General features: G+C 44.4%; 1 protein-coding gene across 1 annotated transcript; it reads right to left on the bottom strand.

Annotated features, from left to right (window-relative positions):
• Positions 1 to 10,511: 10,511 nt before the first annotated feature.
• Positions 10,512 to 48,257, bottom strand: IFNAR2 (interferon alpha and beta receptor subunit 2). Its single transcript, XM_045002348.1, has 9 exons — positions 48,144 to 48,257; positions 42,026 to 42,119; positions 31,178 to 31,219; positions 30,718 to 30,847; positions 28,491 to 28,666; positions 25,334 to 25,494; positions 22,666 to 22,831; positions 22,202 to 22,323; positions 10,512 to 14,238 (listed from the first exon to the last, which is right to left on the bottom strand). Exons 2-9 carry the CDS (start codon positions 42,066 to 42,068, stop codon positions 13,582 to 13,584), a joined length of 1,497 nt encoding a protein of 498 aa, XP_044858283.1. The 5' UTR covers positions 42,069 to 42,119; positions 48,144 to 48,257; the 3' UTR covers positions 10,512 to 13,581.
• Between the last annotated feature and the right edge of the window lie 10,487 nt (positions 48,258 to 58,744).

Below are 58,744 nucleotides of genomic sequence, written 5' to 3'. Positions count from 1 at the left end.
CTTATCCACCCACGAGCTCGTTCTCCTGGTGTGGAGCTCTTGTCCTACCTTCGTCTTGTATTGTAGCAAAGGTGGCGGGCGGGAGTTTACAAGAAAAAGGCGCCGTTCAATACTGCAGCTTTGTTACTCTTACTGTACCACTTTGTAACTATCTGTTGTATCAACCACCACAGTATCAAAGAGAAACGATCCCTTCCATTTATCCACCCCTGGAACAAATCATGCCGAGGCAAAAGCCGTTGGTTGCTAACAAAAGGGGAAATATAATTCTCTTTATGAATATAGTATATTTTTCTGGGACCATCTGTCCTCTTTGGGATTTTTATATATATTTACTATGACAATCTTACCTACTCCACATACATATAAAAATCTCTTAACAGTCATACATTTGTAGCTATTCCCAATGGGTCAGACCTTGTTTAGGTACAGAGCATCTTCAGCTGCCATTGAAATCAATAGAGTTAACAGTGCTCAGCACATACACAAGTATACATCTAGCTCAGTGATTCTCAAGCAGGGGTACCTGTACCCATAGGGGACATGGAGGTCTTCCAGAGGCTTTATCAGCTCATCAAGATAATTTGCCTAGTTTTACAACAAGCTACATAAAAAGCACTAGCAAAGCCAGTACAAACTAAAATTTCATACAATGACTTGTTTATACTGCTCTATAGACTATGTACAATATTTATATTTCAATTGATTTATTTTATAATTATATGGTAAAAATTAGAACATAAGCAATTTTTCAGTAATAGTGTGCTGTGACACTTTTTTGTATTTTATATATGATTTTGTAAGCAAGTAGTTTTTAAGTGAGGTGAAACTTGTGGGTATGCAAGACCAATCAGATGCCTGAAAGGGGCACAGTAGTCTTGAAGGGTTGAGAACCACTGATCTAGATATTCCCCATCACTATAGTACCCAAGTGCCTTGCAAACTTTAGATCATCTTCACAGCACCCCAGCGATCTAGAGAAATATTATCCCCACTTGACAGAGGAGGAACAGAAGTACAGGGACATTAAGGGCCTGATTAGATGTAAGTAGTCCCATCACTTCAGTCTTCTCAGGCCAGGTCTACACGACACATTTACTTTGGTCTAACTACATCACTCTGAGGTGTGAAACCTATGTCGGCTGGAGAAATTCTTACAGTAGGACAATGGAACCAATTGCCTCAGGAAGTTGTGGAAGCTCCTTTGCTGGAGGTTTTCAAAAGGAAGCTGGATCTATCATAGAATCATAGAAGATTAGGGTTGGAAGAAACCTCAGGAGGTCATCTAGTCGAACCCCCTGCTCAAAGCAGGACCAACACCAACTAAATCATCCCAGCCAGGGCTTTGTCAGGCCGGGCCTTAAAAACCTCTCAGGATGGAGATTCCACCACCTCCCTAGGTAACCCATTCCAGTGCTTCACCACCGTCCTAGTGAAATAGTGTTTCCTAATATCCAACCTAGACCGCCCGTACTGCAACTTGAGACCATTGCTCCTTGTTCTGTCATCTGCCACCACTGAGAATAGCCAAGCTCCATCCTCTTTGAAACCCCCCTTCAGGTAGTTGAAGGCTGCTATCAAATCCCCCCTCAATCTTCTCTTCTGTAGACTAAACAAGCCAAGTTCCCTCAGCCTCTCCTTGTAAGTCATGTGCCCCAGCCCCTTGATCATTTTCGTTGCCCTCCACTGGACTCTCTCCAATTTGTTCACATCCTTTCTGTAGTGGGAGGCCCAAAACTGGATGCAATACTCCAGATGTGGCCTCACCAGTGCCGAATAGAGGGGAATAATCACTTCCCTCGATCTGCTGGCAATGCTCCTACTAATGCAGCCCAATATGCTGTTAGCCTTCTTGGCAACAAGGACAAACTGCTCACTCATATCCAGCTTCTCATCCACTGTAATCCCCAGGTTCTTTTCTGCAGAACTGCTTAGCCGGTCTGTCCCCAGCCTGTAGCAGCGCATGGGATTCTACCATCCTAAGTGCAGGACTCTGCACTTGTCCTTGTTGAACTTCATCAGAGTTCTTTTGGCCTGATCTGTCTTGGATGGTTTAGACACAACAAATTCTGCATCTTGGCAGGGGGATAGACTACATGACTCTTGTGGTCCCTTCTCACCCTATGATTCTATGAAAGGGGGAAGATTGGGAGAGATTCATGAAATCTCCATGCCTGTTGTCAGTACATAGGAGAGAAATTTGCATCCCAAGAAAGGCGAAAAAACTTGTAGAGAAAGGCTCCAGCCCCAGCTGGATGAGTAACCATTTAAAAAGATTATTAGGAGTAAGCAGAGAGGGGTTGATTAGCAAAGAAAGCTACATTGTGGAGGTTAGAAAATGTAGAAATAAAGTGAGAATTGCTAAAAGTCAAGCTGAATTAGCTCTTGCCAAGGAAATTAAAATAAATAATGAGAGGTTTTTTAGTTATATAAAAAGAGAATAAGGAAGGATGAGGTTGGGCTGTTAGGCTGCGTGGATGAGGAGGAGTTTAAAGATAATCCATGTATGGCCCCAAAAGTAAATGAATACTTTGTCTTGGTTTTCAGTAAGGATGTGCATGAAGAGAGTATGGCTGATGGAAATGAGTGTCTAGAAACGGAAATTACCACATTTGAGGTGGAAGAAAATCCTACAGAGCTGAAATCAGGGAGATTGGATAAATTCCATCCCAGAATACTGAAAGAACTTGCACACAAGATTGCTAGTTTGATAGTAATGACTTTTAATAAATCTATCTAGTATGGGGTAGTACCATATGACTGGAGAATAGCTTATCTAATACCTATATTTTAAAAAGGAAAAAAAGTGATCCAGGTAATTACAAACTTGTTAGTCTGACCTTAGTAGTATGCAAGGCTTTAGAACAAATTATAAAGGAAAAAATAATTAAATTCATGGAGATAAATGGTAAAAGGGATGTAATGTAACATGGATTTACCAAAGGTAGATCACACTAAACTAACTTGATTTCCTCTGAGAAAATAACTGATTTTATAGATAAAGGAAGTGCAGTAGATCTAATATACTTGGACTTCAAGAAAGTATTTGAGATGGTAGCATATAGAATCATAGACTGTCAGGGTTGGAAAAGACCTCAGGAGATCATCTACTCGAACCCTCTGCTCAAAGCAGGACCAATCCCCAGACAGTTTTTTATATAGGTAATTATTAGTTAAATTAGGGAAGATGGGGGATCAGTACAAGAACTGTAAGGTGAATAAAGGAATGGGCTAATGGGGAAAAGACAATGGGTTGTGCAGAAGCATGAATTATTGGACTGAAGGATGGAGTTGCTCAAGGATGGGTCTTGGGACCAATCTTATTTGATATTTTTATTAATGACTTTGGCACAAAAAGCAGCAGAGGGCTAATGAAATGTGCTGATGATACAAAGTTGGGAGGCATTGTCAGTATAGAGGAGGATCGGGATATTACACAGGAAGATCTGGATGACCTTGGAGACTGGGTAGTGACAGTAATGGGATGAAATTCAATAGTGCAAAGTGCAAAGTCATCCATTTAGCATCTAATAATCAGTAGTAATAATACTGCTACAGGCTGGGGGTTCATCAGCTGGAAGTGACAGAGGAGGAGAGAGAACTGGGTATGTGGGTCCATCACAGGAAGATTATGAGCCACCAATGTGACTGTGAAAAAGGCAAATGTGATCCCAGGATGTATCAAGCGAGGCATTTCTAGTAGAGAAAGAGAGGTATTAATGCCCATTGTACAGCGCACTGGTAAGACTTAATTTGGAATACTGTGCACAGTTCTGATCATCCATGTTGAAGAACGATTAATTGAAACTGTAAAGAAGAGCTACAGGGATGTTCAGGGGAATAGAGGGCCTCTTACGAGAGGACACTGCAAGAGCTTGGCTTGTTTAGTCTAGCAAAAAGAAGGCTGGGAGGGGATATGATTGATCTCTTTAAATACATTAGGGGAGTAAATACCATAGAGGGTGAAGAGCTATTTAAGCTAAAGAACAATTTTGGTACAAGAATCAATGGATATAAACTGGCTAGGAACATTTATTTCTAACCATCAAAGGGGTGAGGTTTTGGGACAGCATCCGAATAGGAGTTGTGGGAGCAAACAACTCAATTAATTATGAGAGAGAGCTGGACAAATTTATGACTGGAGCTGTATGACAGGGTTGCTTGTGATGGTGGGGGGCAGGGCTCAGCAGCTCTGAGGCTCACTTCCCATTTATGTCAAAAAGCTCATGCTTCCTGGTTTCATCTGGCTACTTGCTGGGGTCTGGAAGGATTTCCCCCCTCCCCAATGTATTCTGTTTTGTATTTAAAATCTCCTTCCTTTGAAGCATCAGGCGTGGCCATGGCTGGAAATGGAACATTGGATAGGGAGGGTCAGGCTCTGAGGTGCCACTGACCATTCTTTCTCTCAGGTGCTTGGCTGTCTGGTTCTTTCTCATATACTCAGAATCTAACTGATCATTGCTGTGTACAGTATTAAATTGTTTGTTTAAAACTTATACTCTGTGTGTGTATATATTATATTATAATATAGTCTTTTGTCTGGCAAAAAATATATCCCTGGAACCTAACCCCCTCCCCCATTTCTGTTAATTATGGGGAAATTGGATTCACTTAACATCATTTTGCTTAAAGTAGCATTTTTCAGGAATATAGCTACATACCCCTCCCCCCATCCAGCCTCGCCCCACTCCACCCATTCCACAAAGACCCCATACCTGCCCCATCTCTTCCCGTCCCTGCTTCACCCCACCCCTCCTCTTCCTGCCCCCTCTCCCGAGTGTGCCCCATCCCTGCTCCTCTGCCTTCCTCCCAGTGCTTCCTGCACAACGGGCAACAGCTGTTTCCCAGCATGCAAGAGGTGCTGAGATGGAGGGGTAGGAGTTGAGGGAGGGAGAGGGAGGAGATGATCAGTGGGGCTGACGGACCCCCAGGGGTCTGTAGACCCCAGTTTGAACATAAGAACGTAAGAACGGCTGTACTGGGTCAGACCAATGATCCATCTAGCCCAGTATCCTATCTACTGACAGTGGCCAATGCCAGGTGCCCCAGAGGGAGTGAACCTAACAGGTAATGATCAAGTGATCTCTCTCCTGCCATCCATCCCCACCCTCTGACAAACAGAGGCTAGGGACACCATTTCTTACCCATCCTGGCTAATAGCCATTAATGGACTTAACCTCCATGGATTTATCCAGTTCTCTTTTAAACACTGTTATAGTCCTAGCCTTCACAACCTCCTCAGGCAAGGAGTTGACTGTGCACAGTGTGAAGAAGAACTTGCTTTTATTTGTTTTAAACCTGCTGCCCATTAATTTCATTTGGTGGCCCCTAGTTCTTGTTTTATGGGAATAAGTAAATAAGTTTTACTTATCTATTTTCTCCACATCACTCATGATTTCATATCTCTATCATATCCCCCCTTAGTCTCCTCTTTTCCATGCTGAAAAGTCCTAGCCTCTTTAATCTCTCCTCATATGAAACCCGTTCCAAACCCCTAATCATTTTAGTTGCCCTTCTCTGAACCTTTTCTAGTGCCAGTATATCTTTTTTGAGATGAGGAGATCACATCTGTACACAGTATTCAAGATGTGGGCGTACCATCGATTTATATAAGGGTAATAATATATTCTCTGTCTTATTCTCTATCCCCTTTTTAATGATTCCTAACATCCTGTTTGCTTTTTTGACCGCCTCTGCACAGTGTGGACATCTTCAGAGAACTATCCACAATGACTCCAAGATCTTTTTCCTGATTTGTGGTAGCTAAATTAGCCCCCATCATATTGTATGTATAGTTGGGATTATTTTTTCCAATGTGCATTACTTTACATTTATCCACATTAAATTTCATTTGCCATTTTGTTGCCCAATCACTTAGTTTTGTGAGATCTTTTTGAAGTTCTTCACAGTCTGCTTTAATCTTAACTATCTTGAGCTGTTTAGTATCATCTGCAAACTTTGCCACCTCACTTTTTACCCCTTTCTCCAGATTATTTATGAACAAATTGAATAGGATTGGTCCTAGGACAGACCCTTGGGGAACACCACTAGTTACCCTCTCCACTCTGAGAATTTACCATTTATTCCTACCCTTTGTTCCCTGTCTTTTAACCAGTTCTCAATCCATGAAAGGACCTTCCTTTTTATCCCATGCCAACTTAATTTATGAAAGAGCCTTTGGTGAGGGACCTTGTCAAAGGCTTTCTGGAAATCTAAGTACACTATGTCCACTGGATCCCCCTTGTCCACATGTTTGTTGACCCTTCAAAGAACTCTAATAGATTAGTAAGACATGGTTTCCCTTTACAGAAACCATGTTGACTTTTGCCCAACAATTTATGTTCTTCTAGGTGTCTGGCAATTTTATTCTTTACTATTGTTTCAACTAATTTGCCCGGTACTGATGTTAGACTTACTGTTCTGTAATTGCTGGGATCACCTCTAGAGCCCTTTTAAAATATTGGTGTTACATTAGCTATCTTCCAGTCATTGGGTACAGAAGCCGATTTAAAGGACAGGTTACAAACCCTAGTTAATAGTTCCACAACTTGACATTTGAGTTCTTTCAGAACTCTTGGGTGAATGCCATCTGGTCCCAGTGACTTGTTACTGTTAAGTTTATAAATTAACTCCAAAATCTCCTCTAGTGACACTTCAATCTGTGACAGTTACTTAGATTTGTCACCTACAAAAGCTGGCTCAGGTTTGGGAATCTCCCTACCATCTTCAGCCGTGAAGACTGAAGCAAAGAATCCATTTAGTTTCTCCACAATGACTTTATCGTCTTTAAGCGCTCCTTTTCTATCTCAATCATCCCTGGGCCCCACTGGTTGTTTAGCAGGCTTCCTGCTTCTGATGTACTTAAAAAACATTTTGTTATTACCTTTGGAGTTTTTGGCTAGCCGTTCTTCAAACTCCTCTTTGGCTTTTCTTATTACATTTTTACACTTAAGTTGGCAGTGTTCATGCTCCTTTCTATTTACCTCACTAGGATTTGACTTCCACTTTTTAAAAGATGCCTTTTTATCTCTCACTGCTTCTTTTACATGGTTGTTAAGCCACGGTGGCTCTTTTTTAGTTCTTTTAGTGTGTTTCTTAATTTGGGGTATATATTTAAGTTGGGCCTCTATTATGGTGTCTTTAAAAAGCATCCATGCAGCTTGCAGGTATTTCACTTTAGTCACTGTACCTTTTAATTTCTGTTTAACCCCCTCATTTTTGCATAGTTCCCCTTTTTGAAATTAAATGCCACAGTGTTGGGCTGTTGAGATGTTCTTCCCACCACAGGGATGTTAAATGTTATTATATTATGGTCACTATTTTCAAGCGGTCCTGTTATAGTTACCTCTTGGACCAGCTCCTGCGCTCGACTCAGGACTAAATCGAGAGTTTCCTCTTCCCTTGTGGGTTCCCGTACCAGCTGCTCCAAGAAGCAGTCATTTAAAGTATCGAGAAATTTTGTCTCTGCATTTCATCCTGAGGTGACATGTTCCCAGTCAATATGGGGATAATTGAAATCTCCCACTATTATTGAGTTCTTAATTTTGATAACCTCTTTAATTTCCCTTAGCATTTCATCATCACTATCACTATCCTGATCAGGTGGTCGATAATAGATCCCTAATGTTATATTCTTATTAAAGCATGGAATTACTATCCATAGGGATTCTATGGAACATGTGGATTCACTTAAGATTTTTACTTCATTTGATTCTACATTTTCTTTCACATACAGTGCCACTGCCCCCCCTCCAGCACGACCTGTTCTGTCTTTCCGGTATATTTTGTACCCCAGAAAGATTATGTCCCATTGATTGTCCTCAGTCCACCAGGTTTCTGTGATGCCTATTATATCAATATCCTCCTTTATCATGAGGCGCTCTAGTTCACCTATCTTATTATTTAGACTTCTAGCACTTCTGTACAAGCACTTTAAAAATGTGTCACTGTTTATTTGCCCTTTTCTGATGTGTCCGATTTTTTATGTGAATGTTTCTCATCTGATCTGGCCCTTACATTATCCTCTTCCATCCTCTCTCCTGACTATAACCTAGAGAATCTCTACTAATAGACTCTCCTCTAAGAGAAGTTTCTGTCCGATCCACATGCTCCTCTGCAGCAGTTGGCTTTCTCCCATCTCCTAGTTTAAAAACTGCTCTGCAACCTTTTTAATATCAGAGGGGTAGCCGTGTTAGTCTGGTTCTGTAGAAGCAGCAAAGAATCCTGTGGCACCTTATAGACTAACAGACGTTTTGCAGCATGAGCTTTCGTGGGTGAATACCCACTTCTTCGGATGCTTCACGGCTACCCCTCTGATATTAAATACCTTGCATCCGAAGAAGTGGGTATTCACCCACGAAAGCTCATGCTGCAAAACGTCTGTTAGTCTATAAGGTGCCACAGGAACCTTTTTAATGTTAAGTGCCAGCAGTCTGGTTCCACTTGGGTTTAGGTGGAACCCATCTCTCCTGTATAGGGTCCCCCCATCCCCAATGTTTTCCCAGTTCCTAATTAATCTAAACCCCTCCTCTCTACACCATCTTCTCATCCACGCATTGAGACTCTGAAGCTCTGCCTGCTTACCTGGCCCTGCGCGTGGAACTGGGAGCATTTCTGAGAATGCCACCATAGAGGTCATGGATTTTAGTCTCTTCCCTAGCAGCCTAAATTTGGCCTCCAGGACATTTCTCCTACCCTTCCCTATTGGTACCTACCACTGGCTCCTCCCCAGCACTACACATAAGTCTATCCAGATGCGAGAGACCCGCAACCTTCGCACCAGGCAGGCAAGTCCAGGGCCATCCGGGGGGTGGGGGGGAAGTGGGGAAATTTGCCCCGGGCCCAGCAGGGGCCCCCATGAGAGTTTTTCAGGGCCCCTGGAGTGGGGTCCTTCACTCGTACTGGGGCCCCCGGAAAACTCTCACGGGGCCTGGGCCCCCGGAGCTTCTTCTGCTCTGGGTCTTCGGCGGTGGGGGGGCCTTCTGTTCCGGGGCAGAAGGACCCCCTGCCGCCGAATTACTGCCAAAGTGGGACCCGCCGCCGGAGTGCAGCCGGGTCTTCGGCAGTAATTCGGCGGTGGGGGGCCCCCACTGCGGGTCTTCGGGGCACTTTGGTGGCGGGTCCCGGAGCAGAAGAACCCCCCGCCGCCAAATTGCCGCCGAAGTGGGGGCCCCCCGCCGCTGAAGATCCCAGGTCCCCTGAATCCTCTGGGCAGCCCTGGGCAAGTCACCATACAGTTCTCCCGGTCATCACAAACCCAAGTATCTATGTTTCTAATGATCGAATCTCCCATTACTAACACCTGCCTTTTCCTAGTGACTGGAGTTCCCTCCCCCAGAGAGGTAATCTCAGTGCAAGAGGATACCCTAACACCATCTGGAAGGAGGGTCCCAACTATGGGAAGGTTTCCCTCTGCTCTCGTTGACCCTTCATCCTCCTCAACAGTGCAGGGGCTGTCTGACCAGAGGGGGGAAAATTCTACCGTGTCCCGGAAAGCCTCATCAACATACCTCTCTGCCTCCCTTAGCTCCTCCAGTTCCGCCACCCTGGCCTCCAAAGCCCGTATGCGCTCTCTGAGGGCCAGGAGCTCCTTGCACTGAATGCACACATATGCCACCCGCCTACAGGGCAGGTAATCATACATGCTGCACTCAGTGCAATAAACAGGATATCCCCCACTCTCCTGCTGGGCTTCTGCCTGCATTGTCTCCTGCAGCTGCCTAGTTAATGAAAGGGTTTTGTTTAAAGCAAGAAGTTTTGAATGTAGTTTAGTTTACAGGTTTTAAAGGACGGCAAGTGAACCTTGCCCCCTTCCCACTCCCCTTCCAAACTCCCTTGTGAAACTCCCTGTTAGCAGCCCGTCGCAAAGCGTTTGAGAAACGCTGCTCTATCATATACATCACCTATTGCTAAAGCACGTATGTGGTTAAACATCTGCCAGCAATTCTATCCTGAAATATCCAAACCTAGTACCAGTTCAGTGTTCCTGCAGTTGCTTGGTATTGTTATGGACCAACTCCCTATCTTGACCAAGCTATTCCTAGGCTTACTTATGATAACTTGCTTAAGCCAATGTCTTACAGGATACAATTCTGTAGGTTCCTTGCGTTACATAAAAGGCTAAGGTAGTTCTATGGGCTACAGTTTACTGTCTTTTAACCAGTTACCGATCCAAGAGAGGACCTTCCCTCTCATCCCAAGACTGGCTGGCAATGGTTGCCAAGGGACCATAGTTATAACTGGAACACAGTGCACATGGCCATGGCACCTCCTTGTCCCCTGTGCCAGAGCCAGACTGGAACAGCAGCTGGGTATGTCAGCTCTACATCAGCTAAAAGTTTCCCTATCCTGAGGAAATTCTCATCTGCTAAGAGCTGGTGGCTTTCCAGTGGCACAAAGGGGCCAGAATGAAACACAGAATCTGACTCAAACAGTTTATCTTCATTCTTAAACCTATCCACAAGATTAGATGGAGCATATATGTAGTATCACTAAATATTCCAGAGCAATAGTTACACATTTTCAAAAACTTTATTTTAAAAAGACATTCACAACACCTCAAAAATATAATGTAGTAGTTGATAATTTTACAAAAATGTAAAAAAAATATATATATAAAAAGTAATAAGGTAATTAAAATTAAAAAAACCCACAAAGACATCCACTTCCAGTATCAGTTAGGAATAACCAGTTGCATTAATTTAGCAGCTTGAACTGTGCTCATAAAATATTGCGCGTTTCCTGGTTTCATTACATACTTTCTGGCCATACAGTTTTTGGTTATGTCATTACAAAAAGGAATATTTCCATGCAGCATCATACATTGCATTAGAAGTTCACACTTAAACTTCTGATAGAGATTTTGTATCTATGGTACAAGTCTAAATATGTTCGGTAGTATTTCTTAATACCTTATACTATTTTAAACTGCTTTAATCATGAAGTGAAATCCTGGCTCCAATGAAACATATGACAAAAGTCCCATTGACTTATGTCGGCATACAGCTGTCACAATAATTACACTGCTTGTGCATGTCCACACTTTGTTCCTTGGGTCGTAGTGCGCATCCTCACCAGGAACACTTGTATCAATTGTACTGTAAGTGTGGGGCATTTTAAAATGGCTCCTGAATGCCAGTAATAGTCAGCATAAGCAATGCAGAGTCTACAGTGATTCTTTGTTAACCTAACTACATCAATCTTGACTCTATGCCACTCGTGGAGGTGGAGTTATTAAGTCGGCATAGCAGCGCAATTATGTCGGTGGGAGAGAAATGTAAGTCTAGACACTTCCATAGCTAGGTGTTGATGTAAGCTGCCTTGTGTCAACATAACTCTGTAGTGTAGACCAGACCTTAAATAGGACCAACATTTCACCTTCAGTGTTTTGCAATGAAATATGCTTTGTGGAAAAATAATAATGCCTTATTTTATACTTCATACTTTTAAAAGAGAGTGCACTTTCTGGATCTGAACCCACTAAATGTGCTGTGACCATCTACTAGCTGGTTGGTCTCTGTTTCACTATAGATTGAAGTAAATGCTGAATCTGTTTAAACCTTATCAATATAGGAGATAAGGTTCATGAACAATGTCAATTTTCATTCTTTTCCCATGGTTTTCACTTGATCAGCTTTCTCTGAATAATCAGCTTCTGTGTAGGATTAATTCATTTACAGGAATGCAGCATTACTCTATTGTTTGCAGTAGTTAAAACATATTGCAAAGTAACCCCCCATATAGAGCAGGCCTTCCAGAGACCGCTCGTGGAGATTACTTTGTGGTGAGACCACCCATATGGTAACATCATTATTTCTGTTTCTCATGGTGAATTTTTGGTAAAGGTTTACTACTTATTAACATTTAAAGTGGACTTCTCTGTGGACCACAACGTGTAAGAATTCACAAAGTTTAATAACTGGCATATACTATTGCTAGATATATTTACCTTCAGATCTGTACTTCACTTTTATGTGTGTGAAATACAGCATCCGAAGAAGTGGGTATTCACCCACGAAAGCTCATGCTGCAAAACGTCTGTTAGTCTATAAGGTGCCACAGGATTCTTTGCTGCTTCTACAGAACCAGACTAACACGGCTACCCCACTGATACAGCTCGTATTGTACATTAAAAGCTTGTCTGCACAACGGGGTTAGTTTGTTCTCAGCTGATGCATACCACTTGGTGCCCAAAACATAACTTGCTCTAACAGCATGCATATGGGACAGCTGTGTCTTCTTTCAATTTGCATCATTTCATACACATGCTGGGAGGCTTTGTGTGTACTAAGCGTATGGCATTTTGGGTGAGTATCTGATGGTCCTTTGCTTTGCTGTTGAGCTGTGTGCATTCTGGGATTTCTCTCGCTGCACACTGTGAAATGCATTGCAGAAACCAGTGGAATTCTGGGACCTGAGGTAAAATTCAGAATTCCATGATTTTGCTCCGTCTACCCTGATTTGATTCCTCTCTATCTGGGAAGGCTAGCACCATTTTTTAACTGCTGTTGGCCAGCATGGAGGCAACAATGATCCACACCACGATTCTGGCCACTATGAGTATACGCAGAGGCTGTCTGGACTTTATTTGAGCTCAGAGTGCTCGGTGGCTTTGGCCTCCAATCAACAAGAAGCTTCTGTGGCTACCCAGCAGCAGTAGCAGAGGAACGAGGATATCGAGCAACTGCTACTGTACTCTTCCTGGAGCAGCTTCTCTTGGTGCTGTGCCATTTCTGGGCTCAGGAAACCAGCACTGATTGGTGGGATAGGATTGTTCTGAAGATCTGGGATGACCAGCAGTGGCAACAGAATTTCAGGAGAGAGAAGGCAATCTTTTCCGAGATCTGTGCTGAATTAGCTGCAGTGGCACCATACCAACATGTAAAGTCCCATAATCCACTGAGAAATGGGTTTCCAGCACCATCTGGAAGCTGGCCACCCCAACTGTTACTGGTCCATAGCCAATCAATTTGATGTGGCGCAATCACCTGTTGGAGGCACTGTCACGCAGGTGTGTGCTGGCATGCAGAAGGTACTGTTGCACCAGGTTATAAATCTTGGTAATGCTCAGGAGATTATTGATGGCTATGCATGCAAGGGTTTCCTGAATTGTATTGGGGCAACTGATGGGGTCCACATGCTTATCATTTGACCCCACAAAGCAGTGTGGGACAGATGCTGGAGGCGTGCTAAAGTACCAGGTAGCACCATTGTGTAGACATGAGCGATAGTCTGTACTAACTCAATTTTCACTGAACTTAGTACACTTCGAAGGAGGACTCCAGAATCTGCACCAAGATAAGAGTTACGATTTCCCTCATGTGTACATAGGTATTTTCAATCTGCACTAACTCGAGCTAGACTGGACTAAACCCCTTGTGTAGAGAAGCCCTAAGCTACCAAAACACTGTTCATTAATACACGAGTCCTGCATGCTTTTATAATGTACAGGCACATATTTAGAATATAAAAAATGCAGAGTTCATCAGAGGCTGAATTGTATGTTCAAACCAGAAAGAGATACTCTGAAACATGATCAATTGTTTATTCATGTTTTATAAAGTGGTTCTTGCTTTCACCAATTCATCTCCTTATATATTCAGAATCTGATGCATCACTTTCATCCGAGACACTAGGTTTTTGCCATTCATGTGAGATGTTATGACAATCTGGCTTCTTAACATCTACTGTGTTAGTAAAATTTTTTGATTCAAGTGCATCAGAAGCACTAGAATCTTGCAAGTCAACTGCATCCTTTTGGTGGGAGATTAATGTTGCAGAATCATCCCAGGTCTTGTCAGGGTCTCCCAGCATCACAGTATTTAAGTTTATGTTAAAGCAAGCACTGTTACTTAACTCAGAAGTTGAGGAACTGTTTACTTCAGATGAAGGATGAAAGAACACTCTACTTATGCTTTCATTTTCTCTAATGACAGATTGATGCTCTTCAGAATTTTCTGCGTCAGAACTCAGAAGTTCAGTTGCTTGACTGCTACTCTCTGCAGATGTACAGTCTATAGTCTGGTGCACGAAGGTGTTTGATTTGGCATGGGAACTTGGGTCTCTGCCCAAGATGACACGTCTGGTATAGTCACCAGAATTTTCACCATCACTTACGCTATCATCATCAGAACTGTATCCCCACTCCTTTTTTTCCATCTCCTTATATATGATTTGTACAGAGCACACATTTTCAGGATCAGGTTCATGCACTGAGCAATGTAATTTATTTGTGGTTTCCTAAAAAAACAAAACAAAACAAAAACACACACAAAAATTACACACCAATAAGAGTATAAGAAAGTAATCTTGTTATTTACTTTAACAACTGCCTCATCACTTTGCACTTATACTAGTACACAGGCAAAAGTGTTCAGAAGTCAATGGGTCACCCCAATATAAATGTTTTGGCATTATCTTCAAAGCTCTGAGAATTCAGAAGTCTTCCCTCTCCTGCACTCAAAAAAGAATGGCATCCTGCTCCAAAACAGAAACACAGAGAACTGGATAGGCTCTGCAATTGCATATTGGTTCTAAATAAGATCAGAAATGACCTTATGCTTTTGGCCAAAGAAAACCCCAGATTTCAAGATGTATTTTTTGTGGGATTTTCTCTGTTGAAGCGTGTCAAATATAGTTTGTGGCAAGGTTTTGAAGAACAAGGAAAAGGGGAGGGAAAAGAAAAGTTTCTGGCTCTCTTTGCAGAGAGAAATTTCCAGGACTGAAAGCTCATCTTTGAAAAGAAAATGGGTTCAGCAGGTAGTCCTGAAACTCTTCAGTACACTGATTAACTAACACTTTATATTTCCTTCTTGGAAGCTAAGGATCAACTTTTAAAGTCCTTTTAATATTTGCCACCTGTACAAAATCTTATATGTATGTATAACATCCTAGCTGTATGAAATTCCCTAAAAGACATTCTCTCATATAACAAACCTGAGAAAGATTGCCTCACATATTCTGACTAAAACAATGTACAATGTATTTCACCAGTTAAAGTTCCTTTTTGCTACTAGTCTTACCATTAATCCTCAATCATGGATTTTGTCTTCATCTGTACAATGACTGGAGACAGTTACTTTAAAGCCCATGCAGGGGATGTTGGCCCTGCCTACCTAGCCAACCACCAGAAGAGTTATGCTAAACCAGGGGTGGGCAAACTTTTTGGGCTGAAGGCCACATCTGTGTGGGGAAATAGTATGCCGGGCCGGGGCAGGGGGTTGGGGTGTGGGAGGGAATGCAGTGTGCAGGAAGGGGCTCAGGACAAGGGATTGGGGCAGAGGAGGCGTGCAGAGTGTATGAGGGGGCTAAGGGAAGGGGGTTGGGGTGCAGGAAGGGCATGGAGTGCAGGAAGGGGCTCAGGGTAGGGGTGCAAGAGGGGTGCAGACTGAGATGGGGCTCAGGGCAGGGGGTTGGGGTGCAGGGTGTGGCAGGGGGCCCAGGGCAGGGGTGCACAGGGGTGCAGGATGCAGCAGGGAGCTCAGGGCAGGGAGTTGGGGTGCAGGAGGGGTGCGAGGTGCAGACAGGGGGCTTAAGGCAGGGAGTTGGGGGGTGGGGTACAGGAGGGGTTAGGGCTCCAGCCCTGCTTCCCTCAAGCGGCTCCGGGGTGGCCTGGAGGCAAAGGCAACGCATGGAGCCCTGTGCCCTCTCCCCCACCAAGGGCCGCAGGCCGGATCCAAAGCCCTGCGGGGCCGTAGTTTGCCCACCCCTGTTCTAAACCTATAAGTTCTTAAGTGTTTTCCAGCTTTGACGTTAATGGTAGTTATTACAGATTTGGTCATACATTTGTAGTTGGCCATGAGAAAAACAGCAATTCTAGAATACTAACATGCTTATTTCTTTTCTTCTAGTGAAATTTCCATTCCATTCTCTAGCATAAACTCTCCCCTAATCCTCACTGATATAAGAATACACTAAAAAATGATGAAAGAGAGACCGAGGGGTAAGAGAGAAATCCTGAATCCTGTGGCATATCTATTTTGGAACCACTAGTTAGAGCACACTCATGGGGATGATTGCAGATCCAGTTTATAACATCTGATATACAAGGAATCTGAAGGCCAGACTTCTTCTACGTATATCTATTTCAGCAAAGATGGTCTTTGCTTGGGAGACTGCTGATGACATTGTAGAGCAAGTACAGGCTTCCTCAGGAAATGACGTTCCCTGAAGACTTGTATGCTTCCTCAAAGCAACATCTTATCCACCTGACCAAAGAAGCCCTTCATGACTTGTCTCCTTCACACCCTGGGTGTAATGACATAAGGAAAATACTGGGCTTTTATTCAGTGTGTGATAGATCAATTGTAAGAGCTCGTTTCCACATTTCATCCAGAGTTTTCTTTTTTCATATGAAGGTGCTGAATTTTTAGCACCTCTTGGTCTCCTGTCCTCTTGTGGACAATAAAAAATAAGAACAGCTCTAGGAATTTTTCTGGTGTTGGCCCTCCAGAATGACAAGGGAAGAGATTTCCTGCATAATTAGCATTGTCTTTCTTGACTGCTGAACTTTGGGGCCTGGGACATCATAGGTTGGTATGAAATTCTACGGCATTTCCATACTGTACTACAGAGGCACCATTCTCTAATGGGTGGGGCATCAGACTGGGACTGAGAAAAGCTGTGTTCTATTTTTTTACTTCCCCTCTCTCTGTCTGTTTTTCCTCCACATCTTTATGTACCTTGTCTATTTAGAGTGTAAGATCTTCAAGGTGTCCATAGATTTTAAATTGTGACATCATGCCATAAAGGCTCTAGCCAAACCAGCAGAAAATAGAGCCACTTTCAGGGCAGCTGATGATTCAAACTTTTCTCAGGAAGCGCTCTGCCTCTGTTAACAGGGCACACACACGCACACACACGCACACGCACGCACACGCACGCACACGCACGCACACACACACGCACCCCCTGAGGTGGCTTCATTGTCAATTCTCAGAATCTTTTTGTTCCTAGATCTTATCAAGAGTTAAGGCTTGCCTGCTTAGCTGCTCACCTTTGTCAGGCAATGCCCATTCAAATCTTACCATATCCCTGAAGGAAGTAAAAGTGCAAAAGCACGTCTAATTTGACTTTGCAGGACAGATAGTTGCCAGGGGGCAGTTTGTTTAATCTTCTCAGAAACAGGTTTAGCTGGCTGTTTGTAAATGGCATTTTCTCATTTTTCTTCTCAAGGCTTCAAACTCTTCTTTCAAGAAAACAATGTACAGACTAAAGTCTACTTTAGCACAGACAATTCACCGTTCTCTGTGTAAGAAGAACTTGAGGAATCAGACAGAGAAGCTCTGTGCTTTTTAGGCTGACCCTTGGGCTCCCTGAATTTCTTGGGCTTCTTAGATTTTGTCGTCCTCCCCCCACCCCCTTCTGTGCTTTTTTAGCAGGGGCCTCCCAAGTCTCACACTCAAACTTCTCTTCTACCTTACATCTAGAGGATTACAGTCTAAGTCAGGGGAAGGCTTTTGATACCATCTCCCACAGTATTCTTGCCAGCAAGTTAATGAAGGATGGGGTGGATGAATGGACTACAAGATAGACAGAAAGCTGGCTGGATCATCCAGCTCAATGGATAGTGATCAATGGCTCCATGTCTAGTTGGCAGCTAGTATCAAGTGGAGTGGTCCAAGGGTCGGTCCTGGGGCTGGTTTTGTTCAATATCTTCATTAATGATCTGGAGGATGGCATAGACTGCACTCTCAGCAAGTTTGCAGATGACACTAAACTGGGAGGAGTGATAGATATGCTGGAGGGTAGGGATAGGATACAGAGGGACTTAGACAAATTAGAGGATTGGGCCAAAAGAAATCTGATGAGGTTCAACAAGGACAAGTGCAGAGTCCTGCACTTAGGATGGAAGAATCCCATGCACTGCTACAGACTAGGGACCGAGTGGCTAGGCAGCAGTTCTGCAGAAAAGGACCTTCGGGTTACAGTGGATGAGAAGTTGGGTATGAGTCAACAGTGTGCCCTTGTTGCCAAGAAGGCTAATGGCATTTTGGGCTGTATAAGTAGGAGCATTGCCGGCAGATCGAGGGACATGATCATTCCCCTCTATTCGGCATTGGTGAGGCCTCATCTGGAGTACTGTGTCCAGTTTTGGGCCCTACGCTACAAGAAGGATGTGGAAAATTGGACAGAGACCAGCGGAGGGCAACAAAAATGATTAGGGGGCTGGAGCACATCACTTATGAGGAGAGGCTGAAGGAACTGGGATTATTTAGTCTGCAGAAGAGAAGAGTGAGGGGGGATTTGATAGCTGCTTTCAACTACCTGAAAGGGGGTTCCAAAGAGGATGGATCTAGACTGTTCTCAGTGGTACCTGATGATAGAACAAGGGGCAATGGTCTCAAGTTGCAGTAGGGGAGGTTTAGGTTGGATATTAGGAAAAACTTTGTCACTAGGAGGGTGGTGAAGCACTGGAATGGGTTACCTAGGGAGGTGGTGGAATCTCCTTCCTTAGAGGTTTTAAAGGTCAGGCTTGACAAAGCCCTGGCTGGGATGATTTAGTTGGGGATTGGTCCTTGTGGAGGGCCGGGGTAAACCCCTAGAATGCCCTGCTAAAATGCTGGCTAAGCCCTGCTTTCTGGTAGGGAAGCCAGGTACAGGGGCCCGGGCAGCCAGCAGAGAGCCCAGCTGCAGGCCCTAATGAGGGCCAGCTCACAGCAATGAATTGAGCTAAGTAGAGACAGCTGGGCTGAGAGAGGGAAGGGCTATAAAAGCTCTGGAGAAAGCTCAGTCAGGAGGCTAGCCTGGGAGGGGATAGGAGGCTTACATCTCTGTCTCCTCACCAAAGGCAAGAAGCCTCAAGGGCCAGGAGACCCTGGGAAGGGTCTGACTGGAGATAGCTGTTGCGGGAATAAGGGGGACTACACTGTTGCACTGTAAATAAAGACACAACAGTGAAGCACTGAAGAAGGCATGGGGACTCTTTATTTAACCTGCTGGCACAGGCTCGAGAGGGTGGAGATCTGGTGCGGACCTTGTGACAGGGCCTGCTTTGAGCAGGGGGTTGGACTAGATGACCTCCTAAGGTCCCTTCCAACCCTGATAGTCTATGATTCTATGAAAGAATCTCAGGGGAGAGCACATTAGAGCATGCTCTGTGGAGGAAGTGAAAACCCCAGCCAAGAGAGGTCACAGTATCCATTTCAGAAGTGGGCAAGGGATGTTAGCATTCTGATTCACAAGGAAGTAGAGCCTTAAAGTGACCCAAAGCACTGCTCATTGCGCCTTTCCTGGGAGAAGGAAATCAGAAATAATGGGTGGAAGGGGGACAATTTTCTGAGCTAAAGTTAAAAGTGATGCTCCTGGTGGCGTGTCTCAAAGATTTTCTCATTGAAGGTTGGCTGTAGCATAAAGAGGCAGATGAACCACACCAGCTGACTTCAGAGCCCCATTTCCTACAAGAGTCAGAGGGCTTGGTGCAATGAAGGCAAAGGTCTCTTTCAACAGCTGGTTGGAGGACAGCTTCAAAGATAGAAGAGTGCCTTTGCCATGTTGGATTATTCTGGTATGACGACAGAGTGCCTGAGGGGAGGAAGGAGAACCTGCTTTTCAGGAAATGCTTCCATCAGAGGTCCCCAAAGAACAGTAGTTTCTCAAAACATGCCCCAGAAAAACAGAAATCAGAAAGGGAAGTTTTACACTACAGTAAAAGTGAACAAGTTAAACCTGAAAATCAATAAGGAAGAGAAAGAGGACCTCCAGGACTGCTTCTGCCAGCAGAGGTAGAACATCTGGCAGTTTGCAGGATGGACAGGACCAAAGTTCTCTATGCCTCCTTTAAAGCATTAGACCTGCCTCAGTCTACATAGGGGGAAGGAAAACCTGTGGTGAAAATATGTCAAAGAATAGGTATGTCTAGCTTGAGCATTAAATGGCTATCATTTACATTTCCTTGTTTTTTTAATTAAGAAAAAAGCTACGGCATTCTTATATGTTGATTTACCATTACTGGCATGCTGAAAGCCTATATATCTACTTTAGTGGCACCCTTGAATCCTGAGCAATCCTCAGAGGTTAAGGACCTGATTCAATTCCCAGTGCAGTAAATGGAAAGACTCACTAAATGTAATGGGAGCTGGATCAGGCCCTTAGGCAGACCACAATGGTTAAAGCCTTAAATAGGCAGGGACAACATCAAGCTATGGTAGATCAAAACATCCCAAATGTTGGAAGCTACCCTGGGATGCTGCAAAGAGAGATGGAAAGAGTCTAGCACATGTGCACATTTTCCTTTTTTAAAAAATATTCCTAATTAGCACTGGTTAAAACATGGGCTTTTTCCTTGTGAGCTTTTTGTCCAAAAACCAAAACATTTTAATTTGGAATTGCTACCGTAGTGGCTGATGAGCAATGTTGTTTGTGTATTTCACACCCCCATTCTTCTCTACAGGCCGGCTCCCTGGTTAGACTACATCCCCCCCAGGGGAGGTTACATTATGGGAGTCCGTGGCCATGGTGAGATATAGTGAGATCATCAAGTGAGATACCATCTGGGCAGGGAGACCAGCTCAAGGCATAGAGAATGGGACATGAGGAAACCAAACTACTATTTCCATGAGGTACCATGGCAGGATATCTATATACAAATATTTCAGTTTTTTAGTTTGGGATATTGGTTTTTTTGTTGAAAAAAAAAGTTTTCAGTGGAAAGCAGTTATTTGCTAAAAATGTGTTTAGTTGAAATCTCAATTTTCTATCCAAAAACAGTTTTCATGGAAACTTTTCAGCCATCGCTATTCATAACTTCAATAGTTGTACTATGGAAACCATCATTTTATAATACACAAAAACATATACATCATGCTTATGTTCCTGAACCTATATGGTCATTTTCATATTCTAGATATTCCCAAATTCTGTGCAAATCAACAATTTATTGGAAAAGCCTTAAGTCTACAGGTAAACATGACAGTAATTATATATTTAGCAATATCTTACAAGCAGCTTTGGACATTAAACCAATGTTGGCTAGGGTGCCAGGAATATCTAGTAATCATAGCATAAAGTTACAAGTGATCTTTTACCCTACAACAGGACAAAAGTCAGAAATGAGCAGAAGATTTTAACTTTTAATCCATACCTTTTTATTAATCTGTTAATTATTTAGCTTATTAATTTTAGTTCATTAATTACTATGCTAGTTTCAAATCACCTACGTTGTAGCAGAACTAGCAAAGAACTGTTTTGATAAAAATACAGCATTTAAGTAATTTAAGCTACAACATTTAGTAACCTACAGATAAGTATTTTGTCCCCCCGACCCCAAGGTAAGCTGCAAATTGAATAATGAATATTCTTCCTACATTAGCAATATGTCCTAAACTTCCCAGGCTGAGAGTGGCAGGAGCCGCATCACTAGTTAATTTCTCACTTTCTGCCCTTCAGTTTCCACAATGTCCAGGCTTCTTGTGATGCTCTGGCATTCACCATGCTGATGACACCACAACACCCTTTGAAAACCTTCTAGAGCAGTGGTTCTTAAACTTTTGTACTGGTGACCCCTTTCACACAGCAAGCCTCTGTGTGACTCCCCCCTCAAATTAAAAACCCTTTTTATATATTTAACACCATTATAAATGCTGGAGGCAAAGCGGGGTTTAGGGTGGAGGCTGACAGCTCATGACCCCCTCAGGGGTCCCGAACCTCAGTTGGAGAACCCCTGTTCTAGAGAACAGAGCTTGCCCATAAGGAGGCCGGAAGGATAAGATATGGGATTTTTATTTTAAAAAAAAATAGGTAAGATGGAAAATATTTAAGAAAACACAAAAATCAAAAATACTTTATTTCCCCAGATATATTCTCCCTCCCTGGAGCTGCTCCTTTGTTCCAGTGAAGTTCCATGACATTTATAGCATTTTATTCTACATAGGATCCCCAGTATGGTGCACAGAGAGCTGACATTTAATTGGGAACCAATTTCAGAAATCATAGGAGTAGAAAAGGAAAAATGAAAATGTACAAAAGTGAACGTTCAGGTCATTTACAGACCACCCCCCACCACCTTGAGGGCATTTAGCAGCCTATATCTAAAGTGGATGGAATTTCTAGTTGATTTGCAATTCACTTTTAAGGGAACTCTTCAATGCAAATATTTGTTGCTTAACTTTTATCTAATGAACAATATATCTTGCTACTTGCTGTATAAACATTATGAGCCCTTCCCTCTCCCCCACCAGGTAAATTAAATATGAAAAAGACATACCAAAGCTTTTGGCCACGGATTACTTTTTAAGCAAATGAAACCTCCTTTATACAATCCTAGTAGGAAGATGCCTATTACCAATGAAACAAGTCCACCATTTATGATTGGAATTATACTATAACCTGCAAATGGAAGAAAAAACATACTGAGTAAAACCCGATAGATGCAGGAGAGATTTCCAATTTATCTTATTTTATATTACACACTTATTTAAGATTGAAAAGGACAACTCTGCATCACTGAAAACAATTCAAGAGCTATTTGTACAGCCAGCAGGATTAGCCAAAGATATCAGGTACTTCATATGTCATTTATAGGTCCAATCAAATATCTATCAAAAGATGCTTTCTCTCTTACTAGGATATTTACCAGTTACCCTTTTCTGAAAATACTATTAAAAACTAAAAAACCACCATACTGACAACCTGACCCCCTCCCCCACCAAACTTTAAAATATGTGATACCTGGTTGAGTGTTGGACCTGGTGATTATACATTGCAAGGCCGAAGGGATGGAATGATGGTTTAATGATGCAGCCACAGCAACAGACACACAATAATTTGTATTTGAATGCAAGCTTCCAACAACACAGCTAAAGCTTTCTTCAGAGGTTTCATTCTTAATAGGAATCTGCCATGAAAACAATATCTTATTGAAACCTGTTTGTCTAAATGGAGTTGTTAAACATTGATTAAAAAAAACTTGCATATAATAGCTATTTTAATATCCCACTGTGAAGCTGTACAGTGGCAAGTACAACTGAGTTGTATAGTTGGGGGTGGGGGTAGAGTGAGGAGGAAGCATAGCACTTTTTCAGTTTTCGAGAGAAGGAAAGCAGTTACTAGAGCTCAAGGACTGACCCTACACTTCTGTCCACTGGATTCACTTTATTACAAGCATATTATTACAGATAACTCAATCTTACAAGTTCTACATTAGCAAGAAGATGGTGCACCATAAAACAGCACTTTTGCTGTTCAGCAGAAAAGCTAGCAGTCTTGTATCTACATTCCTTTTCTCTTTCTTCAAATGCATCTGTCTTCACAGTGGATTATTAATGACTTTTAGAAGAGTCCCCTTCAATGTTTTGATTATTATTGTTCCTTACATCTGATCTCACAAGCTTAGCTGAAGTGGGCTGGGTCAGTTCTTAGATAGGGGGCCTAGATGCTGCAGAAAACAGTGTAATTGAATCACTCATATTTTGGTGATTAGACACAACTGTGACCGGCACTGTGGAAATACTTCCTGTAGGTAGTCTTGCACTTCTCTCTGAGTCAGTAATGAACCCAGCCCACATTTTCATCTGGAGACAATTCTTATTTAATGTCTGTCCCAATCTGTTGTCATGTAATATTGAACAACCGTATCACCGAATGCACCCCAGTATTCACACCCTACACACCATAGTGATAACCTTTGTACAAAATATGCCTTGTAAGATATCATTTGAAAACTAATAACTGGCTTGTCAATCATATCAAGGTGAAATGTGACCAACAACATTATATGTAAAGTTATAAAGATAAGTAGAAATTAGATCTGAAATGTGTTTACCAGAAAAGTCTGGGTAAACCAGTTTCTCAAAGACAAAGGACAAGCTAATGCCTCTAGCCAGGAGGCATCAAAGTTCATGGGCAATCACCTACCAAGTGGCCATTCTTTGGCAAGGAAGGGGGAGCATGAACAAACAAATCTGCATTTTAGCAAACAACAGCATGGACCCTCTTCATCACCAGACTCCATGTCTCTGTCCTCACAGTGAGAATGAATGTTATTGAGGGGTAACTTTCAGGAAAATGCATTTCAGAAGGCGACTGAACTATAAAAGTGAGAGGCAAAAACACTCCAAGTTCTCTCTTCCTATCCATCTCTCTCTTTCACCTACGACAACAAAAGAAACAACCTTTGGACTCTTGGAGAAGATCCTGGTCAGCAATGTTACTGGAAACATGTGGTAAGAGACTTCACCTTGAACCAAATCAAGTTTAGTACTAGGAAGCATTTTATCTTTATTTCTCTTGTATCATTTGTGAATTTAATGCCTTATACTTGTACTCACTTAAACCCCATTTCCTTGTAGTTAAATAAACTTGTTTTATTCTTTAGTCAAAAGTAATCCATTGTTGTCAACTGTGTGTGTAGCTCCATTTAGGGTAGCAGACTATTGTATACTTATTCCCTTAGAGGGGCAATGGACCTAATATATCTGGACTGCCCAGGAGAGGACCATATAGTACAGGACACAGGTTCTGGGGGAAAATCCAGGGTGTTGGAGTCACCCTGCAAGTGCTCACCAAGGCTGGTGTAAGTGAGTGTGAGACTGATATGTGACTGGCAGGCCACAGCTTAGACACAGATACTCAGAGTGTTATCTGCATGCTGCAAAGTTGTTTCTGAGCAGCCCAAGTGGAAGATACAGCAGCAAAGCATTGTGTGGCACCCAGGATTGCAGGGCAAGGGTGACACCGCCCCACACTGGTCTGGATTACACCCTAGAATGTCATAAACTGTCAAGATTCATTTTAGAGGCAACTTCATTTTAGAGGTGGGAGAAGTGATCTCCTTATACAGTTCACTCTGGGATCCTTCAGGATGAAAGCGACAATGTAAATGTGTTCTTTACTTTTCAAGTGAGTTGAAGGAAAGGCTCACTACAGTTTAAAATTGGGATGGGGAGCTCCTAGAGGGAAAAAAGGCACTTTTGATATTCACTAGCACTGAGTTTACTTTTCTTATCAATACTATGTGATACTATAAGAACTGACATACCAGAACAAACCAATGGTCTACCTAATTAGCTATTTTATCTCTAGCAGTAGCCAATGTCAGATGCTTCAAAGGAATGAAGGGAATCCCCTACACTGCACTTACTGGTGAATACTTTATCACTGCGGGGTGGAATGAAGGGCAGAAGGATTTCCTCCTCTACCCAAATCATCAGCTCATGCCTCAAGAAGGCTCACATTTATCCTAAGTAGTGTAAACCACTGACAATAGTCTTATTCATATAAAGAGCTGGGATAAGATACAACAGAGCTCATCTTCAGCAAGCTTCCTTACTGCTCAAGCCAATTTATATTTTATGCTTTGAACATTTTTCTTTAAATCTTAACATTACAAGTTACTTACCTTTTCCTTTCTATCAAATGATTCCACTGTTATCGTATAATCAAGTTTTTGATATATATCAATTAAAGAACTTCCTTTTAAATACGTGGCCGGAAGTTTTACTGTCACATTTATGCAGGTTGGACAAGCAGTAAGATTAACTGCTGGTGGACCCAAGTTTGCTGTTTAAAGAAAAAGAAAACAATCCCCAAAAATATAACTACATTTATATATTTAATATCAGTTAGACAAGCTGTAAAAATCAAGTAAATTCCCATGTCTCAGATGATTGACTAATTAGTTGCCCAACAGGGCTTGAAATTACCAAAGATTCAGGGGAAAATTGTTCCTCCATTTTTTTTTTTTTAGCAGAGGGAATAAAAATAGAGAAAAACCTAAAACAACCCAAAAACTACCATGGGAGAAAAGGGGATTGGGAAGGGGGGTGGGAAGAGAGGGGAGCTGAGACTAAACAGCAGCATCCCTTGTTTCTCCAGCCCCACAGAAGCCCTTCTGCGTGAATTCTGTGCAACTGAGGCTCTGTTTGTTTGGCTTGGAGGCGAGTATAGGCTGATGGGGAAGGGGTGAACATTGTTTTCTGTGGCAGCATCTTCTAGTTAAACACTTGAAGTACCCATACGAATTAATCCCTGCAGGTGGCCCCTCCACACACAAATACCCCTTGGAACATAGACAAAGGGACTAACTGTTGGCCAGGAACCACTGGCCGCAGAGCTCCAAAGGGAGATGCACTCTTGCAGGTGACTGTGAGGCAGGACCTGAGAAATATCATCCTGAGCCTGGCTTCTGCATGAATGCTTTTGCCCTCAAAACAATATCTGGAGATCCTGTTTCTCAGAACGTCCAGGAATTTGGAGATCCATGAGCCCTGACAATTCCCTAAGTTTAAAAACTATGCAGATATTTTCTCCACTGCACAACATAGCAGAATCTCCAAAGCCTGAAGGTCAAAAGTTTTGCACTTCACTGATCCTTCTGCAAGTTCTGTGTTTTGATCTAATTAGTTATTGTCTACACAGAGTTTTGAAAAATCTAAAACATGCCATGTAAGTGCTAACTACTTGTCCGGTTCATTATTATAATCATATAGGTAAAATAATTAAACATTTTAAAGAGGTGGAGTTCTGACCTTGCTCCAAACAGGGGCATGCACACACTTAATACTGTCCAAATCTTACTCCCCACCCCTTCCTGTGGTTTGCCTGTTTAATTTATGCAAAACAATAATAAACCTCAGCCTAAGCTTTCACCTGAACGTGGTTGTTCCCATGGTTTTTGACTGCAAGAGTCATCTGTCTCTGCCTCAGATCATTCTGTCAAGGACAGAGAGGCTCCAACCCTTCCTATTTTATGGGTAGGAGTAAATCAGATGCTTTAGGGCAGTGTTTCCCAAACTTGGGATGCCGCTTGTGTAGGGAAAGCCCCTGGCGGGCTGGGCCAGTTTGTTTACTTGCCGCGTCCACAAGTTCGGCCGATCGTGGCTCCCACTGGCCACGGTTTGCTGCTCCAGGCCAATGGGAGCTGCTGGAAGCAGTGCGGGCCAAGGGACATGCTGGAAGCGGTGGCCAGTACGTCCCTTGGCCCGCACCGCTTCCAGCAGCTCCCATTGGCCTGGAGCTGCAAACCGTGGCCAGTGGGAGCCACGATCGGCCAAACTTGTGGACGCGGCAGGTAAACAAGTTTGGGAAACACTGCTTGAGGTTAATGGATCAGAACAGCCCTGCATTTCTACTCAGGGCCATCTTGGTTTAAATATGCACAAGGAAAAGAAAAAGAAAAAGTAAAGAGATAAGTTGCCCTGGTTAAAACATTTACCATTTGAGCTTGGCTCTTCAGTAAACTGATAATACTTTTCTGTAACTTTACAAAACAGCAAACACAGAGGTGGCATGGGAAAGATGCTAGTGCACCCTCATCCATGCAAACGTATACATAAATGCGAAACAGCTGGAGAACACTGTTACAGAGTAATATTTTATTTTTCTGATATGTATCTATGAAAAATAGGTGTTTGGAACAATGAAGTCTGAATACAAGGTACAATTTACCATTTCCAATTTTTTTAGAACAATCTCATTGTAAGGCACTATGTTGATGAGTCAGCTGAGGAAAAGTGTAACATTATTTTCAAGTTTAGGGTTCTCTGCTTCCCCAGATAAATGGGCACTGATGTTTGGACAGAAGAAGACAGGAACAAGGGTGTGTGTGGGGGAAGCTATACAAGTCAACTGAAGTTGCAATAAGGGCTACACTATTCCCTGAAGGCCTGAAAATTTGAGATGCAAAATAGCATAACCACCATTTTTAAAACTAATGGAGAAACTTCCATTCATGAAAATGTTACCCTGGCTTGTTAGCATTAAAATTAAAGTATTTCAGAGTCTTTGAGCTGAGTTGATCCTATTTCTGTAACCTTGTACCTAACATGAGGTACAGCAGTCTCTGTGTTCAATTTAACCACTTGCTCCCTGATATAAATGGTCCTTATTTCAAGAGAGAAAAAAAAAGAAATTAGTGGGGTGATATTGTTAATAGGACTCCAGGGAGAAGCACCGTCTAGCAGTATTAGGCCATCATTGCTAATGAGCATCTGGTGTTTATGTGAGACATACCAAAGGGGGCAGGGGGAAATCAAGGTGACAGCTAGAATGGAAACAGATATTCCTTCACTTCTCAACTTTTGGTTTTGCCCGTTCAACAGTTAATCAATTAACTATCTTCAAAAAAGTAGATTATGCAATTTATAAATGTAGTAATTTTTTTTATTTCTACTCTCAAATGTCCCAAATGATGCTACCACCTTTATAAAAGTCTGTAATAAATACACATAAAAGAAATTGATTCTTATATATGCACAGTGGAAGAAAATCTATTCCAACATTTGCTTTTTCATTCAAAACCATTGCTTGTTTCTATTCATAAGAACTATTCAAGCCATGTATTATGTATAGCTAGCTTTCTATTGATTATAAAACATTAAATATACACTAGATGATATGTTAGCTCAAAACATCTTACATAAAATAGTGTATCACCAACTAAATTACTTCTGAGTTACTTATAGTACCATTAGTAAAACACTGGTTATGTATAGCTGAGAATAAAAACAAGAAAATGAACAAAAGCAGATAAAATAGAATAGTTAGCAAAAACTTACTGGACCTATATGGAGAGAATTCAAGTATAGATGAATTTAATACTCTATGTCCTGTGATGCTCTGAACCATTGCTATGTAGGTATAAGTACATTCTTCATACTCCTTTGTCAAGTTACAGGAGAGGCGTGTGGTATTTGAACATTCTTTAGCAATTTTCCATTTGTTTTCTGATCCACTTTAAGTTGAAAGAAAAAAAAATCAGTGTTGTTCAAAGGATCTTCTGATTTGTGACTGTTCCTCTGGAGAGTAACATGAAAACTCAGAGATGCACTGGATGAAGCGATCACTGCTCTTACCTTCAACAGTGTCAAAAATAATCAAAACCACAAAGACTAGTAAAATCTGAATGGTTTATTTAGAGTGTACCTACATAAGGAGTGGAAGAGAGGCACATGTTTGACAAAGAAAACTGGAAAAACAAAATCTCAAACCACAACTAACCAGAATGCTTAAGGGATAAAAACAAAAGTGATATACAAGAAGTGTCAGTTATAAGCTTTGCACAGGATCTCCCACTCACCTCGGCAACATAAAATAAACTTCCTGAAGAGGGACCCCACTTGCTCCTCTTCTCAAAAGGCTACCCCCATCTACTCACTCTACTAGGGTTAATCTCCTTTAGGATCATATTGGCTCCTTCCCTGGTCCATATAGGTTATATACATATATACGCACCAATTTCTTCTCAACAAACCCTACCCAAAATCAAACCACCACCACAATAATATCTGGAAACTAACGATGTTTGCAGCCCCTCACATTTTTCACTCTGCTTGTAGGTCATACTCCGCTTCTCCTGAACTCTTCATCTTCTCTATTTAAAATGTTAACTCATTGGGCCAAGGACTCTCTTATTATGTGTTTTCACACTGTGTTGCACAATAGGGCTCCAATCTGAGATGGGTCCGTACATGCTACTGTATTACAAATAATAAATAGAATGGGGGAGAATCCTCTTTACTTAAATGTGACCTGCAAAGAATTACTTAAAAAAATAGTTTAACCCTGAAAATTGTTTGCCTATCTCAAGACAGCCTGAGACAGAACAGCATTTGACATATAACACTGAGCACCCAGATGGGATCCCATTTCAGGTTCCTCTTCCCATGTCTCCAGTTCTGTGATGATGACACAGATCATATTTCTGTTATGACAAAAATATTAGGAAGCCACACTGCATTATGGAACATCAAAGGTAAGCAGCATTTAAAATATGACATGGTATGTTCTTGAAAAGTTTAATTTATTTTATATTCTTAAGGTTATAAAATTGTTTTTTAAAAAAATGTGGATGTCTTTTTTTGTTTTTTAAAGACCACTTAGGTAACCTCTTATTGGCAGTGTCTGTTGGCTTGCCAGATTTCCTGGTACCTGTGTTGGCACAGAATGAGGCATTCTGGAGTGGGGTGGGGAAACAGGAACTGGACAGTGTTATGCTGGGGAAAGGGAGAGTTTGGAGTGAAATCCAAAAAGTTAGTTTAAATGTATTTATTTTTATTTATAGTTATCTAACCCTTGTTCGGTGTTGTTATATGCCCAGTATCCCAGATTATGTGGGGGCACTCAGCATATATGTTATCACCAGTTTGAAAAATATTTGCTTTAAAGCTCAGTGTGCTCTGCACACATGCATTATCAAACATAGTATGGCTCAGCACCAGTCAGCCAATCCATCACACTTCCAAAAGGCTTGTGGCCCAGTCTCTCGGTTAAGGTATAGTACTTTGCACTGATGAAAGAATAAGAATAGAAAGTAACACAAATTATCAACAACAGCTAAAGTTATCATTCCTTTGATAAATACAGGTTTCTTCCATGTACAAATTTGCTCTAGGAATTAATGGGGCGGGAGGGATAGCTCAGTGGTTTGAGCATTGGCCTGCTAAACCCAGGGTTGTGAGTTCAATCCTTGAGGAGGCCACTTCAGGATCTGGGGCAAAAAATTGGTCCTGCTAGTGAAGGCAGGGGGCTGGACTAGATGACCTTTCAAGGTCCCTTCCAGGTCTAGGAGATTGGTATATCTCCAATTATTACCTTTACCTTAATGTGTACTTGTTTAAAATTGTTCAAATAGCTACTCATATCCTAAAACCTAATTCTTTCCCTTGTATCTGATGAATGGCAAATTTCAGAAAATCTATTTGGAAAACAAAATAGTCAATAGAATATTTTGACTAGTATGTACGAAAAAGTACAAATTCATGTACAGTATGAAAGGAAACAAACCTGAGACCTATGTACATCACATCATAGTATGTTGGCATAGTTGTATTACTTCCTGGTTCCCATGATAAATTGTGCTGGAAATTCTGAGAGTTCATTGTTAACTTCTGAGGTGGATTTATCACAGATGCTTCTAGATTAAAAGAAAAAGTTGCTAAGATTAAGAAGCATTCGAAAAGGACAGCAAATGCAATACCATTATACATGGTGAGTCTACTCACCAATTAGTTAAATATCAGCCCCCAAAAAGATAAGAAAACTACAAGATTGAAGATGAAGTCATTTTAAATTGCACATTCATTGCATTGGAGGCACAAGTGCACGGGACTGTTCTGCAGGATATTATCCATATAACTTTCTTACATGGAAATGCATAGTGAAGTCAAAAGGATACTGGATGGAAGTATACACATCTTTTGAGCTATTTCAAGGATTGTGCTTAAAATACAATCAAAATTCTTACCTGGCAAGCTGAACAAAGTAGTGGTCAAAGTGCTGAGGTACACTGGAAATGAAAACGTGTATATATATTTATTCATTAGAGAAATGGTACATGTGTGTTCTACAGTATTTGTCAATGATAAATTAGAGTTCTTATTCATTTACTATGAGTGACACTAATCTTGTTCTCTATTTCTATCATCATTTTCCTTTCAGATTATACCATTTTTTTCTTGATGACACTGCACTTGAATTATTTCCTTCCTGTATCAAATGCCTTTCCATTACTATCCTTAAGAAGGTGATCAGCGATAGTTCAGATGTTTTTAAATTGCATATCATTGTGATATTTAAGCACTATATAATAATTAGAGAGAGCCCCAGTAAATTGAAATGTTCTCACAGCCTCCCTTGTCCCCAGTATGTATGTGTGGGCGCTTTTTTCTTACTCTTCCTCCCATCTTGCCATCTTCTCTCTCTCCTCCGATCTTCCAGAATGTGGGATGGCATTTTCCTGGATCATTCAGATCCATGTACACTGTCACTCAGGCTCACTTTGATCTCCCCTGGTAAGGTGTTACTTGGCCAGGTTCCTGCTGCTGAAAATACTCTGCTCCATAGACCCAACAATCTTAGCTTGGGTCAGCTTAGTTGAAAAGTTCTTTCAGAGCACTGTCACGGAGGGTTGTGAATGGATAATTGGTTTTTGAGGTAGCTCAGACCCCAACCTATTAAGTACCTGGCAAGCCAGTGCCCAGGCCTTAAAAATTATATCTGGAAAGGGATATGGAGCCAGTAGTACATGAAGAATATTGGTGTGATATGTTCACATGTGCCTTGGTGGCTACATGTCAGGAGTGTGGACTTCTGAAATATTGTAGCTTGTTAGCACTTGCAACATGTAATTCACTGCTTTCATTTACCTTAATCCCTATCTCTTTTCCAAACTAAAATCTCAACTGTCTCTCTGGCATCTCCTTGTGGATGTTTAGCTATTAGCAGAGCTCTGAGCAGATAAAAAAATATTTCTGCGATGCGGATAGCTACAGATCTAAATCAGTATCCGCAGAACTGCAGGGCTCTCCCAGGAACCACAGTGGCGAAAGGAGCAGAATGTGGGGCTGCCACTCCCAGGAGCCAGTGCCCCAGGCCGGCAGCTCCTCCAGTGTGGCTGTACCACCCGCTGCCCCGTTCCCAGCCCTACCCCCATCCCTTCCATGCAGCTGTCTGCATTTCCTGTCTGGGGGCATGCGTGCCACTGACCACAAGAGCGAGACCAGGGACAGCTGCTGGTGAGCCTGGTGCCCACCCCTGTGGGCAGGTCTGAAGGGCGGTACAGCTGCACTCGGAGAGCTGCCAGCATGGGGCGCTGGCTCCTGGGAGCAGTGGCCCCACGTTCTGCTCCTTTCACCGCACTGCTGCGGGTTCTGGGGAGAGCCGTGTGGTTCTGCAGATGCACTTTTATATCCACGGATATCTGCATCCACAGATCTAAATTTGTATGCGTGCAGGGCTCTAGCTGTTAGCTGAAGCTCAACACGGCTGAAACGGAGCTCTGAATCTTTCCACAAAAGCCATCCATGCTCCCTCCTTCCTCGATCACTGTGGACACCACCAGCATCTTGCCTGTCAGTCAGGCCTATTACCTGGGCATCATCTTCAATTCAGACCTCTCTCTAGGTACCCATGCCCCAGCTATGTCTAAAATTGCAGATCCTTTCCGCAAAACATCTCTAAAATATGCCCTTTCCTTTCATCCACACATCTAGAATCTCAACTGCTGCAACATCCTTTACTCTGGCCTTGACAAAATGCAATCTTGCCCCACTCACATCCACTCAGAATGCTGCTGCAAATATCATTCCCTTAGCCCATTGCTTTGACCACGTTACCCCCCTCTGGCTCCCTTTTCTTTATTGCATCGAATGTACGTTGCTTGCATTCACTTTCAAAGACCTTCACGGTCTATCCCCACCCTCCCTACCATCTCTCATTTACTATTCAGATATCAACCCGCACTTCCAACTGGCCAATAATGCCAGCCTCCATTGCCCACTTGTTAAATTTTCAAACAAGCACCTTTGTATCTTCCCCCATCCTGACCCTCACACTTAGGAAGAGCTCCCCATAAACATCCACAAAGTTACCTCATCGTCCTCCTTCAAATCTTTCCTTAAAACTCTCATTTACTGTGATGCCTCCAAAAAAATCAACAAGTCGGCCACTGTTGCACTGATACCACTGCCTATCATGCTGACCAACACTGGCTTTTTTTTTTTTTTTACTCCTCCCTGTTGGTATCTACCTGTTATACTTCCTATCTTGTACTTAATTTGTAAGATCTTTGGGGCTTGGATAACCTTTTTATTTTGTTTGTACAACACCTAGAACAATGGGGTTCTGGTCCATGGCTAAGGCTCCTAGATGCTACAATAAATAATAATATAACCATTTTAAGCTTTTAACAAAAGTCACAGCATGGAAGATTTTGAAAGGATGAAAGGAGTCTTAGGACAAAACTTAAGACACATGAACACTGAATGGAGAACTGCAAATTAAGGCAAACCCACCTTAAATCAAAGTGGGTTCAAGATTCTAGTGGGACATCAGCCCAGGTTAAAAAGAAGGTTAATAAGCTTGGGCACATTGGAAGGAATTATCCAGCATTGATATAAGCTAGTAACATTTTTGTATTAATTGTCTGAATATTCTATTAGGGAAAGTAATTCTTGTTTTAATTTAAAAAAGTGTCAGTCTATGAGAGGAGAGATATACAACTTAGCAGTGAAATAAACTACATGATCACAATGCAGACAAATAAGATACAAAATAAAGTGAAATGTCCCCAGAGGTCTAAAAATATTTTCTGAAATAGCAAATTACTTGCTACAATTGAAAAGACAAGCTTTTAACTCAATCATGCATGCTTATAATGCTACATGTAATACAGTATAACATTTGATTGTACATGGAGTCTAATGTTAGAAAACTGATACAAGAATTATTTCCTGGAAGTACCCCCTAATTGCTCTTATTATAGTATAAATGAAGTGTCTTAATTACTGAAATTAAACAATAAGATACCAGTGCAGAATCCTTGAAACTGCAGACAAATGTATTTATCAACATTTCTGATGTTCTTCATTATCGTAACTAAATGTTTCATACATTCATACTCTACATATTAATAATATTTATCCTCCCAGTACCTTGGGAACTGACACACACACACAGATTAAGCAATTTGCTCAAAATCACACAGGAAATCTGTGATGGTGCCCAACAGAAACCTTTTCTCTTGAGTTCGAGTCTGTGACTTAACCACAAGACATCCTTCCTGACATACTCTTTCCTCCTCCCTATGACTGCACAACAAAAATACATGATAGAACTGTGGTTAAAGAGAGTAGAAAAATCAAGAGAACTAGAACAATTTATTTCTTGCATTAGATTATCAACTATTTTATAAAGTTTGGTCAAGTGGGATGAATAGTAAAACATTGCTTTAAAATAAATAATTGCTTTAACTTTTATAATATGTAGAGTAACATATAAGTTAAGATTTTAAGCTTTTTGGGGCAGGAACTCTCTCTTCCCATACATGTAGCAGCTAGTATATTTTGGGTGCTTCCACTACACAAATAAAATAATATTACTACTGCCTTGTTATGATACTGATCCAGCTTCCAACAAAATAAACAGAAAGTTTTCAAGTGACTTCAGTGGGAGTTGGATGAGGCCCTACCACTTCTGTAAGAAGATAAACACTATTGCTGATACAAATTATCTTTAATTTAAAAAATTGTAACTAAAACTACAGCTATAAAACGTATCAATTTTGTAAAAGGTTTAGTCTCTGTCCTCAACAGTTAATATTTTTTTTTAAAGTATAGCTTCTTTGGCAAGCACAATGGGTGTAATTCCTATTCTGGAGAATTCACATCGCCCTCAACAACCGAGTTTCCTTACATCAACAGAAACTTGGCAAGCCTTAACATTAAATCATATTTGTCAGCAATATAATAAGATTCCAAGAATGTCACTCTATGTGTCACTATGAAACCTAAAATGTCTGCTGAGCCAATGCGAAGTGATGGAAGCAGCCACAAGAATGGTAGAGGATTCTTTTTGTTCAGAATATCACAAGGCTAAACCATCATTGGGTTTTGCAGTCTTTTACCATCCAATTATTAAGTTCTCAGCTATTCTGACTTTACAAATTATACAGTGTGGTGTACAGATACTGTAAATCAGGGGTCGGCAACCTCTGGCACGCAGCTCGCCAGGGTAAGCACCCTGGCGGGGCGGGCCAGTTTGTTTACCTGCCACATCAGCAGGTTCGGCCAGTCGTGTCTCCCACTGGCTGCGGTTCGCTGTCCCAGGCCAACGGGGGTGGCAGGAAGCCACGGCCAGCACATTCCTCGCCCGTGCCGCTTCCTGCAGCCCCCATTGGCCTGGGACGGCAAACCGTGGCCAGTGTGAGCCATGATTGGCTGAACCTGCCGACGCGGCAGGTAAACAAATTGGCCTGGCCCGCCAGGGTGCTTACCCTGGCGAGCCATGTGCCAGAGGTTGCTGACCCCTGCTGTAAATTAAACTTGTGTGGTATACCTGTATTCTTGCATGCAGCAATTTCATTAGTTGTATGAGGGAGACTGCACCATTGGTGGATTAGTTGACCCCACCACCATACCTGTGTACCAACCACCATCCACACGAGTCAATACAAATCTCCCAGCACAGTTCCCTAGATGCCAACCAACACAATTACCCTGTGACAGGGTACACCAGACCCTCTGAAACCCCCTGCTGTAGACCTCGTGGCCCTGCCATAACCCACCCCAAAAAAGGGCAGTGGAGAGGGTCCTCCAAGCTGGCTAGAGTGGCTGTGTGGGACACAGCCAATCAGGGCCCAGCAGCCTAGTATAAGAAGAGCTGCAGGGCCATAGGGAGTTCAGTTCTCTGCAGGAGCTGTAGGAGTGTGGATGGTGTGTGGCTGGCTGACAGAGCTACAGGACCTCAGGCTTTGGCTACACTTACACTTCAAAGCGCTGCCGTGGCAGCGCTTTGAAGCGCTAAGTGTAGTCAAAGCGCCAGCGCTGGGAGAGAGCTCTCCCAGCGCTGTCCGTACTCCACCTCCCTGTGGGGAATAACGTACAGCGCTGGGAGCCGCGCTCCCAGCGCTGGGGCTTTGACCACACTGGCACTTTGCAGCGCCGCAATTTGCAGCGCTGGAGAGGGTGTGTTTTCACACCCTGCTGCAGCGCTGCAAATTTGTAAGTGTAGCCAAGCCCTCAGATGAGGTAATGCTGCCAGAAGCAAGGGAGAGCAAGAAGGAGCCCTGAGCTGGTTGTGGGGCCTCCATCAGGACAAGGCCCTGAGGTAAGGGTGAAGACTGCACAGGGCCATGGGGAAATGGCCCAGGGAATTAGAGCAGCAGTGTGACTTAGGGCTTGGCTACACTTACAAGTTGCAGCGCTGGGAGTTACAGCGCTGGTCATGCAGCTGTGTAGGGCCAGCGCTGGAGTGTGGCCACACTTGCAGCATTTCCAGCGCTGTATTGAGAGGTGCATTGTGGGCAGCTATCCCACAGAGCACCTCGTCCCATTTTGGCGCTGAGTATTGTGGGAAGGGGAAGGAAGTGTGTGGCTCATTCCGCTTCCTGTGCCAACGCCCCGTGGTGCATCGCTTCACATCCCAGCATTCACAGTCTTTCCGGCCACGTTTGACGCCATTGTGAGTCTCTTTCTGTTTTTTACTCTCTGTCTGTGAATCGCGATTTCTGTTGGAAATGGAGCCCGAGCTGCTGAGGGCTGTGATGATGAGTGTCGTCAGCACAACACGTTTGGCAGTTGAGCTATTCCTTCAGCTCCAAAGTGACAGTGAGGAGTCCGACGATATCGAGTCGCCTGCCGCGTGTGACACTACAGTGCTTGTGGCATTCACGGAAATGCTCAGCACCATTGAACGCCGCTTTTGGGCTCGGAAAACAAGCACTGAGTGGTGGGATCACATTGTCATGGAAGTCTGGGATGACGAGCAGTGGCTGCAGAACTTTCGTATGAGAAAAGCCACTTTCATGGGACTGTGTGCTGAGCTCACCCCCACCCTGCGGCGCAAGGACACAAGATTGAGAGCTGCCCTGACGGTGGAAAAGCGGGTGGCTATTGCAATCTGGAAGCTGGCAACTCCAGACAGCTACCGGTCGGTCGGGAACCAGTTTGGAGTGGGAAAGTCGACCGTTGGAATCGTGTTGATGCAAGTTTGCAGGGCAATTAATCGCATCCTGCTAAGAAGGACCGTGACTCTGGGGAACGTGCAGGACATTGTGGATGGCTTTGCACAAATGGGTTTCCCTAACTGTGGAGGGGCGATAGATGGGACGCATATTCCTATTCTGGCACCCCCCCACCTAGCATCAGAGTACGTTAATCGGAAGGGGTATTTCTCTATGGTTCTCCAGGCGCTTGTGGATCACCGTGGGCGTTTCATTGACATTTACACAGGCTGGCCTGGAAAGGTGCATGATGCACGCATCTTTTGGAACAGTGGCCTGTTCAGGAAGATGCAGGCAGGGACTTATTTCCCAGACAGGAAGATCACAGTAGGGGACGTCGAAATGCCCATTGTGATCCTTGGAGACCCCGCTTACCCGTTACTGCCTTGGCTCATGAAACCCTATACAGGGAAGCTTGACAGGAGCAAGGACCGGTTCAACTACAGGCTGAGCCGGTGCCGAATGACTGTGGAGTGTGCTTTTGGGCGTTTAAAAGCCCGCTGGCGGTCCTTGTATGGGAAGCTAGACTTGGGGGAAAGCAGCATCCCCGCGGTTATATCCGCATGCTGTACCCTCCATAATATTTGTGAAGGGAAGGGTGAAACATTCAGTCAGGCATGGACCACTGAGGTTCAAGTCCTGGAGGCTGAATTTGCACAGCCAGAGAGCAGGGCTATTAGAGAAGCCCAGCACAGGGCTACAAGGATTAGGGATGCCTTGAGGGAAGAATTTGAGGCTGAAAGCCAACAGTAATGTTTGCTGCCTTGCATGGGAGTGAAGTGCAGTGGTTACACTGTTAGGATTCTATTATTCCTAACATGATTTCCAGTGACTGTTTCTTTACTGGGATAAGGTATCTTTCACTGTGCAATAATAAAGACTGTTTACAAAGCCAAGATTTATTTTATTGAATAGAAAAATACTTCATTGACAGACACACAACATTTCAGGAACCTAGGGCAAGGGGGTGGGTGGGTGAACTGTACAGTCACAAGTTTGCATATGTCCTGTCTGCAGTGCTGTGCAATGGCTGCTGCACTTCAGGGTGCATATACTGCATGGTGATGGGGGTTGAGTGCAGAGGGTAAGGGTCGTAGTTCTCAGGGCTGGTTGGTGAACGTACAGGTGTTGGAGGCAGCTGGTGGTGGTAAGAACCTGGATGCTGGGGAAGGGGGTTTGGAGCTAACATTGGGGCAGAAGAGAATAAAATTTGGGACGGGGGGGCTGTGGGGCAGCACGGGACTGCTCTGCCTGCATAGCTACGAGTGCCTGGAGAGAGTCCGCTTGGCGCACCAGGATGCCTAGCAGCTGGTCTGTGCTTTTCCTCTTTGCCACAGCGTTTCTCCGCCAATGTCTCTGGCGGATCCTCCTGTCCCTCTGGCGGATCCTGCTTTCCCTTTCTCTCCACTCCTGCAGCTGTTTACTCTCTCGAGCAGAGTGATCAATAACTGTTTTCAGCATGTCTTCCCTGGTTTTTCGAGGCTTTTTCCTCAGATTCTGTAGTCTCTGTGCTGTGGTAGATCTGGGCAGTCCAGCAGTCAAGGTCACTTCTTGAAGGCAAAAATGGCAACATTTAACAGGGTAGCATTGTTAATTATCTCATCCAAACAGTAATTCCCACACACTGAAGGAGTTTTCAGTGTTCACTTTAGCATTCTTTTCCCATACCAAATAAGACCACACATAACAGAACAGGAGACAGGAAATGGTGAGTAAGGGGTACTGAGATTGCTTCAGGGCTGTGCAGGGATTTCTGTGCGTTGGGGACAGCAAACAGCTGCATGGGGGATCTGCACTAAACAGTCTCCCAACATTTTCGACAGGAGTTACTCCTGGAAGATATCTCCCTGCTGCGGGTCACTAGGGAAGAGCGGGAAGGTCTTCTACAGCAATGCGGATTCCGCCCTGACCCCTATGCAGCTTGCCTATGTGCAGCAATGGTCCCCCCACCCCTCGCAGCACAGTGGCGCGGACGCGTTAGCCTGACTGGGACAAGGACCACAGTGGCTCTCCCTATAAACCTGCGCAGGCACATTGCCCACGCTCTGGCTGAAACTTTTGAGGAGATTACTGCAGCCGATTACCGCGATGTGATAGACCACATCAATGGGCTATTCCACATCTAGGCATGCATGTATGCAGCCCTAACCCCCCCTCCTCTCCCGAAACATTTCCACCCTGAAAATAAAAGACGCTTACCGGTAACTCGCTCCTCTGTTTGTCCTTCAGCAACTGCTGGCTGCTGCGATTGGCTTCCTTCCTCCTGGCTTGAGAAGAGCTCCTGGCTGCATGCCTCCTGGGACTCTGGGGTGTCTTCCCCCATCCCAGTAGCTTCACTCGCGGTTTCCACCCCCCCGCCTCCTCCTCCTCCTGCTGCTCCTGTCCCCCACCCTGCTCAGAAGTGTCCATCGTGGTCCTCGGATTGGCAGTGGGGTCACCCCCAAGTATCGCGTCCATCTCCCTGTAAAAACGGCAGGTCGTGGGGGCAGCACCGGATCGGCGGTTCCCCTCGCGGGCTTTGTAATAGGCACTCCGCAGCTCCTTTACTTTAACCCTGCATTGCAGCACGTTCCGATCATGGCCCCTATCCAGCATGGACCTTGATACCTGCTCAAAGATATCATAATTCCTACGGCTGGAGCGCAGCTGGGACTGCACAGCTTCCTCCCCACAAACACTAATGAGGTCCAGCAACTCGCCATTGCTCCATGCTGGGGCTCGTTTGCCGCGTGGAGGCATGGTCACCTGGAAAGATTCACTGATTGCACTCCACACCTGGCTGCAGCAAACAGGAAGGGGATTTTTAAAATTCCTGGGGCACTTAAAGGGCGGGTCACTTGAGGCCAGAGCAGTAGAGTGCATACTGATGAGCAGAGTGGCTGAACAGGAATTCTGGCAATCTCCTTATTCCCTGGAGGCCAATTAAAGCGCTGGTGTGTGTCCACACCTGATGAGCAGCGCTGGATCACCAGCGCTGCATTCCTTATATCCCAACCCGAACGGGTGCACAGCCAGCGCTGCAGCCAGGGAGTTGCAGTGCTGGATGTGCCTTGCAAGTGTGGACGGAGAATAATTGCAGCGCTGGAAAGCCTCCACCAGCGCTGCAACTTGTAAGTGTAGCCAAGCCCTTAGATAAAGGGACACAGTGACTGCTGCTATCTACAGTGTCCCCGGGCTGGGACCCCGAGTAGGTGGGCCTGGGTCCCCCTGACCCTTCCCTCCATTAGCCACTGGGAGAAGTGGCCTGGACAGTGAGGCACCCCAGAGGGGGAACTGAACTATAGTGGCCCAGATGGAGAGCTGTGGCCAGGAAGCCCCAAGAGGGTAAAGACATTGTTTCCAGAGGAGGGACAATCGGAGAGAGAGAGAAGTGAGTGTGCAGGTATGCACCTGGCCAAGGGGGCACTCAGAAGAGGTAAGGGCACCCTGTTACATACCCATATAACAAGGATGCACAATAATGCCAAACACACCGACCCCTTCACAACAGAATGTGCCCCTCATTCACCACACACACAAATCAACACAAATATCCCAGCACAACACCCTCCAGACACAACACCACAAGTAGAACACACAATGACATCAAACGTCACTCTGAAGCTTAGAATATCTGTTGAGTTAGTGTGAAGTGATCAAAACAGCTACAATCATGGATGAGAGCTCTTTCTGTTTAGGCCATCACCAGGTTTAGTCATTACTGTTGCTGACCAACAATAGCCATTTTTGACTTTTTTAAAAAACAAACAAAAAAAACCCCACAGCGTTACAAATTACACCTTTGCAACAGTGCCAGCTTTCAGCTACTAATTTCCTTTATGGAGTGCTCTTTCTTCAGTATGATTGAGGTCCTGAATAGATACAAAGCTGTACCACTTCAACTATACTGGTACAGTTGAAGTGGTACAACCCGCTAATGCGGATGCAGTTACAGTGGTATAAAAGTGCTTATTCACATACTGGAAAAGGAATAAGCTATTGTGGTAGAAGACACTTTTATACCAGCATAACTGCATTCACACAAGGGATTGTACCAGCAAAGCTATTTCAGCATTATTTTTTAAAATCACACCCTTAACCAGAATAGTGATATTGGTACACAATTTGTGTGTAGTTCTCGCCTCAGATAGCAAAAGAGAAAACAGACTGGAAGAAGCTATATCTTGATTTAGATTAGAGGAGGAGGAATGAGATGCAAAGGGATATGATCTGCAAGTTAAACGGGGACTCTTCGAGGCAAATAAATTCACTGCTTATTCTGTTGCTTTTTCTACAGAGTTAAATGAATCTGTCAAAGCAGTGTCCCGTTAAAATGGCAGATGAGCCAGATTTTTTAGTTGTATAATGTTAGGGTATTGACCTTGCTAAATTCCAGTGATTTTAAATCATACAGCAATAGTGTACAAAAATTTAGGACAGGAAATGAAAAATCCTCTATCCAGCTGAAAGTACAGGGGAATTTAGGGATGCAGAATGCAACAAGTTCTTTCAGAGCACCCTCTTATTATAAAAAATGCCATGGAATCTTTACTGACCACTAGCATGATCAGCACTGCTATTTCTTTGTAGTGTATACACAATTAAGTAACTTACCAAGTTGACAAAAACGCAGTGGTCCAATCAGTACTGCCATCATGATTTAGAAGTACATCTTATTTATTGTGAAGTACTCATTTTACTTCTGGATCTGCAATTATACCAAGCAAAACCAACTTCATCATAATTACTGGTTGATTTATATAAAAAGCACAATAGGGCTTCTGTAGTAAGAGCTGATATCACACCTTTAATGTCATGTGAGAACTGGGATGAAACAGTATCTTAAACATTAGATATGCAGGGTTTGTAGTGTTTCAAATAAACATATGCAAACATTTGTTTAAAGAGTAAATATTTTCATTGAGGGTTTATATGAAAATGGTGTGACAGACTGACAATATTCTGAATGAACTTTATCAAATTAAGTTGAACATCTTTGGGGTGCATTGTATTAAAAACACAATTCTGTCAGTGTTATTGTGGGCCTGTATGTATGTACCTTCTCTTGGAGACTGACTAATCTCTGGAAGCTTTTACAAACTTCAAAGGACTTTTTGGAACAATACCTGTGAACTGGATATCCTAGGAAGTACCTGGGGAATGCAAATGACCCGCTTCCAATCCTCCAATTTCAAACTACATCATGGGGAGAAAAACCCAGTGTCTACTAATTCCAAAAGTTGCCATTAATGAGATTCTGGAAGTAGTTACTCCACAGGGATTGACACCATGCTTACTGCATCACAAGGGCTGGTCAAGTGTGAAGGATGGACATCACCAGGATGCCAAAGTAGTTGCAGTATGGCAAACTGAAATTGGGCAACCGCCTACAAAGTGACCAAAAGACATGCTTCAAGGACACACTGAAGCATAATTTGAAACAATGCAACATTAATGCTGAAAGACATCAGAAACAGATCCGAAGAAGTGGGTATTCACTCACGAAAGCTCATGCTGCAAAACATCTGTTAGTCTATAAGGTGCCACAGGATTCTTTGCTGCTTCTACAGAACCAGACTAACATGGCTACCCCTCTGATACTTGACAGAAACAGATAGATCACTCTGGCAAGGAGGAGTCAATGATGGGGTTACCCAGTTTGAGATTAACTGCTGTAGGGATCTTCAGGCACAGAGGCTGAGCTGTAAACAGGGAACACAGATTGTAATCCCTTCCTACGTATTCAATTCATGCAGAAAGGACTGCCACTCTTTCCTTGGCCTTTTTAGCCACAATTGTACTCAGAAGACATAATAACTGCTGGAGTCATCTTCGGCTAGAGCCGAGTTAACTCTGGTAAGCTAATTAGCACGTGTGTGGGTTCTTTTATTGTTTTAAATGTTTTCTCAGTAATGTTTTTTACTGAGAATAAAGTAGGCTGTAGCAATTACGCTGTTAACGGTATCTGAAGAGAAAGCAAACAGGTTCTGTTTGGGCAGCCTGCCTCTGCTGAGGGTAACACAATGTAGGAAGGAAATGATGCAGCCTGGAAATACCCCAGTTAGATGGGAGAGGAACACGCTTCCATCCAAGTGGGGGAACTGCTGGGGAACTGGGAGCCTAGAGTGTGTACCCTTGCTGGAACACTGAGGGGAAATACAGGTGCAGATGCCATGAACTGTGACAGATGGCAGTTGGGAGCACTATGCCACAAGATCCAACATAAAAAAGGTGAAAATTAAAAATGGTTTGACTATATGTGAAATGCTATTAAAAATCTGTGGTTATAACAATGAATGTTTCTGGAAAGATGTGGAACAAGAGGGGAAATTCAAGATGCACAAAATTATGAACTCTGGCAAATAATGCATTTTAAAAATCTTGGCCTACTAGGAAATGTATATTTATACAAGTTTCTCAGTCACAAATCTAGCATTCTGGAGCAAAGTCACTAAAACAGATAAGAACAGATAGCAGATAATGTTTTCACCTCTTAGCCAGAAGGCCGTACAACAAACAAATGTTCCTTTAACATGCCCCTCCCTTCTCTCTCTACTGCCCCGCACTCATAGTTGTTGTCCTTGGTCAGTGAAGATCCAGAGTTCAGAGGTGTTTTCTCATGAGTTCATTTCCCACCCTGGAGGGGGATAAGGCACCTTGCTTGCTTGCCACTTGTGCTGGCCACTGTTGTTTGTTGTGCCACTATTCACTCCATTGCCAATGGCCCTGGTGCCATCACCTCCTGCTGCCACCTGCCACTGTGACCTCTGTGAGTCGGTCTCTTGAGGTTCCACCCAGCTCTCAGTGATTTCAGCTCTCAGTGGGGGAGCCTCACAGTGAGTGCAGGCTGGGCTGTCTTTTCCACAGAAATACTGTCCCACAGCAGATCTGAGCACTTAGACCTGATTATTACTGATTTCACTGCTCTACAGCCAAAATGCTTCTGAAATAAATGTAGTCCAACTTTACTAATTCTGGGTCACTGAGAACGAAAATGATGCTTAAAATTGTTGATTGGCTCTAGTTTTCAAGATATGCTATTGGATCAGTATATACGACCCTTGACTTGGGAATAGCAGAGGATAAGTGAGTTATAAAGGGAAGGGATCTCAATGTAAACCAGAAATGACTAAAATACATCTTTGACTGGATCCATGAATAAATCTATGACTGGGTTTGGACAGTACTTGCTTTTTAGGCAAAACAATGAATGATGCAATCTGAAGCTGGTATTGCGTCATACATGATATGAATTGCATCATGTTATTCCTAGAAGTCATGGATGATGCAATCATAACGAAGCTTACATCACTCTGCTGAACAAATTGCCCTATATCAGCTCTAGAAATCATACAGTGTAGTGCTCTCTTATTTGTCAGTGTTTGATTTTGCAAAGGGACACATTTCTGTTTGGCCCAAGTGAGCAGAGATGCCTCGTACTTGCGTGAACAGTGCAGATAACTTCTGCTATGTTTGTGGTGAAGTGACTTTTGCATCACAAAAGCGCAGTATAACCACTATGGTTAAGAAAGCCTATCACCTTTATTTTGGCTGCAAAATTGGAGATCAGGACAAGAGGTGGGTCCCACACATATGCTGCAACACTTGTGCAACAAATCTTCGCCAGTGGTTGAACAGGAAAAGGAAATCTATGCCTTTTGCAGTGCCAATGATTTGGAGAGAGCCAACAGATCATACCAGCAATTGTTACTTCTGCATAGTGCCTCCAGTTGGGAAAGGTGTGTCAAAGAAGAAAAAGTGGACTGTGCATTATCCAAACATTCCATCAGCTATACACCCAGTACCCCACGGAGAAGGACTGCCGGTTCCTGATGCACCAGAATCATTCTCACTTGAGTCAGACGAGGAAGAGGAAGAGGATGAAACTTCTGGTCCTGAACCATCAATGTCACAGGACCCACATTTTCTCCCATCCTCCTCCTCTGAACCACACCTCATAACACAAGGTGAACTGAATGACCTTGTCAGGGATTTGGAACTACCCAAGAGTAAGGCAGAGCTGTTGGGCTCCAGACTACAGCAGTGGAATCTCCTGGCAGGTGATGTTAGGGTTTCCATGTTCCGTGACTGTCAAAAGGATCTTGTCCCATTCTTCTTCATGGAAGGTGATCTTGTAGCCTGCAACAACATCGATGGTGTGATGGCAGCCCTCAACATTGTTCACGATCCAGATGAGTGGAGACTGTTCATTGATTCGTCGAAGATGAGTCTTAAAGCTGTTTTACTGCATAATGGCAATGTTTTGCCATCAATTCCAGTTGGTCATGCAGTCCATATGAAGGAAACCTATGACAACATGAAACAACTTTTAAGGTGCATAAACTATGACCAACATCAGTGGCAGCTTTGTGGCGATTTGAAGGTTGTTGCTCTCTTGCTTGGTCTGTAGACTGGATACACAAAGTACTGTTGTTTTCTCTGCGAATGGGATAGTCGTGCAAGAGATTCCCACTACATCAAGAAAAATTGGCCACTCTGACAGTCATTGGAGCCTGGGAGGAAAAGTGTTCAGCATCCACCACTTGTTGAATCAAGGAAGATTTTGTTACCACCCTTACACATCAAGCTGGGTCTGATGAAGAACTTTGTCAAGGCCATTGACAAATCAGCTTTCAAGTACCTCCGTGGAAAATTTCCAAGGTTAAGTGAAGCTAAGATAAAGGAAGGTGTCTTTGTTGGTCCTCAGATTCGTGAACTTCTTCGAGATGATGCATTTCACCATGCACTGCGTGGCAAGGAAAAGACGGCATGGAAAGCCTTCCAGTTAGTGGCAATAAATTTTCTCGGAAACAATAACGCAGACAACTACAGGTTGTTGGTGGAAAACCTCCTCAAGGCATACAAAAGCCTTGGTTGCAACATGTCACTAAAGATACATTTTTTGCACTCTCATCTAGATTTTTTTCCACCAAACTGTGGAGCAGTGAGCGACGAGCACGGTGAGCGATTTCACCAGGACATTGCAACAATGGAGAAACGCTATCAGGGCAAATGGAGCCCATCAATGCTTGCAGACTATTGCTGGACAGTGACAAGAGATGCTCCATTTAATGAATACAAGAGACAAGCCAAGAAGCGCCGAGTAGACACTGAATAGGACTAAACTACATACATAATAGTTTTTTGCCTTTTGTTTCATAATAAATTTTAGTTATATAACCCTTTTGCTGATTTTTAAAGTGTTACATAAACAGGACAGGTGAAATATTATCATGTAAAGCAACCATAAACACATGAAAAGACCTAGGTTTACAATTTATGATTAAAACTCTACTATCTACACAATATACATAGACATAAAATGTAAAAACTTAAATACCTTAGAAACAGTAGCCAATCAGTTGTTTTAATTGTCATATTTGAATTCAGCACATCAAAATACATAATAAATAGCACATTTTATCTCTGAAGCAGACGACTTCTCAAAAATTGTAGACCAGTGTTTCAGCTCTAGTGGTCACTTAACAAAAGACTCTCTCTGGCACCTAATAAGTTCTATCTTTACATAGGGGAGAGGGGCAAGTCAAATAGTGCCCGTTACTCTTTGGCACAGCCCTCACCACCAAGCAAAACCCCTGTCAGTCTGTCTCTCTCTATCTCTCTCTCTCTTCCCCCCATATCCTCCCTGCCCCACTCTCCCAGGATCTGCCATCCAAACCCCTTGCTTATCAAGTGCAGTTCAGTTGAGGGTGATCAGTACTTAATTTATAATGAAAGAGGTGCCGGAGCTCAAGCAAGTTCATTACTTTCCTAACTGATGTGGCAAGCACAGAGGTCCTGGGGCTATGAACTGCTGAGCCTAAAGATGCCGGGGCTCAGTCCTGGCAAAATTAAGCATTGAGGGTGAACCCCTCAATCAGGACAGGCTAAGTTTTTAGTTCTGCTGCCCTTTACTCATACAATAAGGATAACATTTCATGACCCGCGCATTCAATACTAAAGTGATTTGTAACCCATCACCAGCCAAAATTGACCACTTGGGCAACACAGCTCTGTCTGCTGGATACCTAGGCAGAGTAGGTGAGTTCATGTAAATACAGTCTGGTCCTGAAGCCTTTCCACCCAACACTGGCTCATCACTAGCTGTCAGGGAGAGCTCATTCAGACCTTGCTTACAAATCATAACGGGAAATTATAAGGTTGGCCAACATTGCCTAAACGAATGTGCTGACATTGTCAGAAAAATCAACAGCTGTATGAGGAAGCTGGTCTTTGTTCATACTTTTCAAACCTATTATACTATTTCAGGTACAAGCATTGCATCATACACTGCATGTGCTGTTAAAGTGAGTATTAATGTTTCAATTCCAATTCAAATGTCCAAACAATGGCTACATTGGCAACACTGCGATGTAACTAGTTGACTGGGGGGGGGGGGGGAAGAAGAGGCGGTGTTGGGAAATCTCTGCTCGGTGCCAGGCCCACCAATCCCTCTCAGCTAGCCCCTCTCCCACGTCTCTGGTTGGAAACAGGGGCCTTTCCCCAGCGACCCGTTCCCGAGCCTGGCGCTACCCCGCCCGGGGCGGCCACATCCCCGGGGCAGCCAGCGGGGCGCTCGGGGCCCCAGCTGCAGCCTCCGGCCCAGGGCCCCAGCCGAGCGCGGCAGGGGGCGGCAGGAGGAGCCCGCAGCCGGGCCTGGGAGACGGGACCGGCCCCTGCCCTGCTCCCTGCCGGGAAACCCGCTCGCCTGCGTCCCCAGCGCCCCCCGTACCTGGCAGCAGCGCGGCCCCGCTAGGAGCCGGGCGCCCCGGCAGCGTTTCATGGCGACACGGGCCGGCCCGGGACTGGGGCGAAAGTGAAAGCGCCTGGGCGGGATCTGCGTTGCGGGGCGGAGACGGGGGCGGGGCGGAGCTCCGGGTATCTGCACATCCCCACCCCGGGCCAGGGGCGAGTCTCTCGGGCTGCGCTGCGCTGCCTTGGTCCCGCAGATGCTGCTGCGGAGCCACTCGCTTCCCCGAGAAGAGCGAGAACCGTGACCGGTGCGTGAGCCTGCGGGGGGAGCCAGCCCCGCATATGCCACAGCCCCCTCCCCCCATAACCGCATATGCCACAGCCCCCCCGCCAATCCACCACTACCCCCCAACATTCCCCTGGAGACCCTCTGACCGCACACCACAACCACCCCCCCGCCAGATCCCTGCAGCTGCTGATCACAAACCACCCCCAGCAGCCCCTACAAATCCCCTAATCAGACACCACAACTTGACCAATATCCCCATACACCCCCCAATAACACCAAACAGGCCCATACACCTCTCACTCCCCCCAAACCCTTGCCACTCAGCTATTAGCATCCCCCAACCCCCAGCACACCCACCACACCCTTCACCACACACCCCCCTACACTCAGTGCCCCCTCACACACATAGCCCCACCTCAAATCTCCCCTACTACTGCACTTCACTCTGCTTCCCCATTATGTAGCCAGACTTTCAGCTGCACTGTCAATACTTGGTGTATTTCTCAGAAACACAGTATAAATATTTAGTATAACAGGAATTCTCAGGGCATGCAACATAACTTGGCTAAGATACTGAGGTTGCATCTTTCTTTCTTTATGATGAGGAAGTACTGTTCTGTTTGATCCCTAGTCCCTCACTTCTCTTTTCAACTCATACATGCCTAAAACAGGAGGTTTGTCTTGGACTAAGGCCTGGTCTACATCCAGTTTTTTTACTGCTGAAACTGTTGGTTAGGGGCATGATTTTGACTGAAATAATTATGTAATTCCCACTTTGGGTGCAGTTATTGATATAAAGGAACCTTTCCATAGGGGTATAGCTGTACTTGTATAAGTACCTTTATACCAAGGGTAGGTAACCTATGGCACGGGTGCCAAAGGTGGCACGCAAGCTGCTTTTCAGTGGCACTCTCACTGCCTGGGTCCTGGCCACCGGCCCAGGAGCTCTGGATTTTAATTTAAATGAAGCTTCTTAAACATTTTAAAAACCCTTATATATTTTACATACAACAATAGTAAAAGCTATTCACCCATGAAAGCTCATGCTGCAAAACGTCTGTTAGTCTATAAGGTGCCACAGGATTCTTTGCTGCTTCAACAATAGTTTAGTTATATATTATAGACTTATAGAAAGAGACCTTCTAAAAACATTAAAATGTATTACTGACATGCGAAACCTTAGGCACACTACTTCTGAAAGGTTGCTGACCCCTGCTTTATACTGATAAAACTAAGTCAACACTGGAAGTAGGAGGTTGTATCACCTTAACTACACTGGTACATTTAAAACAGTACAGCTTTTGTGTTTAGACAGGCCAGAAAGGGGAGGGGGGGATTTTATGGGAGCTCTTTGCCAAAATATTAGGTACTCATAATTCTCTGTTGTTTTTAATGGTGGAAGGAATACTATGGTAAAGGGAGCTATGTTTTGAGGGCTTTTGATTGTGCTGGAAGGGTCTGTGGTCTCTCTCTCTCTCTCTCTCTTTATTTTATTTTATTTTATTTTATTTTTTTTGGTAGGGAAGGAAGCAGTTGGTTTATCTTTCCAGATATTATTGTATGAAACCAGTATCATAAGCCACAATTGGGAACTTTGTCATTAACATAGGACCCATTCCAGTAGCTGTTTTTTAGTAGTAAGTAAATTTGGTGTTTGTCATTGTAATATTTGAGTGCCTCACAAGCATTAATAAATTAAGCCTCACAGTACCACTGTGAGGTAAGAAAATATCCTACCTTTTTTTTACATATGGTGAACCTGAGGTATGGAGCATTTAAGGGAAATCTCAAGAATTTTCTGATTCCTAGTCCTGTGTCCTAATCACAAGATGACATGTTTTAACTAACATGACAGTAAATACTACTTTTCCCTTAGTGGGGAAAAGGCTATATTTAAAAACATGTTGGCTGGTTGTGGTTAACCCTAAGGTGCTCTTTAGATCAGGCATCAGTGTAGGAGGAGATCCTAAGTTTACCCGTGACTAGTTAACATTTTTAAACATGACTGTCCTCGCCCACACTAGAGGCAAAGTAATGTTTAACATCAGGTTAGTTAAAATAGATACCACTTCGGAACAGCAGGACCGTATCTGGAGGAAGGCCAACATCTCATCTATTTGTGTAGCCATTAATGAAAATTATTACAAAGTATATTAGTCAATGGTAACTCACTCTATTTAAGCTCAGGAAAATATATTTAAAAAGGGAGTAATAAATGCTGGAGAGGATGTGGAAGAACAGGGACCTTTCCATAGAAAACACCCCCAAGAACTAAGGACCATTTCATAACTCAGTGTTTTCCACTCCAATCACTTTTTTTTTTTACTTTGCCTTCTCTAACAAACACATTGTAATAGCTACATTTATACTGAAACACTCTCTCTCTCTCTACCAAAACAAGATACTCTGTCTACTGCATACGCTTCTGCCTTTTGGGAAAGGATGAGAGAACTAACAGCATGTGACAGATGTGTAGTCATGTTGCTTAATGCACTACTGGAAGATGTGCAGATTCTATGGTGATGAGCATGGTATAAGAACCTATATAGAATAGAATATGGTGGGAATGCGCCCAAGACAATAGTATTATTCAGAAAAATAACAAGTTAAAGTTAGGCTACTCACAGAACTGATAGTGGTTCTAATAGTTACAGTCTGTAGCAGGGTGCTGCTGCAGAAGCACCTAACCAGCCCCTGCTCAGCCAGCCTCAATCAGAGGAAATGGATTGGGGCTGGGGAGAAGGCTGGTGCCTGGCCCCAGAAACTGGCTGCACCTGTGGGCCTGCTCAGGAAGGAGCTATAAAGCCTGGCTGGCAGCCAGTGCAGAGGGGGGAATGGCCAGGATCCAGACAGAAGGGAGAAACCCTGTAAAGAGGAGAAAAGCCTGTAAAGTTTGTATATAGTATTGCTGGTGGTGGGAACTATTCTGCGAATAAACCACGGGTGCTGCAAAGGAGAAGCCTGATGGAGCTTTATTAAAGGAGCCCAGAGCACCAGGGGGGCGGGGCAGGCCAGGCAAGGACCCGGTTACACGTGGGGGCTTGTCCGGGATCCTTGTTATCCAAGCCATAGACACAGTGTGGCAGTCTGAGTATGGAAGGCACCCTGCAATGGCTCGCAGAGCAGCAGTCCGAACTGGGGAAGACACTGCAGTCTTTCAAGGAGTCCCACCAGGTGGAGTGGCAGGCCCTCCTCGCCTGGCAAGCTGAGCAACAAAAGGCCCTCCAGGACTTCATCAAGGAGCAGTCGGCGGTGCAGCAGCAGCTCCTGCAGCGTCTGGTGAGTCCTGCTGTGGTGGGGGATGGGGCCCGGACTCCAGGCCTTGGCCTGTGTAAGATGGCCCCTGCCGACGACCCCGATGCCTTTTTGGGCACCTTTGAGCGGGTGGCCCTGGGAGCCGGTTGGGAACGGACCACCTGGGCCCTCCGGCTCGGCCCTTATCTCACCGGGGAGGCGCAGGCTGCATATATGGCCCTGCCTGAGACCCAAGCCCGGGATTATGAAACGGTAAAGGCGGCAATCTTAGACCGCCTCAGGTTGTCCGCAGAGAAGTACCGGCAGAAGCTCCGGGCAGCCCGATGGACAGGGCGTGTGCAACCCCGGGCCTATGCCCAAAAGCTAATGGACTGGGCAACCCGGTGGTTGAGGCCCAATGCCCACTCCGTGGGCCAGATAGTGGACCAGGTGGTCCTGGAACAGTTCCTGCAGGGCCTTCCTGACAGCGTGCGGGTGTGGGTGCGGCGACATCAGCCAGCCACTCTGGAAGCGGCGGTACAAAGAACCGAGGAGTACGCTGAGGCTGATTTCCCCGTAAGGGAGCACCGAGTCTTGAGAGGCCCAGAGGGGAGCAGAGGACCCCGGGAGCACAGCGGGGCAAAGCGGCCGGACCGGCGATGGGAGGAGCCCAAGGGGACCCCTAGCCGCCCGGGGCAGTTCGTATGCTGGCGATGTGGTCAGCCAGGACACAAAAGTCGGGACTGCCCGGTGATGGAGTGCGGAGCAGCAGACTTTTGTGGATGGACTAGTACTGGGGCAGGGGAAAAGAGGCATGGGTTGGCCACCATCCCGGTGCGGGTAGGAAAAAGGACCCAGAGGGGTCTGGTGGACACGGCCTCCGCCCACTCCTTTGTAAAGCGGCGAGTAGTAAAACCGCACTGGTTTATCCCTGGGGGACGGATGTGGGTTGACTGCATCCATGGGGATAGGAAGTGTTGTCCCGTGGCCCAGGTACCCCTGGAGGTCAATGGGTGGTTTACCTGGAAGCGGGTGGGGGTAATCGAAGGGTTAGCGTACCCCGTGGTCCTAGGACAGGACTGGCGCTTTCCCCTGAAGGGAAAGGCGGCCGGGGGGAAGCAACCAAGAAACAGGAGGGGAAAAGGGACCCTGGAAAGGGAGAGCAAGGCCCCGGTGGAGGTGACTCGGGAGCAAGAAAAGGCCCCCCAACCTCCCGGGGTAAACCTAGAACAGCCTAGACAACCAAGCCAGGAGGATAAACGAGGGTATGTCTGAGGAGCCCAGGGAGCTCCGCGGGCAAGACCACCTGGGGGAGGAAGCCCTCGGGGGGATAGAAGGCGCCCAGCAGGGAGAGGCCCAACACTACAGGGGCAGAGAACCTGAACCAGAGGCAGGGGGCCGACTCGGGGCAGTAGGCTCTGAGCAAGCAACCCCGCTGGAAAAGAAAGGGGAGCCTCTGGCGCGGCCAGCCCAGCCATGCGACTGGTGTGAGGACCTCTGGGTCAGCGTGGACCAGTGGGGTGCCTCACCCCTGACCGAATGTGCCTTTTGTGGCTGGGGAGTACAAACAACCCAAGGGGTTGGTACAGGGAACCCCCTGACTGGGCAGGGGGTGCAACAGCCAGATAAGGTCCCGGGCCGTGGAAGGCGAGGCCGAGGGAGGCCAGGCCTGGCACCAGCTTAAGAGGGGAGGTATGTAGCGGGGTGCTGCTGCAGAAGCACCTAACCAGCCCCTGCTCAGCCAGCCTCAATCAGAGGAAATGGATTGGGGCTGGGGAGAAGGCTGGTGCCTGGCCCCAGAAACTGGCTGCACCTGTGGGCCTGCTCAGGAAGGAGCTATAAAGCCTGGCTGGCAGCCAGTGCAGAGGGGGGAATGGCCAGGATCCAGACAGAAGGGAGAAACCCTGTAAAGAGGAGAAAAGCCTGTAAAGTTTGTATATAGTATTGCTGGTGGTGGGAACTATTCTGCGAATAAACCACGGGTGCTGCAAAGGAGAAGCCTGATGGAGCTTTAATAAAGGAGCCCAGAGCACCAGGGGGGCAGGCCAGGCAAGGACCCTGTTACACAGTCCAAATGAGGTTATTAACGACTGGAAGGACCCTTAGATACAAGTCATAATTACTACTAGCAACCAGCTGTATGATTGCTCAGAGAGAGAGAGAGAGAGTGTGTTTTGAAGTGACATATCCTCCAACATTAGTGACATGGAGAAATAAAGTATGAAAAATACTTTCAGTGGGAAAAAAGCCCCAAAGACTCATCAGAATCAAGTAGATTTTTCTAATACAAGGTTATTTTTGGAATTTGAACAAAATAAATGCACAAATAAGAGTTTGACCAAACACAAATTAGTCTTTCAAGTTAATACAATTTACAAATAAGGTTTCTTAATATTTGTATGGAAAGTTAATGTATGTTTATAATAAAATAGTTTATTTGTAAAGTATTAGCTGGTGTGTTTTCTAACATGATGTATTTCCCCAGTAAGACCTCAAGCCCTAACTGCTGACATCCGCAAGGTTTATCAATACAGAAACCCTCTGGGGCAACTTGGTTAGGTTCTAGATGGAAAAGCTGCACAACACCCAGTTACAGTTTAATCTGTTCTCAGGCTACTTGAAGTGGCCAATAATAGTTCACTGGTGGTTACATAGGCATATCAAATGCTTACAAAGGAAAGCACTTTCAAATGAAGACAGTTTTAGTTTTGAGTCACCATACTCACTAACCACTCAGTGACAGACTTGAAGGTGGCAGTTTTGCAACAAAAAAACTTCAAAAACAGACTCGAGAGAGAGAGACTGCTGAACTCGAATTAATATGCAAATTAGATACAATTAACTTAGGTTTAAACAGAGACTGGGAATGGTTGGATCATTACACTAATTGAGTCTTTCCTCATGTTAAATTCTCCTCACACCTTTTATGGGTCATTTCAATTATCACTTCAAAGGTTTTTTTTTCTCCTGCTGACGATAGCTCATCTCAATTGATTGGCCTCTTACAGTTGGCATGGCTACTTCCACCTTTTCATGTTGTCTGTATGTACCGTATAAATATCTTCTGTCTGTGTGTTCCATTCTATGCATCCGAAGAAGTGGGCTGTAGCCTACGAAAGCTTATGCTGAAATAAATTTGTTAGTCTCTAAGGTGCCACAAGTACTCCTGTTCTTTTTGCGGATAAAGACTAACATGGCTGCTACTCTGAAACCTGTTCTGTGTTGGTGTCACTAGCTCCTGGTGGTCTTTTGAAGGGTCTCTGCTGCTCCTGCCTGGCCCTACTTTGTTTGTCTTCTGTCAGGGCAGTTGTTGGACCCTTATCTCTAATTAAGTCTAGCAGTCTGCTTTAGTCTGCTATCAAGTATGAGAGGGGTAGCCATGTTAGTCTGGATCTGTAAAAGCAGCAAAGAGTCTTGTGGCACCTTATAGACTAACAGATGTTTTGGAGTCTTTTAGTCTGCTGGCAGTGTTTGTCGAGGTATTCTGGTTTGAGGGTATCACCACTTTGCTGTCCTAGGCCTTTCTGCTTTCTCTTCCTTTTCTGTGCTCTCTCCTTTATAGTGGGCCTTGTTTCCTCTATTGGCTGCAGCTGTGGGTGCCTGCCTCCATGATCGGCAGCTCTGGCAGCTGCATGGGGTTGTGGTCAAGCTGCTTGCTTATAAACAGGAATGGCTCTCCTACCTCTTCTGTCTATGCTCATTATGGAGTTTATGTAGCCTTCCCCACAAGGCCAAGGCCCAGCCTTGACTGGTATAGGCTACTTCCCTGGACAGAAAATTGATAAACTTACTACACCAGATAGGAATTTGCATTGCATCTGAAAGGTGTATGGTTGTAGTGACAGCTATCATCTCCTGACCCTTGGGTTTGTCTCTTTCATTACATTTGGACAGCTCAGGTGTATGATCAGTAACTAGCATGAACTTTTTTCCTAAGAGGTAGTACCACAGACTCTCTATTGCTCTTTTGGCAGCCAAACACTCTTTTTCTATCATTGAGTATATTTTCTTATGGGGTGAGAGTTTCTGGCTGATGTATGCTATCCAGTGTTCTTCTCCATTTACGTATTGAGAAAGGCTCGCCCCTAGTCCTACCTTCAATGCACCTATTTGTAATACAAATTCATTTTTGAAGTTTGACCTATACAGCACTGGGTGCCTGTAACTCTTCGCAGTCTGCTTTGGACTTAACTATCTTGAATAATTTTGTATCATCTGTAGATTTTGCCACTTCACTGTTTGCTCCCTTTTCCAGATCCTTAATGAACATGTTACACAGCACTGGTCCCAGCACATTTCCTTAGGGGATGCAACATCTCTCCCTTATGAATACGGACCATTTATTCCTGTCTTTTATTTCCTATATTTTAACCAGTTACTGATCCATAAGGAGACCTCTCCTGTTAAGGAAACTAAGTAGTCATGGGTTAAGAGCCATTGTTGAAGGATCCTGTCAGAGGCTTTTTGAAAATCTGAGTACATTATATCAATTGGATCACACTTATCCACATGCTTGTTGACACTCAGAGAGTTGTAATAGATTGGTGAGGCATGTCTTCCCTTTACAAAAGCTGTGCTGACTCTTCCCCAACATATCACATTCATCTGTGTGTCTGATCATTCTGTTCTTTACTATAGTTTCTACCAATTTTCCTGGTATTGAAGGTAGGCTTACTGGGCTATAACAGCCAGCATTGCCTCTGGATCCTTTTCCAAAAATCAGCGTTACATAAACTGCCTTCTGGTCATCCGGTTCAGAGGCTGATTTCAGCGATAGGTTACATACCAAAGTTAGTAGTTCTGAAATTTCATATTTTGAGTTCCTTCAGAACTCTTGGGTGAATATCTCTGATCCCGGTGACCTATTACTCTTTAATATATCATTTTGTTCTAAAACCTCTTCTATTAACACATCAGTGTGGGACAGTCAGGACCAGATTAACTTTTTGTGGTCCCGGCCCCAAACATGTTTGTGGGGCCCCATGGGGGCAATGGAGCATGGCGTGAGGGAATTGGCTCCCGGAGCGAGGGAGTCGGCCAGGGGCATGGCATGGCAGGGGCAGCCCCACTCCGCCAAGCCCAGTGCGAGGGCACTATTTACAAGCCGGCAGTTGCCAGACGTACAGTGGCCTGCCCGGCCCTGTGCTACCAGCATGCTCCTTCCCCTCGGGGGTGGGCCAATGCTGCCCCCCCCCCGATTTCATAAGGCCAGAGCCCCACCCGGACCCACTATGCCCAGCCTCCTCCCCAGACCATGCCACAAATGCACAGTGCCCTGCACACCACCACCCCTGCCCAGCCCCCGTGCCCACAGCCCCCCCAGAACCCCCACTCCCTAATGCCCCAACACACACAGATTTTCCCAACCCCCTCACAGCCCAGTACACACACACACTCAGGCCTTCCTGAGATCCACTTCCCCATACTGTCTCTGCTGGGAAGCGACTGTATCTGCCAGGCTGAGCCAGCAGTGCAGCTAGGGCTGGTCCCGGGGTAGGGAATCTCTCTGACCCCTTGGGAGTGGCACGATCAGTCAGGCCAGGGCCTGCCCCGCCCGGGCTCCCTCAGGACCCACTTGCCTGGAGGGGCCCAGCCAAGCCCCCCCACACTGTCTCCCCCGCACCATCTGGCTGAGACGGGCCAGGCTGCACCAGTCCCAGGTGGCTCAGCTCCAGGGAGACAGGTGGGGCCGCACAGGTGGTGGGAAGCAGAGACTGCCCAGAGCCAGAGGTGCATTGAGGTCCGGCCAGGGGGCAGAGAGAAGCCGGTGGATGGGGCCGAGGGTGGAGAGGAGCCCTTGGCCGGCCTGCGAGCAGGCTGAGAGGAGCAAGTGGGGCGGGGGGAGGAGGAGGACCCAGCAGGCTGGGGGGGGGTCTCAGGGCGCAGTGCAAGCAGAGCAGGCTGAGGCCCATTCTGAGCATGGGCCCAGCTCCGTTGCACCACTGGCGCCGTTGTAAACCTGGCACTGGGGATAGTACTTCCTACTTGTCACCAAAAAAGAATAGCTCAGATGTGGTTATCTCCCCCACATCCTCTGCAGTGAAGACTGATGCAAAGAATTCATTTAGCTTTTCTGCAATGGCCTTCTCTTCCTTGAGTGCTCCTTTAACCCCTTGGCCATCTAGTAGACCGGGGTAGTAACCTTTGGCACGTGTGCAAAGGCGGCACGCGAGCTGATTTTCAGTGGTAGTCACGCTGCCCGGGTCCTGGCCACCGGTCCGGGGGGGGGGGGGGGAGGCTCTGCATTTTAATTTAATTTTAAATGTAGCTTCTTAAACATTTTAAAAACCTTATTTACTTTACATACAACAATAGTTTAGTTATATATTATAGACTTATAGAACGAGACCTTCTAAAAACATTAAAATGTATTACCGGCACGCAAACCCTTAAATTAGAGTGAATAAATGAAGACTCGGCACACCACTTCTGAAAGTTTGCCGACCCCTGTAATAGCCCCAATGCCTGTTTGGCAGGTTTCCTGCTTCTGATGTACTTTAAAAAATTCTTACTGTTGCAATTTGAGAAGCAACTTGCTAAAGATGCAAAAACTTCCTTGACCTACTTTACTATACTTTTACACTTATCCTGCCAGAGTTTGTGCTCTTTCCTATTATCCTCACTAGGCTTTGACTTCCACATTTTAAAAGGTGCCTTTTTGTCTTTAATGGCTTTCATTACTCTGCTCTTTAGCCATGGTGACATCCTTTTGGTTCTCATATTCTTTTCTGATTTCGGGTATACATTTAGTCTGAGCCTCTACTATGGTGTTTTTAAATAGTCCCCATGCTGTTTGCAAGCAGTTAGCCCTTGTGACAGCTCCTTTTAATTTTTATCTAACAAGCACCCTAATTTTTGTGTAGTTCCCTTTTCCAAGTTAAATGCTACCGTGATGGAGTTTTTGGTATTATTTCCCCTACACGGATGTTAATTTAATTACATTATGGTCACTACTACCGAGCGGCTCAGCTATATTCATACTTGCACCAGAGCCTGTGCACCACTTAGGCCTACATCAATAATTGTCTTCCGTTTGTTGAGGTTTCTTTATTCTGTCAGTTACTTTTTGTGGGAGAAGGACATGGTGCTTTTCTAACTGTGATAATCCCTCAGACTCC

This window comes from Mauremys mutica, chromosome 1, assembly GCF_020497125.1.
Source record: "Mauremys mutica isolate MM-2020 ecotype Southern chromosome 1, ASM2049712v1, whole genome shotgun sequence".
NCBI lineage: Eukaryota > Metazoa > Chordata > Testudines > Geoemydidae > Mauremys > Mauremys mutica.
The sequence above is the reverse complement of the archived record's forward strand: the minus strand, read 5'-3'. Positions and strand labels throughout refer to the sequence as shown.

Bases quoted from the DNA above. Each gene is read 5' to 3' on its own strand.
- IFNAR2 (XM_045002348.1), bottom strand. From the start codon at position 42,068: ATGATGGCAGTACTGATTGGACCACTGCGTTTTTGTCAACTTG. The intron at 30,848-31,177 runs GTAAGAATTTTG...CTTTTAATCTAG, and splicing joins TACTTTGTTCAGCTTGCCAG to AAGCATCTGTGATAAATCCA. The intron at 14,239-22,201 runs GTATGTCTTTTT...TTGTTTTTTTAG, and splicing joins ATCCGTGGCCAAAAGCTTTG to GAAACCACAAATAAATTACA.